At 43.4% G+C, this 52,891-nt stretch overlaps 1 long non-coding RNA gene across 1 annotated transcript; it reads right to left on the minus strand.

The window, feature by feature from the left end:
* Window positions 1-7,997: 7,997 nt before the first annotated feature.
* LOC141131331 (uncharacterized) lies at window positions 7,998-44,292 on the minus strand. The gene is made up of 4 exons (XR_012242750.1): window positions 43,998-44,292; window positions 18,577-18,770; window positions 13,981-14,092; window positions 7,998-8,468 (listed from the first exon to the last, which is right to left on the minus strand). It is a non-coding gene; the product is annotated as an uncharacterized lncRNA (long non-coding RNA).
* Window positions 44,293-52,891: the final 8,599 nt, after the last annotated feature.

Raw genomic sequence — 52,891 nt, forward strand, 5'->3', positions numbered from 1 at the left:
TTTCAAACAGCTGGGTTGTTCATGTTCTACCACTGCAGATTACCCATCACGTCTATGGGTTGACAGATTGAGGTGATCGTTTTTAATTGGCTTGTTCGGTGGCAAGTCTCCTCATCTGTTCTTACGCTGTTTATGTATTTCGTACAAACTCACGTTTCTCATGCAATTTACGTTTTTCATGCAATTTACGTTTCTTATGCAATTTACGTGTCTCATGCAATTTACGTGTCTCATGCAGTTTACGTGTCTCATGCAGTTTACGTGTCTCATGCAATTTGCGTGTCTCATGGTATTTACGTGTCTCTTGCAATTTTCGTGTCTCTTGCAATTTGTTGTCTCTATGATAAACTCACTTTTTATGTTTCTCTCGTTTTTCCAGGTTTTCTCATGTTTTCCCAAGGTTACTCTCCTTCTCATGTTTCTCACGCTTTTCAGCAATTCACGTTCTCATGCTACCGGGGTTTCTCATGTAGTTTGCGGTTTCTTGCAGCCTCGGTGCTTAGGCTGCTCACGTTTGGTAAGCTCGCATTATACATGTGTTTCGTTCCTTCACGCAGCTTATGTTCCTGGCGCAGGTTCTCAGCATGCTCACGTTCTCTTGTAGTTCATGTTGCTGTCCCAGTGGCGTGTCACTTACGCGGAGTAGGTTACCCAGGGGACTGTGGTTTTTCCCTCTTGTAATGCACACAACCTTTTATTTCCTAGTTACATTTGGCTAGGGTTGGCAGAAGCATGGAACTATTATAAGTTAGCCATGGCAGCTCCAGCAGCCTTTATGGGCTCAGGGGCTTTAGTGGATTCCGAATTTTCTTAGTCTCTAGGTCAGTATCAGTAGGCTTCCTACTTGGTTCGGTTTTTGCCTCTTTTAACTCGTATCGGCATGGCATTGTCGGGGCGTATCTGGTTTGGACTCAGCATTTCATGTTGTTGGAGACCCCGACAGATCTTTCTTTATTTGCTGCGCATTTTATAAGCCATCCTCGGGGTTCTTGAAGAGTAGCCCTCCTGCTGTGATCAGCAGACTTATCATGGGTCATATTTTCCGTGTGGTATCTATCACATTCTCATGGTCTCCTTCATGTTTGGTACCAGCTCGGTACTCAAGGCAGGCCTATACCCGGCTTTTGGGTCATAAGAGCTAGGAGCAGGTTCTGTGTATTTGTGCCAGGAACCCCAGCCCATCCTGGGTAGGTGGAGGTCCTCTTGTTTCTCTGGGCTTGGCCCAGAGCCACTTTTTGAGATACCATAAGAGTTTGTAATTTGGTACATTATACGTAATTTCAGTGGGCTATAATTTGGCATCATATTCATCCAACTGGTCATTTTTGCCCCCTTTTAGGCATACTGACCACTTGACCAGGGTACAACTCAGGTCTATGTTCTTTGTTGCTTTTTGTTCCTTTTCTTACACTATCCACAGATTGACTCCGAGTACAAGTGTAAGGCTGACCGCAGGTCAGCCTGTAATTGTAGGAGGAGTCAGGCTGCATAAAGCCTGCCCTCCTTCTCCTTCCTGTGGTCGTAGGATCTCGTGTCCCACTCACCCATTCCCTTTTTTCTTTTTATTTCAATTCATACTTGGGTATGCCCCCTTTTAGGCATACTGACCACTTGACCAGGGCACAACTCAGGTCTATGTTCTTTGTTGCTTTTTGTTCCTTTTCTTACACTATCCACAGATTGACTCCGAGTACAATTGAAAAAATTGCTGATCTGATATGTCTTGCCCTTGTGGGTAAACTCCTTTTGACCATGTGTAACATGGTTACATGTCAAACATAATTTTTTGCGACACGACATGGGAATATTGTCTTGGGACCTAATTCAAATCTAAGTTTGCTAGGTGCTATCAAATTTTTAATATTTCTGGTTTTGCGGTATGTGAATTTGGGTCTCGGATTAATGATGGATTTAAGTTGTGGATCCTGAAGTAAGATGGGCCAATGTCTGTTTAGGATACGTTCCATAGTTTTGTATCGGGTATGGAACTGTGTCATGAATTTAACAGGTTGTGACGTAGACTCGTCCAAAAATAGTGAGGTGGATGGAGGAATCCCCCTTTCCAGGAGATTGTATTGTGACAGTGGCACCAGTTTCTATCAGCATACACTGACCAGTGGCTGCTGATTGAGAAATGTTGACAGAAGTTGATGAAGTGATCAAATTCTGTTGAGTAGGGACTACAACACACTCATTGAAATTTGGCCAATCCCTACTGAACTGGATGATTTTTATCAAGTCTATGGCGAGCTTTGGTAAATTTCATTAGTGACAATGGCGAGCGCGCACTTATCTGATCATCCCTTCCCATCCAATGTCTGCCCTTCTGCTGGCTGTACACATGAGGATAGGAGGAAGGTTGAACGTACATTGCATCATTTGCACTATTTCACTTACAAGGTAAAGAAAAACGTCCATTTAATTGAATTCTCCACCAGGACGGATTATTCAATTCTGACTAAAACAATTATTCCATGATCATACAGCTCATGTACTGCAATCAGTTCATGAAAGATATGATTCCGGAATTATGCCATTCTGTTTTAGTACAGCGCTAGGAAGAAGGAGCTTTGTGAATGTTATAATAATGTAAGAATTGTATGAGCTGCAGAGCTGACATTCTTTTTTTTCAAAGGGACCTGAAGCCTGATAATATTCTTCTAGATTCCCACGGTCATATAAGAATTGCAGACTATAGTCTGGCATTGACAAATATGTTTGGATCGTGGACAGAGGCACCCAGAACATATGTCTACAGGGCCCTGGAGGTAAGTAAAACCAATCATCTACTTGTCCAGTGTGACCACGATTATGGCAATTAATCATCATATTATGCCCGTATTCAAGAGAACCTGCATATATAGGGTAACGAGAGACTGGATTAGTTCTGACCAGGATTAAAGAGAACCTGTATAGACAGGGCAAATATAGACAAAATTACACCCAAATTTAAGAGAATCCATATATAAAGAGCAGAACAATGGCAGCCTTCAACGCTACAAGGAAATTTTAGTGGTGACTGGTTTGAGCCATGGTGATTGGTTCTCTTTAAAATGACAATAATTGGGTGACATGAAAACAAGACCGATATCTTCCCTGATCTGACTTTAGTTACAGTCTGATCCTGGAGGCTGGCTATTGTCTGTCTCTGGGGGTCCAGTTCTGCTACCCTATAACCCTGGGGATCCCATCCCTCTGCTCAGGATAGTTTGAAATTTATATAGTATGTATCCCTGACATCAGTCTTTTTATCGAATCTGTCAAGTAAAAAATGCTTTTGCTGATGTTTTTTGTCTTTATTATTGTGCCTGTCAGTGCAAGAGAATTACTCCTACAGCTCTGTGTGAACAGGGGATAAAACTGGACAGTGTGTAATGACTAGTCTGCATTCACTACACATAGATTGTACTAAATGCTGATGTTGGTTTACAGTCTGACTTGTCATCCTAATGCATCTCTCACTCCGATTTTCCTACAGATGATTAAGTCTATGGCGTATGACCGAACGGCAGATTACTTCTCCTTTGGAATCATACTCTTTGAGACGGCCTTTCAGTTTCACCCATTTTATGATGGCGATGGCGATGACAAAGGCAATGGATTCAATACACGACAATGAGCCTGATCATCCAGAAGAGGCTGATCCTGACCTCCTGGACTTACTACCCAAAGTACGTATGCAGTGACACCAAAAGAAAAGTAGCCAATCGGCCAGAATGCTTTATAAAGTTTATATTTTGCTTGCTTCAGAACTCTGAAACAAGTGAAGTCACACTCCTCCCAATGATTGTTAAAAAGTGTGCTAGAAACAAGTCATGTGACAGCACTCTTCTCCTATGAGGAAATATTTTTTGCAGCATTATGCAGAGAACACACTGCAGACTCCACACTGCGCTCTACATTTTATTATTAGAATGTAAATTGACAGCGCTGTGTGGAATATTTCCTGCTGAGTGTGGAGATCGCAGGGTTTTATAAATACATTTTAGCATTTTTGTGCCATTACTGTCTTATGTTTTTTCTTTTTTTTCCCCCACAGCTATTGTGCAAAAACCACCACATGCGCAAATGCGTCGTCATCAACATAAGAGATCGCCCATTTTTCCAAGGTGTGGACTGGGAGGAGGTGGAGAAGAATTCTGATGACCCCAAAATTTATGGACTACGAAACGTAGGTAGAAATGTCAGCAGTGCGTGTGGTGTGCTTAGCCTGTCTCTGCACACTTGGCTGTGACCAATCATTACACTTTGGGGGTGTTTTGCTTAAAGAGAAGCCATCAAAGCTAGATTAATGAAAGAATCTGAATATTCCCAATTGTGCAGCATTTTTATTTCCTATCTTTTAGCTTTACTTTACATCTGACTCGTCAGTTTTATGTCTGGGAGAGCAGTTAATTTGTTAGCTATTGGGCTCTGTTATTTGAGGCTGTTGTGCACTCAGGAGCTGGGAGAAAGTGTATGTGAAGCTGTCAACTTGATAGGACAGCAACTAGCAGACCTCAGCTGAGCTCTCACCCCGACTCCCAATCTGATGAATTGGGAGATGTGACTAAGGGGACAAATATAAATATAAACCTTTCAGAAATAAATCTGCACAACTCTAATAGTGAGCAATCATGACTGGTATCTTGTGTCTCACAGTCATATGGACTTGGATGGTCTATACCGGGGTAACAGCCAACAGAGGTCATAGAGGCTTTCTTCTAATCATTCATGGAATTAATTGCTCTCTTTTTCTTTTTCAGAGCTTAAGGATAATGGCACAGCACAAAATAGCACTCGAAAGCTTCATGGACCAAGAGAAGGCCATCTCACCTAAGGAGCAGAGGCTGTTCGATAGTTTTGAGTTTCTCTGCGATGAATGGAGAGCCTTTCATTAATATGCAGCCAAAACATATCAGGTTGCACAGCTTATGGGAAATGGACATAAACTAGTAGAAGGCATTTAAGACCTAGCGCTCTTTCCCAAGTATCTACCACCATTTCCCAAGTAGAGTCCATTAACAGTAAGCTGATTAAAAAAATAAGTTAGCTAGGCATGTTTCTGATCCATCTGCTCTAGTGAGATGTTTTCTGCCACCTCAAATGTATAAACCGAAGTCCAGTTCTTTCCCATTCTTCAGGAAAACCCTAATACTTGGGCATTTACTCAACAAGTTACAAAGGAAATACACTCTACCACATGGTATAGTAACTATAGATCATCCAACCTTAGTCCTTCTCAACGAAAGGCTTTATTGCTCTTAAAAAGAACCATGATATAATTATCAAGCCAGCAGATAAATTATCAAGCCAGCAGATAAAGGCGGGAATATAGTGGTCATAGATTTAGTAACAAAAAATGGTAATGGATATCTTAAAAGATCGCGAATGGTATATAACAATACCGGGTTTTTCAGGTGGAACAGGTGAAAACTATGCTAATTTGATTGCTCAAGCATTTCAAAAGGACATTATATAGACAAAAAGACCTGGGAATTTCTCTCAGTAAGAGCACCCAGTATGCCAACCCTATACGCATTGCCAAAAGTACACAAAAGTATGGACCGTCTTCCAGGAGGCCCTATTGTGTCAGGGAATCAGTGAGTCAACTCCTCGTTGAGTCCTCGTTGAGGACTACTTAAGACCCCATATGATGGCCTTAAGCTCCTATATTCAGGATACCGCTGATCTTTTGAGAGCTCTTGATGGAGTTGTGGTGCCTGAGGGAGCATGGCTGGTGGCGATTGATGTAGAGGCCCTCTACAACTTGATCCCCCATGACTTGGGCGTTAGAGTTGTGGACGGCTTCATTTTGGAGAGAGGCAGCCGTGCTGCCATTTATAGTGCATTCATTCTGGGTTTACTGCATTTTATTCTAACAACATTTTTTTGTTCAACCGCTCCCACTACCACCAGGTGCAGGGATAGCCTCAGCAAGGTACTTATATGGTATAGATTAATTGAGGACATTTTTGTGATATGGACAGGATCCAGGGAAGAATTATTTTCTTTCTTGGAAGTCCTGAAGTTGAATTATTTCAACTTAAAATTCACAATGAACTATGACCAAAGGACAATCAATTTTCTTGATATGCAGATTTTCATAAATGATGGGAGTATGGGTTCATCTTTATTTCGTAAGCCTTCAGCAGGCAACACGATTCTTCACGCTACGAGTTCCCACCCTAGGCCCTTATTTACGAGCATACCGTACAGCCAGTACCTTAGGCTGAAAAGAAATTGTAGCCGACAGGAAGACTATGAGACAGAGGCTAAGGCCTTACAAAATCGTCTTTTAGCAAGAGGCTATAGTCGATCATGTCTTAAAAAAGCTTACCATAGGGCCAATTTGAGGGATAGAGACACTTACATTGCCAATAAATACAGATCAAAAAATTTGATTAATAACATTTTTCTCAGGACAGCATCGGCAGGTCCGAGATATTATTCATAACATCATCAGCTACTAATAGATGCCAATATTTTGTCCCTACCCTCAAATTACATACAGGTTTCAATCCTTAAGGGATCAACTTGTCCATAGTCATTTAACAACAAAATCTGAACATCATGTTCGAAAAAGTACGGGGACTAGGTCGTGTGGAAAATGCAATTTTTGTAGATACATGATGAATGTTCGTCAGATAATGCTCCCAAATGGAGAAACTTACAAGCCCAATTTTTATGCTGATTGTCAAACTATAAGTGTAGTCTATTATATGGAATGGGAGTGTAAAGCTTTTTGTGTCGGTAAAACCAAAAGACCGTTTTTTCATAGGGTTAGGGACCATATGTCCCTGGTCTCAAAAAAGAAATGGGAAACTCCAATTAGCCAACATATGGGGCTTTTACCATAGCTTCAAGTTATCCAAAATGAGATTTTTTGCCCTTGAACATATACCTGTACATGAGAGAGGGGGTGACAAACTACTCCTACAGCATGAAACTAAAGGGTTCACACCTTATCAGCCATGAAACATCCAGGACTGAATGAGTAATAACTTTTAAACTTTGGATTTACTGGTAGGTTTAACTTATTGGCCATTCCATACATATATGTTTTTCATATATATTGTTTGGTAGCCTTTTAATATATCCTTCTACTCTACAGGCCTATTGCCATTGGAGTTCCTATATCCCCCCTGTGATGCACCAAATATCTCCTATTGTCAATATCCTCCTGACATCTAAGCCGCCAATTTGATGTTTAGGCTATACATTATTATCACAAGGGGATTTTTTTTTTTAATTCAGCTCTTTCGACCTATGCTTTTTTTGAGAGTTCTTTTGATGTGTTTATATTTTTCATTATGATGATATATCTTGTAACGATTTTTGTATGATTCTTATATATTGTTCTCAACTTGTAGTTGTGACCATACATGCAGTACTCATCTCCTGAGGAAGCCATTGTATGGCGAAACATGTAGAGCAAGAAAATACTGCTGTCCATCCACTATATGGTTATTGTATGATGATATCCTGATGATTTTATCTATGTATAATAAATTTGATATTTTTATATATTGGTTTTGATTTGTTTACAGTACATATAATAAGTACTAGGGTTTACACCATACAGAAAAAATCATTTACCACCATATATGCAAGAGAGAAGTATGCCCTCCACTCATATCTACCAATTCCCATTTGTACATGTACATAATATAAGTGGGTACTGACATTTATAGGTAAAGTTGATCCAGGGAATATCCGATTGCCTCTGGGGGGGGGGGGGGGGGGGAAGGAATTTTTTCCCCTGCTGTAGCAAATTGGATCATGCTTTGCTGGGGGTTTTTCGCCTTCCTCTGGATCAACAGTGGGTGAAGGATTGTGCATATGGGATTGTAGTTTTTTTTTTTTTTATTGATTGAACTAGATGGACTTATGTCTTTTTATAACCTAACTATGTAACTAGTTGTAGATCACATATGTCAGATATCTAAAGGGATTGGTGTTAGGAAAAGGTAGGGAGAAGGGATAGAAAGGTGGGAGAGGGGATGGGGGAGGGGGGTTCACGAGCAGAAGGGGAGGTGGGGGGCGGTAGGTAGCTAGTTAGAGTAGGCTTTTGGCGCAGTTAGCATGTATTGCAATACATGTTCAAGCTGGCCAACTAAGAATCCCCATTTTATTTCACACAACTTTTTGATGGTTTTAAGAAAGTTTTCCAAAGGCTTAAGGAAAGCAGCAATAAAATAAGGGAAAAATAATTAATAAAAAAAAATCAGTGTAGTGCAGCAAAATTGATGAAAACCTGTGATCACATACAAACCAACACAATGTGAACAATCAATATACAAAAATAAATAAATATAAAACGTCCTCCGTGAATCAATATGGTTCTCCTTCAATACATCCCATGCCTGATCTTAAAACACTGTAATAATCCTTCACCAAGAAAAGTGCCTGCTCCACTCCTCCTCAATAGGAAAATGGGATCCCGTCCTCTCAGGTCTCCTCGGATTCAACTACAATCAACAGGTAGCCTGGAGTATGACCAAAAAAGAAGGGAAAAATAATTCACACACAAATTATCCCATACCTTAGTAGAAGGGCAGCTAATAAAAGTCACAGAAAAATCGATGGGCCACATAAAATACATTTTAGTTGTAAAACATTAAGGCAATTGTAAAAAAAAGTTTACACCAGGAGAGACGTCGCTTTTACAGATGGCAGAATAGAGACAGTATCAAAACTAAAAAAAGTAAATAAAATAAATGATAAAATAAAACATTTTTTAAAGCTCCCCCGCCCCCCTGTGCTCATGCGCAAAGGGGAATGCATACATAGGTCACGTACGGTATTAAACAACTAACTCGTATCCTTACAGTATTTACCATGTACATGTGTAAACAGGCTGCATAGTATACTTAGTGAGTTTACAGACAAGTATATTTCGGTACTGAGTGAATGCTTCAGAGTTCCAACATGCATTGGCTATGTGGTGAAAAAAGTGGCCTAAAATAAAAAGATGATTTTCCTTAAAGTTTTTTTTAAATCTATGTGACCACTGCTGGGGATTTAGACTGATAAAAAAAAAAATCATTTTGATCCTTTTATAAACAAACATGCTCTTCTTACCTGCTCAGCGCAATGGTTTAGCAAAGAGCAGCTCCGATCCTCCTTCACTGGTGCTGGGCTCCCCTCCCCCGGTGGGTGAACTCATGTGGGCTCGCTCCCAAACTGTGCTGTGTGTGGACACAGAGCATGGCTCAGCTCTGCAGGAGCCAAAGAGGTAGGAGAGAGTGGAGAGATCCTCTGCTCTAGGGCACAGCGCTGGATCGAGATTGGGCTCAGGTAGGGGGGTTGGAGGAGCTGCATTTAGAAGGCTTTTTAGCCTTAATGCATAGAAAGCATTAAGGTAAAATACCCTCAGCATATAACCACTTCTGGACCAAGTCTATTTCTAACACTTGTTGCTTACAAGGTAAAATCCACATATTTTTGCTAGAAAATTACTTAGAACCCCCAAACATTATAATATATATATATATATATATATATATATATATATATATAAAATTTTTTTTTTTTTTTAGCAAAGACTATAGAGAATAACATGGTGGTCGTTGCAAAATTTAATGTCACACAGTATTTGCGCAGCGGTCTTTCAAACGTATTTTTTTGGGGGGAAAAATACACTTTTTTAAAATGAAAAAATAAGAGAACAGTAAAGTTAGCCCAATATTTATGCATATTGTGAAAGATGATGTTATGCCGCGTAAATAGATACCTAAGGTTACGCTTTAAAATTGCACACACTCGTGGAATGACGACAAACTACGGTACTTAAATCTCCATAGGAGACGTTTAAAAAATGTTAACGGTTACCTGTTTAGAGTTACAGAGGAGGTCTTTTTCTAGAATTATTGCTTTTGCTTTGACGATCGCAGCGATACCTCACATGTGTGATTTGAACACCGTTTACATTTGCGGGCATGATTTACATATGTGCTTTATTTGGTGTGTGAGCTCGCGGGGACAGGGGGCACTTTAACCACTTCAGACCCGGAAGAATTGGCTGCTCAAAGACCAGGCCATAATTTGCGATACGGCTTGAACTGACAATTGAGCGTTTGTGCGATGTTGTATCCAAACAAAATTGACGTCCTTTTTTTCCCCCACAAATAGAGATTTCTTTTGGTGGTATTTGATCCCTTCTGCGGTTTTATTTTTTGCGATATAAACAAAAAAAAAGCGACAATTTTGAAAAAAAAAGACAATATTTTGTACTTTTAGCTATATCTCTAATTTTTTTAAAAAAAGCAATTTTTTTCCTTTTTTTTTTTTAGTTTAGGCCGACATGTATTCTTCTACATATTTTTGGTAATAAAAATCGCAACCAGCCTATATTGATTGGTTTGCGCAAAAGTTATAGCATCTACGAAATAGGGGAAAGATTTATGGCTTTTTTATTATTATAGTAATGGCAGATATCAGCGATTTTTATTGGGACTGCAACATTATGGTGGACAGATCGGACACTTTTGACACATTTTTGGGACCAAGTATTCAGCTGTTTGGATGACGAGACGGGCTGTCAGGACTTCACAAACTCTTTGTTTAAAAGCTATGATCAGCTACTGTATACTACAAACACAATTTGCTGACTCTTCAATTGCCACCTTCAGGATTCGCCATCTGGGCCTAGTGAATCTCCAGGCCATTCCCTGCCTAGGCTGGAGGGCAAAGAGAATTTTGGGCTTTTTTAATTAATCTGGCATGAATGTAAAACGTCCTCTAAAATAATCATACTAAGAGCTTTTGGAGCCGAGAATTTGCTTGGCACACCTGTCTTGAAATTCTTGTTGTTTTTAACTACAATACCTGGAATGCTAATTCAGTAATTCATCATAAATACAATAGAAATGTCTCTTGCTAACACATACCCCTGAGGAAGGAGATACGTGTACTCCGAAATGCGTTTGGTGCAAGAGCACTGTATATTACTATATGTACAATGGTGAAAATGTTATAATCACATTCTTTACGTTACATGTTTAAACTTTTTATACATTATATCTAATAAACTACTTTTGTATATTAATACTTTTTTACTCTGTGCGTGCCTTAAAAGTCCACCACTAGGGGTTTTTGTTCTTTAGCTTCAAATACTGGATGTGCCACTCAAAAATGCATGAAACTGCTGTTCTATATAAATTTCTTTTTGGGACCACTGGCATTTATACAGCGATCAGTGCTATAAAAATTCACCGATTACTGTGAAAATGTCACTGGCAGGGAAGGGGTTAACATTAGGGGGCGATCAAGGGGTTAACTGTGTTCCTTAGGGAGGGATTCTAACTGTGTCCGCACTGCATCCCTCTGTCCTCATCACACTGCATCCCTCTGTCTGTCCCCAGCGTCCCTCTCTGCCCTTGTTGCACTGTCCCTCCCTGGCTTCCCTCTCTGTCCTTGTTGCACTGTTCCTCCCTGGCTTCCCTCTCTGTCCTTGTTGCACTGTGTCCCCCATCACACTGCGTCCCTCTCTGTCCTCAGTGTCCCTCCCAGTCTCTGGTTATCTGAAAGATGGGTTTCAAATGTTTTGACAGGGGTGCAGTTTCAGTGCTTGCCATATGTGCCATTTCACTAGATACGCCTCTGCGTGACCGCTGATCAGCGCTCACAGATAAGGTATATACAGCTTTTTTTTTTTTATACAACACACACACAAGGGGACATATTATAAAGCAGAGCAGATTATATAAAGTACATGATGTGGGTTAACAAACTCTTTAAGTCTCTACAAAGCTTTCAAAGCTCCAGGACTCAAACCTCCACTGACCAAGTTCTGCAAAAACCAACAAGCTTTTTCCTCTCTACACAAGTCCTGGAGCCCCTCATCCTGCATGGCTGAGAACCCTAGGTGACTTAAACCTTTATGATCCAGTCTCACATGCAAAACTGCACACTAACTACCATTTTCCACTATGACGCAGCATTGTCTTGTCACAATATATAAAAGGAAATGATTTAGTTGACAGGTGCAGCTTATAATACTTCCAATGTTGGAAATGCCTTGCAAAATATGTGACTGAATGCTGCTCCATAGCAAATATCAGTTCCAGCACTGTATTGTAACTGTGGAAACAAGCAGCCTATACATACTCCGGATGGTGACTATAATCAGCACACGTTTTTCCAAGGTACCTGCCATTCAAGGAAAGACTTGTAAGTAGTTATACCGGGGCCAAAAAAAATTGCATTTGAAAAACCGCAAATACCGTGTGACATAAAAAAATTGTAACGCCCACTATTTTATTCTCTAGGGCCTCTCTTCTGAAAAAAAAAAAAAACAAAAACATGTTTGGCAGCTCTAAGGAATTTTCTAGCAAAAAAATGCGAGAATGTGAGAGAAGTGTCAGAATTGACCTGGTATTGAGTTGGTTAAAATATCGCAGTACCCTGCCTCAGTGCTCCTCCCAAGAGCACTCATTGGTGCCAGCAGTGGTCTGGCCATTGAGAGGAGTTATGCAAATGTCTCAAATTGAAGGAATAGACATTCCGAGGCAGGATGCATTTGCAGCTCATTAAAGAATTGAAATCCAATTAAAGTTGTTGGCCAGAGGCAGTTAGGCTGGAGAGAGAAAGTTTAGATGATGCTAGATGTCCCCTAAGCAGGAAATGAGGAGAGCTCTGACTTTCTGCAGGCTCTAATACACAGTATGAGATGCTCACAGTGTGCAGTTAGACCCCTTTCACACTGAAAGTGCCCGGGCGTCGGCGGTAAAGCGACGCTATTTTTAGCGTGGCTTTACCGTCGTTTTAGCATCGCTATTCGGCCGCTAGTGGGGTGGTTTTAACCCCCGCTAGCGGCCAAATAAGGGTTAAATCCACCCGCAAAATGCAGCTGCGCTTTGCTGGTGGTTCGGCAGCGTTGTCCATTGATTTCAATGGGCAGGAGCGGTGCATTCACCGCTCCTCCACCGCTGCAAAGAAGCTGCTGGCAGGACTTTTTGTGACGCCCTGCCATCGCAGCGCCCCAGTGTGAAAGCACTCGGGCTTTCTCACTGGGTTTGCAACTGAGGCTTTTTTCAGGCGCTATGCAGATGCTATTTTTGAAAAATGCCTCCAGTGTGAAAGGGGTCTTAAAGATAAAGTAAACCCTGATGGGTGTTTACTTTGTTTTTTTCCACCTGTAAAGTAAAATCATAATGTGCTAGTATGCACTGCATACTAGCACATTATGTGACACTTACCTGCAAATGAAGCCCACGCTGTCCCCGCTGCAGGCTGCATCCATGTTCACCCCTCTTCCTTCTGGGGCCGCGGACTCCAGCTCTGTGACTGGCCGGAGTCGAGTGACGTCACTCCCACGAAGGAGCCGCAGCACACGCCATTGAAAAAACGGCACGGATGGCCACTTCTTCAAAGTGCATGTGCCGATGACATCATCAGCACAGTGTACAGCAAAAATCTAAATGGCGCACGTTTAGGAGATATTTACAGTACCTATAGGTAAGCCTTATTAAAAGCTCACCTATTAGGTACAACTTACCAATGGAGGTTTACAACCTCTTTAAAGCAGAATAAGTAAATTCAGTACAGGAGAGGATGTTGTACATCTCTGCAAGACTGAAGTGGGAGGTGGGAGTTCAGCTGTAAGTACAGTTCTGTATTTTGTCAACAGCTCATTAAGTACCCACATATCTCTTACAGATAGGATATTTCTTGAAAAAGAATACCTCTCACTTTTTTACATTGTAGATCAGTAATGGTGAGCAAAGCTGACACTATTCCACATAGCAATAGTGCAGTAAGTGGGGATCGTTGTTAGGGTTGACATACATTTTAAGTGGAAATGAGCCCAAGACTATTGACTAAAGGGGGAGGGGTAAATCAAAATAGAAATTATGACCGAATGAACGCTGGTGATGAAAACATGGTGACAGGTTCCACCCCTTACAAGTTATCTTGTAGTTAATCTGGGTATTGAAGGGTCTTTGTGTAATGGTTAAACTAATCTAAACAATAAAAATGTTATCTATTGCAGCTTACCAGTCTCTAGATGAAGCGGCTGTGTTTTTTTCTTTTATTTTCACCTGGTGATCCTGCCAGTAACACACTTCCTTCCCTGGGTGGCTACACTCTCTCCTCCACTGTATGTTATCTATGGAGGGAGCCATGGTTGCAAATAAGTCTGCCTTTGTATATCTCTATAATATGAGGATGATTAGTAGTATACAAAACAATAGTTTTATTGTTCCTTTTTAACTCACAAGAAGTGACAAGGACTCTGCATTTTTGGCAAGATCAAACAACATACGGTGTAATTGATATGAACCTTATAAATATTAATCCAACACTCCAATTAATAAAAATAATCAAATAAACATGTGATTATGCTGTATTATTTGAAGGTCCCAAAGACAAAGCCGTGGATTAAATATTGAAAAATGTTCATATAAACTTCTGATGCAGCACCTTGATATCTGCAATATCAGCTAATGGATGTTTTTTTATTATCCCAGAGGAGAAATCTAAAGCCAGGTGGCCTCTTACCGGACAAGATGGACCCCAGATTATAAGGGTCAGACACGCCTGATATACACAGTGATCACCTGTAGTATTCCACTCGGTCTGCTCCAAACATTAGCCACTCTCCTCCGCCACAGACAGAAAGGATGATTAAAAGATTCCAAAGCTCCCAATCGTTTAGTCTTGTGTTTCTCCAGTATATGTAAAAGGTTTAGAAAAGAGGAAACTTCATAGTGCAGTAGAAATGGTTGCTTTATTCCAAGTTTTGCACAAAAACAGCACAGAAATCGATAGACACAGCAGTAAACTTTCAGACTGCCAGCTGATGGTGACGTCACAAAAAGGTTAGAGAGACTTTTTGTGACGTCACAACGCATCAGCTGGCAGTCTGAAGGCTTGCAGCTGTGTCTGTATCGATTTCTTTGCCGTTTTTGTGCGGTAAGAGGCCATCTGGCTTTATATTTCTCCGCTGGGAAAATAAAAAACATTAGCTGATATTGCAGATATCAAGGTGCTGCATCAGAAGTTTATATGAACATTTTTCATTATTTGATCCATGGCTTTGTCTTTGGGACCTTCAAATAATACAGCATAATCACATGTTTATTTTTATTAATTGATTTGTGTTGGATTAATATTATAAGGTTCATATCAATTACACCATATGTTGTTTGGGTTTGCGCCAATCCCTCTTTATATATATATATATATATATATATATATATATATATACACACACACATATATATACATACACACACAGTGCCTTGCAAAAGTATTCACCCCCCCCCCCCCGGCTTTTTACATATTGTGTTACATTACAGCCTTTCGTTCAATGTTTTTTTAATCTGAAATATATGTGATGGATCAGAACACAATAGTCTAAGTTGGTGAAGTAAAATTAGAAAAATATATACGTAAAACTATTTTTCAGAAATAAAAAAACTGATAATTGCCATGTGCGTATGTATTCACCCCCTTTGTTATGAAGCCCATAAAAAGCTCTGGTGCAACCAATTACCTTCAGAAGTCACATAATTAGTGAAATGATGTCCACCTGTGTGCAATCTGAGTGTCACATGATCTGTCATTACATATACACACCTTTGTGACAGGCCCCAGAGGCTGCAACACCTAAGCAAGAGGCACCACTAACCAAACACTGCCATGAAGACCAAGGAACTCTCCAAACAAGTAAGGGACAATGTTGTTGAGAAGTACAAGTCAGGGTTAGGTTATAAAAAAATATCCAAATCTTTGATGATCCCTAGGAGCACCATCAAATCTATCATAAACAAATGAAAAGAACATGGCACAACAGCAAACCTGCCAAGAGACGGCCGCACACCAAAACTCACGGACCGGGCAAGGAGGGCCTCAATCAGAGAGGCAGCACAGAGACCTAAGGTAACCCTGGAGGAGCTGCTGAGTTCCACAGCAGAGACTGGAGTATCTGTACATAGGACAACAATAAGCCATACGCTCCATAGAGTTGGGCTTTATGGCAGAGTGGCCAGAAGAAAGGCATTACTTTCAGCAAAACAAAATGGCACGTTTTGAGTTTGCGAAAAAGCATGTGGGAGACTCCCAAAATGTATGGAGGAAGGTGCTCTGGTCTGATGAGACTAAAATTGAACTTTTTGGCCATCAAAGAAAACGCTATGTCTGGTGAAAACCCAACACATCACATCACCCAAAGAACACCATCCCCACAGTGAAACATGGTGGTGGCAGCATCATGCTGTGGGGATGTTTTTCAGCAGTCGGGACTGGGAAACTGGTCAGAGCTGAGGGAAAGATGGATGATGCTAAATACAGGGATATTCTTGAGCAATACCTGTACCACTCTGTGTGTAATCTGAGGCTAGGATGGAGGTTCACCTTCCAGCAGGACAGTGACCCCAAACACACTGCTAAACCAACACTTGAGTGGTTTAAGGGGAAACATGTAAATGTGTTGGAATGGCCTAGTCAAAGCCAATACCTCAATCCAATAGAAAATATGTGGTCAGACTTAAAGATTGCTGTTCACAAGCACAAACCATCCAACTTGAAGGAGCTGGAACAGTTTTGCAAGGAGGAATGGGCAAAAATACCAGTGGTAAGATGTGGCAAGCTCAAAGAGACTTATCCAAAGTGACTTGGAGCTGTGATAGCTGCAAAAGGTGGCTCTACAAAGTATTGACTTTAGGGGGGTGAATAGTTATGCACATTGACTTTTTCTATTATTTTGTCCTATTTGTTGTTTTTTTCTTCATAATAAAAAAAAACAAAAAAAAAAAAAAACACATATACACACATATATATATATATATATATATATATATATATATATATATATATATATATATATATATATATACCGTATATACTCGAGTATAAGTCGAATTTTTCAGCCCTTTTTTTTGGGCTGAAAGTTTCCCTTCGACTTATACTCGAGTCCCCGCCGTCTGTCTGCTCTTCTGTGATAGGCTGCTCTTCTGTGATAGGCTGAACAGCTGTCAGTGTACAGCCTATCACGGACATTCTCTCATCCTCGTCCGTGGTATGAGAATGAGAGAATGTCCGTGACAGGCAGTCAGCGGTTAGCCTATCACAGACGAGGAGGAGGCGCGGCTTTTGAACTGTGGAATGGCCGCCGAACAGTATCATCACACGGCCGCTGTCTGAGGATGGAGATCGCCACAGGGAGGAAGGAGATCGCCACAGGAAGGCTACACAGGTAGGCTGCACATGCACACTGGACACACATGCACACTGGACACACATGCACACAGGACACACATGCACACTGGACACACATGCACACTGGACACACATGCACACAGGACACACATGCACACAGGACACACATGCACACAGGACACACATGTACAGGGTACAGGTAGGCTGCACAGGACACAGGGAGGCATGCAGCTGCAGATGGACATTATTGACCCTCTGCATTTCTCACCCTCGTCTTATACTCGGGTCAATAAGTTTTTCCCAGTTTTTTGTAGTAAATTAGGGGTCTCGACTTATACTCGGAACGACTTATACTCGAGTATATACGGTATATATATATATATATATATATATATATATATATATATATGTATATATATGCGTGTGAATTGAGTATTTAATTCTTGGGAGCAGCGGCACACACACAAATTTTTCACATATTTTTTGTATATATAGACTTCTTTATATATACATATATAACCTTATTGGAAAATATATATTCTTTCACATTATATAATTTTTCACAAATTTATAAATTTTTTACATATTCACATATTATATTTTTTTAATCAGTATAATCACATTATATATATATTTTCACAAATTTAACATTTTTTTTATATTGGTAAAACACACAAATCCCTGTGCTGTCAAGAGGAGAGAAGACAGATTGTGTGTTTCTACAAAGTAGGGACAGCGATCTGTCATTTCTCCTAGTTAGTCCCATCCCCCCACAGTTAGAACACACAGTTAACCCCTTGATCGCCCCCTAGTGTTCACCCCTTCCTTGCCAATGACATTTATGCAGTAATCAGTGCATTTTTATAGCACTGATCGCTCTATAAATGTCAATGGTCCCAAAAATGTGTCAAAAGTGTCCGACCTGTCCACTGCAATACCATTAAAAATCGCAGATCACCGCCATTACTAGTAAAAAAAAAAATAATAATAAAAACGCCATAAAAATGCTATAAATCTTTCCCATAGTTTGTAGACGTTATAACTTTTGCGCAAACCAATCAATATACGCCTATTGCGATTTTTTTTTACCAAAAATATGTAGAAGAATACATATTGGCCTAAACTGATGAAGATTTTTTTTTTTTTAAATTGGGGGATATTTATTATAGCAAAAAGTAAAAAATATTGTTTTTTTTTTTCAAAATCGTTGCTCTTTTTTTGTTATAGCGCAAAAAATAAAAACCGCAGAGGTGATCAAATACTACCAAAAGAAAGCACTATTTGTGCGAAAAACAGGACGCAAATTTAGTTTGGGTACAGCATTGCACGACCGCGCAATTGTCAGTTAAAGCGACGCAGTGCCAAATTGTAAAAGTGCATTGATCAGAAAGGGGGTAAAATCTTCCAGGCTGAAGTGGTTAAGCCTCCCACCTGTTTCCAAGCTCCAGTGTATTCCTCTTTCTATCACTCTGTCACACGGCCTTCACCCGTCTCTTTTTCCGTTATGTCTTATGTCTTCTACATGTCCATCTCTCTCAATTTCTTGTCATTAATATTGATTGTAGTCTTTATCCATGATTCCATCCTTTTTTCCATGATGACTAGAGGGCCACTGCCGTTCATAACTGTCATTATCAAATACAAAACATTAATCAGTCTATATGTAGCTGCAGAGGAAGAAGAACAGCTTTTACTAACATGGGGGAACCCCTGAAATAACTTTTAGATCGCAGGGACCCCGAATAACGACTTTGTTAGTTTTAAAACTAAGCTGTGATAAAATAATAAATAGTAGAATGTGGCATACACAGGATATAGGAAACCCAGGGCCGTTCTATTTAGCAATTAAAGAAATTATAGTAATAATAATAATGACCAGATAATAAATGCAGACAATAAAAACTGTATCTGCTCACATTGTTAGTGCTGAAATTTCTTACTATGACGATCAATGAAACAGTGATTCAAAAATTGGCACACTATCCCTTTAACCACTTGCCGCCTGCCCACTGTCAAATGATGTCGGGGCTCTCGTTCTGGGTGGATGTCATATGACGGCACACCCTAACGGCCCCTCCGGCGCTGTCAGGGCTGGGCTCAGTCCTTCCTTCTCAGAGCTTTGTGCTCAGCTGTCGGTTAATTGCCAGTACTCTTCATTCCAGTGGCTCACCTGGTCTTCATTTCCTGCTCATCAGCTAGCCCTGCTGGCTATTTAAACTGCCTGGATCAGATCTCCTGTGCCTTCACCTAGTCAACATATCCAGACACTCTCTGATGTGTTTTCCTGTTTAAGACTTTTGCCTGGCTGACTTCCCTTCTGGTTCCTGATCCTGTTTACTGACTCTACTACACTGATCTCTGGATTCCTGTTTCACTGGCTCGTTCCCACTACCCGCTCTGGTTACCGAATCTTGGCTGTGTTTTGACTACGTTTGCTCTGTACCATTTTATAAATTTATTAAAAAGTGTGATTTTTACTGCACTTGCATCTCAGTCTGATTCATGGTTCCTGACAGGCACACAGCGCGGCGATCGTGGCCGCACCATGTTGCTAAGACATGGCGTAACCCCGATCTCAGTAAAAAGCCACTTTAACCATGTGATCAAGTGTGTCCAATCACAGCTGGTCACATGTAAATACAGGAAGTTCCGGTAATCGGCTCTCATCGCCTCACACTGACAGAGCGTGTGGTGAGGAGAGCCCGATCAGTGGCATCGGCTCACAGGGGAGACCAGGGCATGTAATACAGTAAGGCCCCAGAAGTGCCACCAATCAATGCCCATGAGTGCCACCAATCAATGCCCATGAGTGCCACCAATTAATGCCCATGAGTGCCTATCAGTGACACAAATCAGTGCCCAATACTGGTGCCAGTCAGTCAGTGCTGCCTTTTAGTGCCCATCAGTGCCTGCTCATCAGTGCTGCCCATAAATTCCCATTAGTGCCCATCAGTCCGGCATAATAGTGCCTCCTCATCAGTGTAGCCTATCAGTGCCGCCTTCTCAGCACACATCAGTGAAGGAGAGAAAATGACTTATTTACAAAATTTACTGACACAAACTAAGAAATACAACATTTTTTTTCAAACCCAGCAGTGATTAAATCCCACCAAAAGAAAGCTCTGTTTGTGTGAAGTAAATGTTTAAAAATTAATTTGGGTACAGTGTTGCATGAACGCGCAATTGTCATTCAAAGTGCTACAGCACAGAAAAATGGCCTGGGCAGGAAAGGGGGCGAAAGTGCCCTGTATTGAGGTGGTTAAATCATATAATATTATTACAAAAGTAGAAAAATATACATCATGCAATTACATGATCACTATGCAAACATCAATACAAATTTAGCATGATTTCCAAAGGTTTGATAAATGAATGAGAGAGAACCATAAGAAATATCATCATTGCCAGTTTGCTCTTGATATATCTCTTCCCATGACTTCCACTCCACCATCGTGATCAGTGTGAACTCTGACTATATAAAGTGAACCCCAAAATAAATATCAGGTCACTTGAATAGAAATGTATCAGCCAGCCCAACATCATGACCTCTCTCTCAGATTATCTGCATTACCAAAAAGCAAACGTTCCACATAGCGCAAATAAATGAGGCCATATATTTGTTATATAAAAAGCAGGATTAAAACTCATAAATGTGTAAAAACTAAAACAAATGATCATCTCCTCACCGCTCAGATACAGTTCCCCCGTACACTGGTTATCAGCAAACTGTGACTTTAAATGAGTGATCAGTATAGTACATTTGTGATCAATGGAGAAGGTCCTTACTAGTGGTAAGAATACACCTAACATTGGTGGCAAGTAGTAAATTATGTGAGCGTCAGAAATTGCTCATTACTCAAATCTCTAACAACGTCTGGAGGAACCCCAGCGGAGAAAGGCTAAAACTGAGTGCCAGCATATTGTGGATGAACAGCAAATAAGATCCTTGTATATACAGTATCTTCATCTCTTCTTTCATCATTGCTTATTGGTAATTATGCGGCGCCCCCTCTAGAGATAAACAAAATCACTTTGTGTCCAAAGACTATTAAGCCTCGTACACACGATTGGATTTTCGGCAGGGAATTGCATGATGACAGACTGTGTGCCTAAAATCCGACCGTTAGTACGCTCCACCAGACAATTGTTGTCCAACTTTCCGCCAACAAATGTTGGATAGCAGGCTAGTAAATTTTTGGTGGACAACGGTCTGTTGTCAGATTTTCGTATTGTGTGTACACAAGTCCATCATACAAAAGTCCAAAAGTACAAAGTGTACAGTGTACAGCCTATCATGGACATTCTCTCATCCTCGTCCATGGTATGAGAATGAGAGAATGTCCATGATAGGCTGACCGCTGACTGCTGAGTGTTCCTGCCTATCACAGACGAGGTAGAGGCGCAGCTTTTGAACAGTGAAATGGCCGCTGAAGTGCATTATCACACGCTGATTGGAGGATGGAGATCGCCACAGGGAGGATTGAGATTGCCACAGTGAGGCTGCACAGGACACATGCACACAGGACACATGTACAGGACACATGTACAGGACACATGAACAGGACACAGGGATACATACACATGTACAGGACACATGTACAGGACACATGCACAGGATACAGGTAGGCTGCACAGGACACAGGGACGCATGCAGCTTCAGATGGGCATTGTTGACCCTCTGCATTTCTCACCCTCGTCTTATACTCGGGTCAATAAGTTTTTCCCAGTTTTTTGTGGTAAATTAGGGGCCTCGACTTATACTCGAGTATATACGGTAAACATATATACAAACTACACATCAAATATAAAATGAACATTCATGTAAATTGATCATCTACATCCTCATTTAAATAACCAAATCTTCCATAATGTGATATAACTCCACAAAGACTAGAACTCCAATCTTATTAAAATTTAGTCCCAAAGTGAAGTATCCACATCAACCCTTCCCCCACTGCGTGCTCAAACACTGAAATAAATCCACACCGTTATGCAAGTGCGTCCCGCCACATTACATGTACCATTATCTGTATTTTGTCAGCAAAAGTGAAAGCCGCCCGCCGGCCCACGTCCTACCAACCGACGACCAACCGGGGTTGTGGCAGGGACGTGTCTTTTGTCTACATACACCTTGTCATTACTAGAAAGTCCAACACTTAAATTGTTGGGACCACCTGAGTAACAAACCATACACATAAAATGTACCCAAATGGTACCATACACATACACATGTGTATGGTACCATACACAGACCATACACATAAAATGTACCCAAATGGTGAATGATAAAGGTGAAGCTTGACACAGCATTGCTCTGTTCCTATTAGGGTCACCATACACGTGGAAATCTGACCATACAATCTTTGTACAATCAACTTTAGATTTACCAAAACTATATAGGATGATGACATACTTCATTTATCCAATCAATTTGTATCCAATCAGATAGGCACTTGCACTATATAGTTGTTGGTATATCTAAAAAAGGAGATTGTACAATCAGATTGCAACATATCTGGTGAGCTTAAAATCGGAGCTCCAGGCTACTGCAGAAAAAAAAAATTAAAGTCAGCAGCTTCAAATACTGTAGCTGCTGATGTTTAATATTAGGACACTTACCTGTCCTGGAATCCAGCGGTGTAATCACCCAAGTTTTCAATCGGCTCTGGGGTTCTGCCACCACCATTTGCACTAAAGGAAACCAGCAGTGAAGCATTGTGGTTTCACAGCCAGTTCCCTATTGCACATGCGCAAAGCGCACTCTCATTGGGTGGGCTGCAGAGTAAGGGGGGGGTGCAATGTTCTGGCCAAGTTCCCTGTGGCGAACTCAGCAGGAAGAAGGAGCGGGTACCTGTTAAAACCGGGTACCCACTCCTCCCACAAAAGGTGCCAAATGTGGCACCAGACTGGAGGAGGAGGCAGACAAGAGGAGCTTCCCCTTTTCCGTGGAGCTACACTTTGAGGACCATGTCATCCTAGTCATCCAGGACAGCTGCAGAGGACAAACAAGCACCCGTTCCTACAGTGTCGCTCTTTTTCTAGAGGGAAGAGTGATGTGTCCCACCCTCCAGCTGAAATGCAGCAGAATCTCCCTCAATAGTGAAGGAGCGGTGCCTTACTGGTTTTCAAATGAAGAAATAAGGAGATAGAAATGTGGGAGTGGTTTTTAGAGGTTTCTGTTGCACAATTTACCAATGAGGTCCTAGGACTTTAAAAAGTTTGTCTCATTCGCTAACACATGAGCCCACTGGAAGCGCTGTATTCGTTGTAAGTAGTGTCAGCGACATACAACACTGTGCTCTGGCAGTTGGATGGAGGCTGAGTGCTGCTCATCCATTCATAGGAATTTATAGGACGCCTTGTACTTTTATGAATTAATTGATTGACTGAGGTGGAAATCAAGATGTCATCCGCCTGCCTCTCCACCTCAGATATGTCAGTTATGCTCTGTGAATGAGAACATTTAATAAATAGAAAGAAGTTATTATCCCAATTTCAGCTGCAACAATGAAAAAACACTTTAGACTGGTCAGACAATATAGAGTGCCATATCCAACTTAGGCCCCTTTCACACTTATACGACTTCAAAGTCACGCGATTTTACAGCGATTTGGGAGCAGTACTACTTTGTACGACTTTGCCACAACTTTGGCATTAACAAATGAAAACATACATGGTGTGAGGCTTGTGCTTACAAAGTCGTACTGAAATCGTGTCTCTATTATTCAGGTACGATTTACATGCTACTTGGGGGTTGAACATTGAGGTCTATGAAGTACAACTCGCATGGAAGTTGGACCAAAGTAGTGCAGGGACTACTTTGAAGTCGGCACGACTTAAAGTCGTGCCACGATGAATGGTAGTCATTGAAAATCATGGAGAATGACTTGTCATACGATTTTGCAGTACAAAATCATGAGACAAGTCGTATAAGTGTGAAAGGGGCCTTAGTGTTACCTCAGAAGGACTTAACATGGAACTAAAGTCAGGAATACTCATCTCTGCTCCAACGCTCCAAATCTCATGAGGTCCCTCACTGTCGCCAACATCTTTTTCTTGGCTTCTTCTGGTTGGCCAGAGCAGGATGATGTCACTCCCAGGCATTGTGTGGGAATAACTCATACTGGCACATGCTGTTTTCATCCGATTGCTTTCTTTGGTTTTTGAAGTAATTAGTAGCTCTACATATCATTTGACCATAACAAAAGGGACACACTGAATAACAATTACTGGTAATAAATGAAAACGTAAAAAAAAAAAAACACCCAATGCTGTTCACAACATACAGTAGGTGATCTTGCATACTGCAGGGGGGACTCACTGAAAGGATACATTTTATCCAATTGCAGGAGCTCAGCTTTGAGCTGCCAGGGCACCCTAATATTCTTACCAAACAAAAAGTCTTTTTATTCTAAGGCAAGGCACTACCACATATTGCTGGGTGCTACAGTGCAGGTGCATTGTTATAGTGTATTGGGGTACCATTCAAAATCAACTACAAAGAAAGTTGGGGTAATGCGTGCATTAAACGCAACATGGAAATGGAAATGCAAATGCCCCCCTAAGGTTAGTGAACAGGGCCACAGGATTACACACTCTCCAGGTTTATGGTAAGTTTGTTAAAGGTCAGTGTTCATCCCCAGACTGGAGCTCATTCAGGACTTGTGTGGTGTGAAGTCCCATTCAGATCCTCCTGGCTGGGAATAGACTGGTGACGCAAGGTTAATCAATAGTGTTTATGTCAGGGCTGGGCTCAGTCCTTCCTTCTCTAAGCTGGCTGCTCAGCTGTCGGCTAATTGCCAGCTCCTATCTCTCCACAGTGACTCACCTGTTGATGATATCCTGCTCGTCAATTCTGCTTACTTAAGCCGTCCAGCCCAGATGATCTCTGCCTTCGCTTTATGCCCCGTACACACATTCCGATTATCGGACGATAAAAATCGCTTTCGGACAGATCGTTCGATAATCTGATCGTTAGTATGCAGCTTTCGACAGCAGATCACGACAGTCCGTCCAAATAAATCCGAAGGGACAAACACAAAAACTCTGCTCGGACCACAGCTCGTCGCATGATCAGAAACACGAAAATAAACCAGAAGGAAACAGGGGTCACACGTATTTGACATAATTTAAAATATGTAGCTAAGCACAGCGGAAGATTTTTGCAGAGTCGTACGACAAAAATCTTACACACATTTTGCACTGTTGTATTCGATATTAGTTTTATGCAACAAAATGCGAACAATCTGTCGTACGATAATCGGAACCTGTGTACGGGGCATTAGTCTCTGTGATGTTGACCATCGCCTGCGTTCCTGTTAAAGACTTGCTTGGCTGACATTCCTTCTGGCTCCAGATCTTGCTTGCTGTTCCACTACACTGATCCCTGGCACCCTGACTTTCTGGCCTGTCTATCTGTTCCGGTTATCGAACTTTGGCTATGTTTTGACTACGTTTGTTCTATTTACTTTTATTATTAAACAAGTGTAATTTAACTGTACTTCTGTATCAGTCTGATTCATGGTTTCTGACAGTAGGCGAAGGCCATAAATTCAGAAGATGCAGTCAATCTACTTGTTGGTAATATTTTTTCTAGATTGAATGAGCAGGATCACCGCATGGATCAGTTTGCCATGGCGTTACAAACGCTCCCGAGTCGCACGGCTCACCTAGAATTATCCACTGTGGCTGCTCCGATACAACCTGTGTTGCAGGCCGTCCCTGCTGCTGTTCCAGTCCAGGCACCCGCCTCGAGTATTACCTCTATAAAGTGGTATGTCTGGTTCCGCTCTCCAGCGATTTGGGGCGATCCAGTCCAATGCAGAGGGTTTCTCAACCAGGTTGAGATATACTTTGAGATGCTGTCCCAGACGTTTCCCACAGACAGAAGCAAAGTAGGTTTTGTGATATCTTTGCTTTCTGAGAGAGCCTTGGCCTGGGCAAACCCTCTATGGGAGATGCAAAAACCCATTGTCCTGAGTTACCCAGAGTTTGTGGCTTCTTTTAAAAGGGTATTTGACGTTCCCACACGCTCTGCTTCTGCTGCCAAGTGCCTCATGTCCATCAGAGTACAAGAACTGTTGCCGATTACACCACTGAATTCCGTACTCTGCAGAGGTTGCTTGGAACAATGAGGCCCTCGTGGCTGCTTTCTCTCATGGTCTCTCAGATACCATCATGAGATAGAGGCCCGAGATATACCCACTGAGCTGAAGAAGTGGATCACGTTAGCCATCCTCATTGACTCCAGACTCAGAGAAAGACTCCCTTTTAAGGAGCGCTTGCGGAAGCCTCCTGTACATTTGTCTCCACGCTTTGCAGTCCCATCCTTGCCTCCCATGCCTCCTGGTCCCAAGTCGGTCAGTGAAGGTAAACCCATGCACTTGAGCTTCAAGCGTCTCACTGCGGATGAGTGAGCCCTTAGGAGGAGGGAGAGATTGTGCCTTCATTGTGGCCAGGCAGGTCACTTTTTGAAGTCCTGTCCTACCCGTCCAGGGTACACCCAAACCCTCAAGGACATGCTTTAGATGGCGTTGTTTTGTCCCCAGTTATCCAGAAGGGTAAGCCCCTGGTTTCGATTACCCTTTCTTGGGCTTAGTCGTCCGTTGAGTTACAGGCTCTAATTGACTCTGGGGCTGCAGGCCTATTCTTTGATGTTGCCTTTGTATCGAAGCACTCGATTCCATTGCAGCTGCGTGCCACTCCACTTGCCATTGAGGCTCTTGACGGGAGACCTCTACAGCCTGCCCATGAGACTCATGAGACTGCTCCGTTGTCCATGGCTGTAGGGGCTCTTCACTATGAGATAATTCAATTTCAACTTATTTCCTCACCTAAGTTTCTGCTGGTTATCCTTGGTTACAGAGGCACAACCCCTCTTTTGATTGGCTCCGTGCTGAGGTTATCTCCTGGTCACCACAATGCAGTAAGACATGCTTCCAGAAGGTAGCCAAGGTCCTGTGCACCTCTTCACTCTCCTCCCTGCCGGAGGAGTACAGCGATTTTAGCGATGTCTTTGACAAAGGCCAAGCTGGTAGTTTGCCTCCACACCGGTCGTATGATTGTGCAATTGACCTTCAACCTGGTGTCAAACCCCCTCGTGGCCGTTTTTACCTTTGTCGGTCTTGGAGGATAGGGTCATGGAGGAGTATGTTGCAGACGCACTTTCTCGAGATTTCATCCGCAAATATTTGCTTCCTGCTGGTGCTGGTTTCTTCTTTGTTAAGAAGAAAAGTGGTGAACTGAGACCTTGTATTGATTATAGGGGTCTCAATCGTTTCCCAATTAAGAATGCTTATTCGATTCTATTGATTATGGAGTTATTTGACCGCCTCAAGAGAGCAACGGTTTTCGCAAAGCTTGATTTGAGAGGGGCATACAATCTCGTGAGGATTAAGGAGGGCGACGAGTGGAAAACTGCGTTTAATACCAGAACAGGCCATTATGAGTATCTCGTAATGTCATTTGGCCTTTGTAGTGCTCTGGCAGTTTTCCAGGAATTTATTAATGATGTCCTCTGAGATTTGTTGCAGTTATGTGTGGTGGTTTATCTCGACGATATCCTCATATTTTTCAAGTCCCTGGAGAGCCACCACACAGATGTCTGTCGTGTGCTTCAGAAACTGAGAACAATCTCTATTGTATATTGGAGAAGTGTGAATTCAGTCGTGAACAGGTTAAATTCCTGGGTTATGTCATTTCCACTTGTAGTACGGGTCTATATTCATAATTGATTTACCAAGAACTTGGTATTATGAGTTATTAACTATGATAGTTTTAACCACTTGCCGACCGCCTAACGCAGATATACTGCGGCAGAATGGCACGGGCAGGCAAAATCACGTACCTGGTACGTGATTGCTTGCCGCGGGCGGGGGGTCCGATCGGTGCCCGAGGCGGTCGGCTTCTGTCTGGGAGCGTTCAGAGATGAGGGGGAGGCCATCTATTCGTGGCCCCCCCCCCTCGCGATCGCTCCCACCCAATGAGAATCTTCCCCTGCCTCTGTATAGTACACAGAGGCAGAGGAAGTGATGTCATCTCTCCTCGGCTCGGTATTTTCCGTTCCGGCGCCGAGGAGAGAAGACATCCGAGTGAGTTACACCAACACACACACACACAGTAGAACATGCCAGGCATACTTTACACCCCCCGATTACCCCCTAATCACGCCTCCCCCCCACCCCTGTCACACTGACACCAAGCAGTTTTTTTTTTCTGATTACTGCATTGGTGTCAGTTTGTGACAGTTAGTGTGGTAGGGCAGTTAGTGTTAGCCCCCTTTAGGTCTAGGGTACCCCCCTAACCCCCTCTAATAAAGTTTTAACCCCTTGATCACCCCCCGTCGCCAGTGTCACTAAGCGATCGTTTTTCTGATCGCTGTATTAGTGTCACAGGTGACGCTAGTTAGGTTCGCCGTCAGCGTTTTATAGCGACAGGGACCCCCATATACTACCTAATAAAGGTTTTAACCCCTTGATTGCCCCCTAGTTAACCCTTTCACCAGTGATCACCGTATAACTGTTACGGGTGACGCTGGTTAGTTAGTTTATTTTTTATAGTGTCAGGGCACCCGCCGTTTATTACCTAATAAAGGTTTAGCCCCCTGATCGCCCGGCAGTGATATGCGTCGCCCCAGGCAGCGTCAGGTTAGCGCCAGTATCGCTAACACCCACGCACGCACCATACACCTCCCTTAGTGGTATAGTATCTGAACGGATCAATATCTGATCAGATCTATACTAGCGTCCCCAGCAGTTTAGGGTTCCCAAAAACGCAGTGTTAGCGGGATCAGCCCAGATACCTGCTAGCACCTGCGTTTTGCCCCTCCGCCTGGCCCAGCCCAGCCCACCCAAGTGCAGTATCGATCGATCACTGACACTTACAAAACACTAAACGCATAACTGCAGCGTTCACAGAGTCAGGCCTGATCCCTGCGATCGCTAACAGTTTTTTTGGTAGCGTTTTGGTGAACTGGCAAGCGCCAGCGGCCTAGTACACCCTGGTCGTAGTCAAACCAGCACTGCAGTAACACTTGGTGACGTGGAGAGTCCCATAAGTGCAGTTCAAGCTGGTGAGGTGGCAATCACAAGTAGTGTCCCGCTGCCACCAAGAAGAAGACAAACACAGGCCCGTCGTGCCCGTAATGCCCTTCCTGCTGCATTCGCCAATCCTAATTGGGAACCCACCGCTTCTGCAGCACCCGTACTTCCCCCATTCACATCCCCAACCAAATGCAGTTGGCTGCATGAGAGGCATTTTCTTTATGTCCTCCCGAGTACCCCTACCTGACGAACCCCCCAAAAAAAGATGTCGTGTCTGCAGCAAGCGCGGATATAGGCGTGACACCCACTATTATTTTCCCTCCTGTCCTGACAATCCTGGTCTTTGCATTGGTGAATGTTTTGAACGCTACCATACACTAGTTGAGTATTAGCGTAGGGTACAGCACTGCACAGACTAGGCACACTTTCACAGGGTCTCCCAAGATGCCATCGCATTTTGAGAGACCCAAACCTAGAACCGGTTACAGTTATAAAAGTTACAAAAAAAAGTGTAAAAAAAAAAAAATATATATAAAATAAAAAAATAGTTGTCGTTTTATTGTTCTCTCTCACTCTATTCTCTCTCTATTGTTCTGCTCTTTTTTACTGTATTCTATTCTGCAATGTTTTATTGTTGTTATGTTTTATCATGTTTACTTTTCAGGTATGTAATTTTTTATACTTTACTGTTTACTGTGTTTTATTGTTAACCATTTTTTTGTTTTCAGGTATGCCATTCACAACTTTGAGTGGTTATACCAGAATGATGCCTGCAGGTTTAGGTATCATCTTGGTATCATTCTTTTCAGCCAGCGGTCGGCTTTCATGTAAAAGCAATCCTAGCGGCTAATTAGCTTCTAGACTGCTTTTACAAGCAGTGGGAGGGAATGTTCCCCCCCCCCACTGTCTTCCATGTTTTTCTCTGGCTCTCCTGTCCCAACAGGGAACCTGAGAATGCATTCGGCCAGCTGACCATAGAGCTGATCAGAGACCAGAATGGCTCCAATCATCTCTATGGCCTAAGAAACCGGAAGCTACGAGCATTTCATGACTTAGATTTCGCTGGATGTAAACAGCGCCATTGGGAAATTGGGAAAACATTTTATCACACCGATCTTGGTGTGGTCAGATGCTTTGAGGGAAGAGGAGAGATCTAGGGTCTAATAGACCCTATTTAAAAAAAAAAAAGAGTACCTGTCACTACCTATTGCTATCATAGGGGATATTTACATTCCCTGGCATAACAATAAATGATTAAAAAAAAAAAAAAATGAAAGGAACAGTTTAAAAATAAGATAAAAAAGCAAAAAAAAATAATAAAGAAAAAAAAAAAAAAAAAAAAAAAAAAAAAGCACCCCTCTTCCCCCCTGCTCTCGCGCAAAAGCGAACGCAAGGGTTGGTCTGGCGTCAAGTGTAAACAGCAATTGCACCATGCATGTGAGGTATCACCGCGAAGGTCAGGTCGAGGGCAGTAATTTTAGCAGTAGACCTCCTCTGTAAATCTAAAGTGGTAACCTGTAAAGGCTTTTAAAAATGTATGTAGTTTGTTGCCACTGCACGTTTGTGCGCAATTTTAAAGCATGTCATGTTTGGTATGGTAAAAAATGTGTTTGAAAAATCGCTGCGCAATACTGTGTGAAAAAAAAATGAAACACCCACCATTTTAATCTGTAGGGCCTTTGCTTTAAAAAAATATATAATGTTTGGGGGTTCAAAGTAATTTTCTTGCAAAAAAAAAAATATTTTTTCATGTAAACAAATAGTGTCAGAAAGGGCTTTGTCTTCAAGTGGTTAGAAGAGTGGGTTATGTGTGACATAAGCTTCTAAATGTTGTGCATAAAATGCCAGGACAGTTCAAAACCCCCCCAAATGACCCCCTTTTGGAAAGTAGACACCCCAAGCTATTTGCTGAGAGGTATAGTGAGTATTTTGCAGACCTCACTTTTTGTCACAAAGTTTTGAAAATTGAAAAAACAAATATTTTTTTCTTGTCTTTCTTCATTTTCAAAAACAAATGAGAGCTGCAAAATACTCACCATGCCTCTCAGCAAATAGCTTGGGGTGTCTACTTTCCAAAATGGGGTCATTTGGGGGGGGGGGGGGGGGGGGTTGTGCCATCTGGGCATTCCATGACCTCCGAAACTGTGATAGTCAGTGAGGAGTGAAATCAAAAATTTACGCCCTTAGAAATGCTGAAGGCGGTGATTGGTTTTCAGGGCCCCGTACGCGGCTAGGCTCCCAAAAAGTCCCACACATGTGGTATCCCCATACTCAGGAGAAGTAGCTAAATGTATTTTGGGGTGCAATTCCACATATGCCCATGGCCTGTGTGAGCAATATATCATTTAGTGACAACTTTTTGTAAATTTTTTTGTTGTTGTCATTATTCAATCACTATTCAATCACTGAGCTCAACATGCCTCTCAGCAATTTCCTTGGGGTGTCTACTGTACTGCCCTGCCATTTTAGCACCTCAAGAAATGACATAGGCAGTCAAACTAAAAGCTGTGTAAATTCCAGAAAATGTACCCTAGTTTGTAGACGCTATAACTTTTGCGCAAACCAATAAATATTTGCTTATTGACATTTTTTTTACCAAAGACATGTGGCCGAATACATTTTGGCCTAAATGTATGACTAAAATTGAGTTTATTGGATTTTTTTTATAACAAAAAGTAGAAAATATCATTTTTTTTCAAAATTTTCGGTCTTTTTCCATTTATAGCGCAAAAAATAAAAACCGCAGAGGTGATCAAATACCATTAAAAGAAAGCTCTATTTGTGGGAAGAAAAGGACGCAAATTTTGTTTGGGTACAGCATTGCATGACCGCGCAATTAGCAGTTAAAGCGACGCAGTGCCAAATTGTAAAAAGTGCTCTGGTCAGGAAGGGGGTAAATCCTTCCGGGGCGGAAGTGGTTAAAGCGATTACTTCTATATATGTAAATATGTATGTTTCTGCATACATTGATCTGTCCGAGCTCACAGATGGTCACATCGTCTCAGCACCATTATGGCTAGTCTTGTTAGTACCAGATAAAACCAGTTTCTTTGCGCCTTCTTTCAAGCCTTTAAAAGGTTAGACAACAGAGAATAGCGGAGAACTTCTTCCAGGACATGAATGTGTGCCTGGACTTTGAAGAGACTGTCAATTTCCAGAACTTTCTGACGATTTCAGAAGTTGAGGGGTTCCCTGGATTGAATGCTGAATTTATCCTGTATTGTATCATCTGTAATACATCTTTAATCGAAGCTAAGTAAATCTCCTTTATTACATTCTTTGTGTGTTGTGTGTTTTAATCCTTGCATTTACAGACCACATATCTGAAAGGGTAAATATATGATGAACCTATGAATAAATGTAACACAAAATTTAACCCCTGATTACACCACTGCTGGTTTTTAGATAGACCCAGAGAAACTTTCAGCAACCCTACAGTGGCCCCGACCCCTGGGTTTACGTACTCTGTAGCATTTTTTTGGCTTTGCCAACTATTATCGAAAGTTTATTCGTAACTTCTCGTCTCTGGTCAAGCCCATGACTGATATGACCAGAAAGGACGGTAACCCACAGAGTTGGTCTCCAGAGTCCATTAGGCCTTTGAGAGTCTCAAGGCTGCCTTTGTTTCTGCTCCTGTGTTGGCACATCCTGATCCTATGTTACCTTTTATCCTTGAAGTTGATGCTTCTGAGACTGGAGTTGGTGCCCTTCTGTCTCAACATCCTAACTCTAACAGCGCTATGCATCCTAGTGGCTACTTTTCAAACAAATTGTCACCTGCGGAGTGCAATTACGAGATGGGGGACAGAGAGCTTTTAGCGATCATTTTAGCCCTGAAAGACAGGAGACATCTCCTCGAAGGTACCACTGTGCCGGTTCTCATTCTTACTGACCATAAGAATCTCACATTCTTGTCTGAGGCTAAAACGCCTCGCTTCCAGAAAGGCACGATGGGCTCTTTTCTTGTCAAGTTTTAATTACAGTGTCTCATTCTTACCCGGTACTAAGAATGTATGGGCTGACACTTTGTCACAACAATTTTCCTCCACCTCCAAGATGGAGTCATTTCCGGTTCCTGTTATTCCTCCTGATCATATTCTGGCTACAGTTCGCACCAGTCTCACTTCTCCTTTGGGTGACAAAATTCTTGTCACTCAGGTCCATGCTTCTGAGAAACCTTGTGATGGCTGCTTTGTCCCAAAGAGTCTCCGTACTGCCATGCTCCAGACTTACCATTCTCCCAAGGCTGCTGGCCACCCCTGGGAGGAATCAACTCTTTTGGGCCATTTCCCAACAATTCTGGTGCCCTAGTTTATGTGCTGATGTAACCGCCTTCATAGCTGCCTGTTTCATGTGTGCTCAGAGTAAGACTCCACTGCACCTTCCAGTGGGCCTCCTACAACCCATACCCAATGGAGAGAGGCCCTGGACCCACCTGTCTATGGATTTCATTGTGGAGTTACCCAACTCCCAGGACAACACATTATGGTCGTTGATCAGTTCTCGAAAATGTCTCATTGTATTCTACTTAAGAAGTTGCCCACTTCTAAGGAACTGGCTGCCATTTTTGCTCAGGAGATCTTTTGCTTACATGGGTTACCCAAGGTGATCGTCTCGGACAGGGGTAGTCAGTTTGTGTCCCGATTCTGGCGAGCCTTTTGTGCACAGTTGCGAATTCAGCTTGCTTTCTCCTCTGCATATCACCCAAAGTCTAATGGGGCAAGAGAACGAGCCAATCAGTCCTTGGAGCAATTCCTACGTTGCTATATTTCTGACCATCATAACAACTGGTCAGACCTCTTACCGTGGGCGGAGTTAGCTCACAATAGTGCCTTGAATTCTGCTTCCCGATTGCCCCCGTTTATGGTGAACTATGGTTTCCAACCTTCCATGTTGCCTGACTCATTTGTTCCGCAGAGTATTCCTGCGTTAGAGGATTATCTCCATGGTCTTCATTCTACTTGGGCACAAGTCCAGGAGGCTTTGTGACATGCTAATGATAGGCACAGACTCCATGCTGACCGCAGACACATGCCTGCGCCTTCCTACCAGGCTGGGGACAGGGTTTGGCTGTCATCTCGCAACCTCCGACTTCGTGTTCCCTCTCTGAAGTTTGCACCTCGGTTTATTGGGCCTTTCCGTATAAGCCGCAGAATTAACCCAGTGGCTTACGTGTTAGACCTTCCTTCTAATATGCGTATCCTCAATGTATTTCATGTCTCCTTATTAAGACCTTTGGTCTGCAACCGCTTTACCACCTCCGTGCCACGGCCTCACCCTGTACAGGTTGAGAACCGTGAGGAGTATGAAGTACAGTGCAATCTTGACTCCCGTAGGAGCATACAGTACCTGGTGCATTGGAAAGGGTATGGTGCGGAGGGACACTCTTGGGTCTCATCCTCAGACGTACATGCCCCTGTCCTCCTCTGTGATTTCCATAGACGTTTTCCCCTCAAGCCTGGTGGTCCTCCAAGGGGGAGGGGTCTATTTTTGACTATTAATAAACAAGTTTGATTTATCTGTACTTCTGTCTCGGTCTGTTCATGGTTTCTGACAGTTTAGTAGGGATGAGGCATTTTATAGGGATAGAGTCAGGTATATGATTAGCCAATTATAACAAGCAAGTGCTCAGGATCATCAATTTCATATGTAAGTTGAAACACAGGCATTAACTAAAACAGCTGTGTAGAAGGCTGTAGGTGAGGAACAACCAAACTCTGCTCATAAGGGGAGGTTGTAGAAGACCGTTTCATGTCACAGGTCATACACCATTACAAGACTGAGCACAGGAACAAGACAAGGTAGTTATACTGCATCAGCAAGGTCTTTCCCAAGCAAGGATTTCAAAACGTGCTGCTTAAGCTCTTTTGAAGAAGCACAAAGAAATGGCAAACTTTGGGGATCATAGACGAAGTGGTCAGCCAAGGAAACTTAATGAAGCAGATCATACTTACATCCCTCAGACATCGGAAGATGTCCAGAAGTTCCATCAGCACAGAACTGGCTAAGACCAGTGGGAGCCAGGTACACCCATCTACTGTTCAGAGAAATCTGGCCAGAGGTGGTCTTCCTGGAAGATTTCCGGTCAATAAGCCATACCGCCGATGTTGAAACAAGGCTAAGTGACTCAACTATGCATGCAACATAGGAACTGGGGTGTAGAAAAATGGCAGCAGGTGCTCTGGACTGATGAGTCAAAATTTTAAATATCTGGCTGTAGCAGAAGGCAGTTTGTTCATGAAGGGCTGGAGAGCAGTACAATAATGAGTGTCTGCAGGCAACTGTGAAGCATGGTGGAGGTTCCTTGCAAGTTTGGGGCTGCTTTTCTGCAAAATGGAGTTGGAGATTTGGTCAGGATCAGCGATGTCCTCAATGCTGAGAAATAGACAGATACTTATCCATTATGCCATACCATCAGGGAGGTGTGTGATTGGCCCCAAATGTATTCTGAAGCTGGACGATGACCCCAAACATACAGCCAATGTCATCAAGGCCTATCTTTAGTGTAAAGCAAAACAAGGAGTCCTGCAAATGATGGTTTGGCCCCCAAAGAGCCCTTATCTCATCATCATGGAGTCTGTCTGGGATTACATGAAAAGACAAAAGGATCTGAGGCAGTCGACAACCACAGAAAATCTGTGGTTAGTTCTCTAAGATGTTTGAAACAACCTACCTGCCGAGTTCCTTCAAAAACTGTGTGCAAGTGTACCTAGAAGAACTGATGCTGTTTTGAAGATAAAGGGTGGTCACACCAAATATTGATTTGATTTGTATTTCTCTTCTGTTCATTTACTTTAAATTTTGTTATTTGATAATAAATAATCTAATACCATTTCTATTTCTGAAATCGTTCTTCATTTACAGAATTTTTTCACACCTGCCTAAAACTTTTGCACCGCACTGTATATAGTAAAGGCCAGTCTTACCACTGTGTGTATATAGTACAGCCCAGTCATATCACTCTGTGTATTTATATAGTACAGCCCGGTGCTGTCAGTGTATGGATATAGTAATGTTCTGGGCCAATCATACTTTCCCATTGTATAGGTGTGGCTGTGGGGGAGGGGAAATGCCTTGGAGGGTTAGGATTGGCCCAGCACAGGTGATACCTTCCTGGTGGGGTCAAACTCCTTCTGGGTTTGAAGAAGGACGTGAACTCTCCTGAGCTCATTCTTGGTATTTAATCTCAGAGTCGGAGGATGGGGATGGTAATAAGATGCGAAAATGGCCTGAGGTGATTTGAGGTAATTTCTATCATTGCACTGCGGTGACGTGCTGTCATTCCCACTGCAATATACACCAGTAGTCTCCAAACTGCGGCCCGGGGGCTGAATGTGGCCTGTTGCTTGCCTTCATCTGGGCCTGGGTACACTAGTTCTCCCACTTATATGAGGAACTATTCCTCCCACTAACACCAATGATGAGGAACTATTCCTCCCACTGACACCAATGATGGGGGAACTATTCCTCCCACTGACACCAATGATGAGGAACTATTCCTCCCACTGACACCAATGATGAGGAACTATTCCTCCCACTGACACCAATGATAAGGAACTATTCCTCCCACTGACACCAGTGATGGGGAACTATTCCTCCCACTGACACCAGTGATGGGGAACTATTCCTCCCACTGACACCAGTGATGGGGAACTATTCCTCCCACTGACACCATTGATGGGGAACTATTCCTCCCACTGACACCAGTGATGGGGAACTATTCCTCCCACTGACACCAGTGATGGGGAACTATTCCTCCCACTGACACCAGTGATGGGGAACTATTCCTCCCACTGACACCAGTGATGGGGAACTATTCCTCCCACTGACACCAGTGATGGGGAACTATTCCTCCCACTGACACCCATGTTGGGACATTATTCTATATTCCATCTTTTACTCCCATGGGTTACAGTCCAGCCCCCTAAGGTGTAAAGTGCAGTAAACTGGCCCTTTGTGTGGGGCAATATTTCTACTGACACCAATGATGAGGAACTATTCCTCCCGCAAACTTCAATGACAAGGAACTATTCCTCCCACTGACACTAATGAGGGGACATTATTCTTCTCACTGACACCATTGTTGGGACATTATTCTATATTCCATATTTTACTCCCACGGGTCACAGTCCAGCCCCCCCTAAGGTGTAAACTGGCCCTTTGTGTAGAATGTTTGCCCCCCCGATATACACGGTGCTGTGCGTTCATATTGAATGTCCCCCAATTCATGAAGGCCACTTCCCTGAGTGAGGTGACAATAGAAGGTCATGTCTGCTTTGAGGGACATTAGGGTGTGGTCGGGCCATTGATGACAAGCAGCGGCCTTCATATAACGCACATTACTACACCATAAACTTGGAAAAGGCTCCGAACCTTTCCACAGGCCATTCCCAGAGTGTCATTCAGAAAATGCCGACTGCCTGGCTGACTCTGCCTTCATCACTCTCACCGAGAATTGCTGTCAGCTGGGATCTCCAGGCTTGTCCCACCTCAGGAGGTTCTGCAATTACACAACACACAGCTAAGGAGCATTTTCATGGCGGCCCCATTATATCTCTGTGGAAGGGTGTGAGGTGCCCCCAATAATAGGTCCTCCACCAGCCTGAGAAAACATGGTATAGTGGTGGCATAGGCTGATGAGAGTACAGAGAGCAGAGTCATCCAACCACTACTGACCAGTCAGAGCACTTCCCTCACATGGGGAGGAGATCTCCCCGGAAATACAATAATCGGGGGAGGGGAGAGCATTGGGTGATGCACCAGAAGATGGTATCCAGGAGGAAGTGGTCTCTCGAGAGGGGTGTGGCTGCAGAGTGAAGGAGTGGAGTTGTCCCTCTGACAATGCTCCCATCCGATTCCCTTTCCACCTCCCTCTGTCAATGCTCCCATCCCATTCCCTTTCCACCTCCCTCTGACAATGCTCCCATCCCATTCACTTTCCACCTTGCTTTGACAATGCTCTGACATTTATAAAATGGTGGCACAGGAATGGGAACCAGGCAGCACAAAAATAGTAAGTGTGAGCAAAAGGTTACAAGGATATAGGCAAGTGTGATACGGATTTATAGGGGGAGACTGCTGCAGGCATGAAATGCAAGTACCTAGATGTGTACATACCTTCAGAAGCTTCCAGTCACAGATCAATACCAGGTCATTCTGACAAGCAAAGCTTGGACACACATTGTAAAGCGATTCTAAAGGCAGAAGGTTTATTTTATCTTAATGCATCAAGATAAAAAAAACTGTGTGCAGCAGCCCCCCCAATACTTACCTGAGCCCCAGCTCTGTCCAGTGATGTTCACAAGTGCCATGGCCATCCACGACTCTCCCTCCTGATTGGCTGAGACAGCAGCGGCGCCACTGGTCCCCGCTGCTGTCAAACAAATTCAGTTAACCAATCAGGAGAGAGAGAGGGGTGGGGCCAAACAGTGGCTCAGTGTCTGCATGGACACACACCGCTACAGCTGGGTTTGGGTGTCCCCATAGCAAGCTGCTTGCTGTGAGGGCACTCGACAGGGGGAAGGGAGGGGCCAAGAGAGCCAAAGAAGGAACCGAGAAGAGGAGGATCTGGGCTGCTCTGTGCAAAATCCCTGAGCAGGGCAGGTAAGTATAACAGGTTTGTTACTTTTAACCACTTCCTGCCTGATAAACGTCATAGGACGTTGCAGACTTTGAGTGGTGATATCTGAATGATGCCTGTAGTTACAGGCATCATTCAGATATCTTCTTTTACAGCCGGAGATTCCGTTCACCGTAGGAACAATCATAGTGGCTGTTCAACTGCTTGATTGTTCTTACAGGTGGCAGAAGGGTACATCCCCCCCCTCCCGTCGACCTCCGGTGCGAGCCGGAGAAGTTATCACCTGGTGCCAAATGTTTACCATAGAGATTTCCGGCGGGCCAAATGTTCCCCGAAGTCTCTATGATTGCTCGGAGTCTGGGCGCAATGTTATGACGTCACGCCCGGCCTCCTGGATTTGAAAAAAAACTTTGCTGCCTCGGCTGGGAAGCCAAGATTGTTTTTTTTTTCTCAGGCTTCCCAGCCTAGAGGCGAGATCTGGGGACTTATAGTCCCCAGATCTCACTGTAAAGAGGACCTGTCATGCCCTATTCCTATTACAAGGGAGGTTTACATTTCTTGTAATAGGAATAAAAGTGAAAAAAAAAAAAGAAAATGTAAAAAGAAAGCATCAAAATATAAAAATAAAAAGTAAAAACATTTAAAGTGTAGGTCGCGCCTGCATATGTAAACAGCGTTCAAACCACACATGTGAAGTATCGCTGCGAACGTTAGAGCGAGAGCAATAATTCTAGTTCAAGGCCTCCTGTGTAACTCTAAACAGGTAACCTGTAAAAAATTTTAAACCGTCCCCTATGGGGATTTTTAAGTACAGAAGTTTGGCACCATTTCACGAGTGTGTGCAATTTTATAGCATGACATGTTAGGTATCTATTTACTCGGCGTAACATCATCTTTCACAATAAACAAAAAAATTGGGCTAACTTTACTGGGTTTTTTTAATGCATGAAACGTTTTTATTTTTACAAATAAAACATGTTTGAAAAATTTCTGCGCAAATAACGTTCAAGATAACCATTCTATTCCCTAGGGTCTCTGAGTAATTTTCTAGCAAAAAAAAAAAAGTTATGATTTTTACATGTAGGAGAAGGGTAGACGGTACCAAAATCTTCATTGTATTTGTAACAAAGCAAACCTGCCATGGTTTCCCCCCAATATTTTATATCACAAAAATTTCAACCTAGGAAACCAAATAACGGATTAAAAAACAGAATGTATAACATGGGGGCTTAACTTTGGTCAAAGCTGCACAGTTTGTTCTCATCTACAGGCTGCCGCCCCTTACCAGCACAGGCAAGTTTTTGTTTGTTTTTTTTTTATTTTGGAAGGGAGAACTAACCCTTTAGCAGCCAAAACACACACAAGGGAATGATTTGTCATGCGATTTGACATGACAAGTTACAGCCTATTGCTGGCAATGGCACCGTTCAAACTGGCACAAGGCCAACTTTGCAGCGCCGCACTAATTTGCAAAAGTAGTTCCTGCACTACTTTTGCCAATTTCTGGTGCGACGTCAATAGACATCTGTGCATTAAGCCACACAGATGTCTTTCAAATCGCAGTGACATGTGGCATTGAAATAATGTGATTTCAGATGAAGTTGCACAAATTCAAAGCAGCATTAAAGGGGTTGTAAACCCTTGTGTTTTTTTCACCTTAATGCATCCTATGCATTAAAAGGTGAAAAAACTTCTGACACTGACTGCCCCCCCCCCCCATTTTCCTCACCTGAGCCCTTTGTTCCCTCGGCGGAAACACGCTGCACCTCTCTGCCCGGGGTTCTCGGCTCTTGATTGGATAGATTGATAGCAGCGCAGCCACTGGCTCCCGCTGCTGTCAATCAAATCCAATGACGCGGGCCCCAGGGGGGCAGGACCAAGTTCGGCATTCTGTGCTTATGCATGCAAATGCTGGACTTGGGAGCGCGCCCGCAAGGTAACCCCCCGGGAGATCGCTTCTCCCAGGGGGTTTACCGATGCAGGGAAGAGTCGCGAGCACCGCCGGGGGACCCCAGAAGACGGTGATCGGGGCCACACTGTGCAAAACGAACTGCACGGAGGAGGCGAGTATTTAAAAAAAACAACAAAAAACTAAAGTTTACAATCACTTTAATGTTAACAAGGCCTAATGATGCCTGAAGGTTCTGGCACACATTGACGCAGTGGTAACAGTTCATTTAAAGCTTCCATTAATATTTCTCACACTTGATGCGCTCCCTTCCAATTCTCCAATTGGTTAATGAAGAACTCTCACTGGACAAAATTGAAAACCCTTTTAGTAAGAAAATGAAATCAGACTCAGAGGGACAACAAAAAGAACCTTTGGTGCCGGCTTCTGGGCTGGACTTTTGCTTTTAAAAGTTTAAAATGTCTGTCATCCTCACCAAGATTGTATCACTCCTGGATGACTGTGTAGATCACAGGAAACAACATTTCTTTTCAATTAACAATTTGAAGACCAGACTTTTTCTGACACTTTTTGCTCGGGGCACACTGCAGTGATGCGGGAACCCTGCAAATCCACTGGGGGTTCTCACATCGCATGTCTCCCAGCGACAGTTCATGTGCACTGCTGGGAGTGTCAACTAAAAGTTAATGACACCCCCAAATCAGATCGCAGTGCGAACTATCAATTTGGACAGGAATCAGATCGCACAGGTGTGAACACCCATGCGATCTGATTCTGGTGCGGGCCAAAAAAAGGGTCCTATGTGAGCTTGGTCCGAATGCGATGCAAATTCCGCATCGCAAAGACATCGCATGCAGTGCGGTGCAAATCACATCCGATGTCGGACATTGCTGCAGCGTGAACTGAGCCTAAATCAGTATTTTTTGCTAGAACCACGTGGCCAATCACAGCTGATCACAGTGTAAACAGGAAGAGCCGTTTATCGGCTTTTCCTCACTCACATCCGGTTACCTTACAGGTTACCTGTTTAGAGTTACAGAGGAGGTCTAGCACTAGAATTATTGCTTCGGCTCTAACATTCGCAGCGATAACTCACATGTGTGATTTGAACACCCTTTACATACGCGCGCGACTTATGTATGCGTTCGTTTCTGAGAGTGAGTGCAGAGGGAAGGGGTGCTTATTTTTACTTTTTATTTGTCCTCTTTATAGAGAGAGATGGAGTCAAAAAGACTTCAAATCTCTTTACCTTTAAAAACAAAAGATCGCTAACTCTTTGATATACCGTTATCGTCTCTCGGCGATAACGGTAAGCCTGAGAAGCACTGGCGGGGGGGGGGGGGGGGATTTGATGTCCCCTCCCACCACATCGGAAACTGGCCCAGCGGCTTATAAGCCGCTCAGACCAGTTTCAAGAGAAAGCCGGCTGTCTGCAGAAAAAGAAGGTACCAGTGTTATGGCTCATATCTTCAACCATAATCCCAGTAAACCACTTTAAAACTGCAACGATTAGATTTGTATTGCGGTAGGCAAGTGGTTGGTTAAAGCTGAATTCCAGGAATAAACCACCTTTGTTAAAAAAAGTAAAGGCATGCTAAGAGTTAAGTCCCAATACACAGTGCACCCCCCAACCTACAGACTAATGCCATTTACACTGACCCCCCCCCCCAACCAACTGACCCCACATACACTGATCCCCCCACCTATAGACTGACACCACATACACTGATCTCCCCCCCCCCCAACCTACAGACTGACCCCACATACACTGATCCCCCCCCCCCACCTACAGACTGACCCCCACATACACTGATCTCCCCCCCCCCCCAACCTACAGACTGACCCCACATACACTGATCTCCCCCCCCCCCCCCCAACCTACAGACTGACCCCACATACACTGATCTCCCCCCCCCCCCCACCTACAGACTGACCCCACATACACTGATCTCCCCCCCCCACCTACAGACTGACCCCACATACACTGATCCCCCCCCCCCACCTACAGACTGACCCCACATACACTGATCTCCCCCCCCCCCCACCTACAGACTGACCCCACATACACTGATCTCCCCCCCCCCCCACCTACAGACTGACCCCACATACACTGATCCCCCCCCCCCCCCCCCACAGACTGACCCCACATACACTGATCTCCCCCCACAGACTGACCCCACATACACTGATCCCCCCCCCCCCCACAGACTGACCCCACATACACTGATCTCCCCCCCCCCACCTACAGACTGACCCCACATACACTGATCTCCCCCCCCCCCCCACCTACAGACTGACCCCACATACACTGATCTCCCCCCCCCCACCTACAGACTGACCCCACATACACTGATCTCCCCCCCCCCACCTACAGACTGACCCCACATACACTGATCTCCCCCCCCCCACCTACAGACTGACCCCACATACACTGATCTCCCCCCACAGACTGACCCCACATACACTGATCTCCCCCCCCCCACCTACAGACTGACCCCACATACACTGATCTCCCCCCCCCCCCCAACCTACAGACTGACCCCACATACACTGATCTCCCCCCCCCCCCCCCACCTACAGACTGACCCCACATACACTGATCCCCCCCCCCCACCTACAGACTGACCCCACATACACTGATCTCCCCCCCCCCCCCCACCTACAGACTGACCCCACATACACTGATCCCCCCCCCCCCACCTACAGACTGACCCCACATACACTGATCTCCCCCCCCCCCCCCCACCTACAGACTGACCCCACATACACTGATCTCCCCCCCCCCCCCACCTACAGACTGACCCCACATACACTGATCTCCCCCCCCCCCCTCCCTACAGACTGACCCCACATACACTGATCCCCCCCCCCCACCTACAGACTGACCCCACATACACTGATCTCCCCCCCCCCCCCCACCTACAGACTGACCCCACATACACTGATCTCCCCCCCCCCCCCCACCTACAGACTGACCCCACATACACTGATCTCCCCCCCCCCCCCCTACAGACTGACCCCACATACACTGATCTCCCCCCCCCCCCCCCTCCCTACAGACTGACCCCACATACACTGATCCCCCCCCCCACCTACAGACTGACCCCACATACACTGATCTCCCCCCCCCCCCCACCTACAGACTGACCCCACATACACTGATCTCCCCCCCCCCCCCACCTACAGACTGACCCCACATACACTGACCCCCCTCACCTCTGTGTGGAGCTTCTCCCCATCCTCACCCAGCGGCCTACCACCGCTCCTACAGCAGCGCCATGTCCGCATTCCCCTATCCCCGGATGTCCTTCTGCTCCCTCACCTTCTCCCGGGTGGCCGCTGTTTCTAGGAGAATGCACAGCATAGAGACACATGGAGGTCTCCCCTGTTCTCCCGGCAACACACAGAACATGCCTAGAACCAAGACCTTCAGCTCATTGAAAGGCGGAGCTGTGATCGGCAGAGCCTTTGTATTATTGGATGAAATCACACCGCTCAACCTATGACAAAGCAAAGCAAAGCCTGTTCAGCGCCAGTTACTGGAATCACATCGCTCTCCCTCCATATATAAAACTGTTGTAGACCCGTGCGCGGGGGAGTCCTCCGTTTTGGCAATTTCCGGCAACATCCGCCGCACCTTCAGAGCGCATGCGCCGTTCACGTCAGCGGCTGCATGCAAGGTGACTATCTCCTAAACCGTACAGGTTTAGGAGATATTCGTTTTACCTACAGGTAAGTCTTATTATAGGCCTACCTGTAGGTAAAAATGTTCTAAAGGGGTATACAACCGCTTTAATGTGGGCAAACAAATACAAAACCATAAATAATGTGTTTATGAAGTCAGGATCCCTGTGTACAGTCTGTATTACCCCCCGATGATGGTGACTTCATTGCCAGGGTTGTTTCTCCATAGAGAAACCATTCCAGATGGACGAAATGTTAGAAGATTCAATTATTTAATAGCACTATAAAATAAATCATTATAATAATATAAACATATTGGTATGTATTAATGGAGAGATTCTTGCTTTGGAAGCTTTAAATAGCTGACGAATTCTCATTAATATACAGATCACTCATGGAAAATACAGAAAATGGTCCTCATGTTATCTTATTCTACTTTATAAGCAAAATAATCCGGGGTCTTGTGATTCCTGAGATCTCCTGTTGTATCATATAAACAGGAACAAAGGATGTCATGCCGCACACAGCATTACCCAGAATTCCATGCAGCTGAGGTTGACGGTTGAAACTGTGACGTCATAGAGGGGAGTGGCTTATAAGAAGAGTTGTTTACCTTTCTGCGGCCAGTTCAAACTAGAACTTTGCAGAGTAAAGACGTGAAAACAGTTGGCTCTGTGTCAGTTATTGTTTTGATTACATTACCTATACTTTTTATAGAATCTGATTGCAGATCTATCTATATATATTCATTGCATTTAGATATATACAGTTTATAAAATGACTAGAAGGCAACCCAGACAAAATGCACCTAGGAGGAATAAGGAGAAGGTGGTACCAGCTACAACCTCCCTAGGGCAACCTTTAGAGGAAAGAGATGTCAGAAAAGAGGAAGAGCCCAGCGGTGTCACATCTACAGGGCAGGATGTGAGTACCGAAGAGCGCATTCTTACCACTGTTGAGAGAGGTAGGGCAGAAATGGCTATGTACATGCAACAAAACCCTTCTGAGGATTGGTTTAAATTGAACCGCCTACTAAGACCAAAAGGGCACAGAACGCCATTCAGAACGCATGCACCTATGAGGTATAAGAGGAAGCTGCCACCACCTCCACCCTCCCTGTGGAAATTTGTGGAGAAAAGAGATGTCAGAAAAGAGGAAAAGCCCAGTGGTGTCACACCTACAGGCCTGGATGTGAATACCAGAAAGCGCAGCAGAGATGAAATATTTTATAGCGCTAGTGAGAGAGCTGAGGAGTCAGACATGACTCAGAGGAAGCAAAGCAAACCTTCTGAGGACACAAGGAGCCTTGCTGAGAAGACAGGCAAAGCTCCAAGGAAGAGAAACAAAGAGGACAGTGCAGATCGCTTTGCAGAGACAGGAGAAATTCCAAGGAAGCAAAGCAGACAGGAGAGAGCAGAAAGCTCCGCAGCCAACAATGGCACTGGACAGAAGAGGAAATCCCCCCAACAGGATGAATGTGAGGGACAACCCTGGAAGAAGAAAAGGACAGATGCAGCAAGTAAGGATTATAATAGAATTCATATAGTATATAAGGGGGCAAAGGGCATTTCTCCATCAACTTCAGGTCTTAAAGTGATATTAACCCTTTCATGACTAAGCCTGTTTGGTGTTTAAAATCCGTATTTTTTTGCTAGAAAATTACTTAGAGCCCCCAAACATTATATATATATTTTTTAGCAGAGAATCTAGAGAATAAAATGGCGATTGTTGCAATATTTTATATCACACGGTATTTGTGCAGCTGTGTTTTAAACGCAACTTTTTGGGAAAAGGGACACTTTCACGAATTTTAAAAAAACGAAACAGTAAAGTTAGCCCAATTTTTTGTATAATGTGAAAGATGATGTTACACCGAGTAAATAGATACCAAACATGTCACGTGTTATAACTGCACGCACTCGTGGAATGGCGACAAACTACGGTACCTAAAAATCTCTATAGGCGATGCTTGAATTTTTTTTTAAGGTTACCAGGTTAGAGTTACAGAGGAGGTATAGTGCTAGAATTATTGCTCTCGCTCTGACGATCGTGGCGATACCTCACATGTGTGATTTGAACACTGTTTACATTTGCGGGCGCGACTTCTGTATGAGTTTTCTTTGCTGCGCCAGCTCGCGGCAACAGGGGCGCTTTAAAAAAATGTTTTCTTATTTATTTCATTTATTTTTATATTAATAAATTATGTTTAAAAAAAAAAAATTTGATCACTTTTATTGCTGTCACAAGGAATGTAAACATCGCTTGTGACAGTAATAGGTGGTGACAGGTACTCTTTATGGAGGGATCGGGGGTCTAAGAGACCTCCATTCCCTCCTTTGCACTTCAAAGTATTCAGATCACCGAAAACGGTGTATCTGAATACTGTATATTTTTTTTAAACTGGCGCCATTGGCAGCCGAGTAAACGGGAAGTGACGTCATGACGTCTCTTCCTTGTTTACATTCAGGAGACTGGAATGAAGCCGCTTACGGCTTCGTTCCAGTCTGTCCCTGGCCGCCGGAGGTGGATTGTCGATCGGGCCTCCTGGTGGAACGGGAGGCCTGGTAAGAGCAGCGGGAGGGGGGGACGTCCCCTCCCGCTTCTGTGGTATAACAGCTGAGCGGCTTTTAGCTGCATCGGTTGTTATCCCTGGAAAGCCGATCGCCGGCTCTAAAAAACGGTACCGGGATGGTGCCTGCAGCTGCGGGCATCATCCCGGTATAACCCCCGAAAGCCGAGGCGGCACATCTGCGTACGCTCGGCGGGAAGGGGTTAAACTCAAAAACAAAAATGTTGCAAAATTGCATCTCATCAATTCTTAGATGTGGTAACTGCATTCGTTTTTCTTTTTTTCACCTTGTGATCCGGGTAGGAAGTCTGTTATTTTTTAAAAATCCAATAGAAGATCAAGTTATCGAGACAAGGAAACAGTTAGAGGGTTGAGACCTGCCATTTAATACTGACAGGGGTTCTTACAAGTGGCAGCTTTCATACATTTATGTAAATCCTTTATCCCAAATGGAAAAAAAAAAAAAAAAAATCTGTTGCTGTAACTGCTTATAAAGTGTTACCTGGAGTTCACCTTTAGGCCTCAGGCACACTGGATGTTAGAATAACTTTATAAAAGCGTCAGTAGCTTTGCAGTGGGTTTTTCAATGTTTTTTTTTTTTCCAATGGATCGAAAACATTAAAAAATGCTGGTGAGCGACGTTTTTGAGCGTTTATCAACGTTTAATGTTTTTAGGTGTTTTTTTGTGGTCAGAAAAACAGCTCCTCAACGCGATTTTAAGGCTTTCAGAAAACAGCCCATAAACTCCACTGCTGATAAATGTCCAAAAACGCTCATGTGTGCATGGACACATAGGATAACATAGAGGGGAGTTTATGGGCTGTTAAAATAAATGCCCAAACTCCAAAAAACGGCCGTTTATGAGCTCCAGTGTGTATGGAGCCTGAAATTGTTAGTCAAATCCATCTAGATCTATTAGTCTAATGCTGCGTACACACGGTCGGAAATTTTGCCAGCAAAAGACTGATGTGAGCTTTTGGTCGGAAAATGCGACCGTGTGTATGCTCCATCGGACTTTTGCTGGCCGAATTCCAGCCAGCACAAGATTGAGAGCATGTTCTCAATTTTTCGGTCGGAAAAAGTTCCTATCCGAAAATCCGATTGTAGAAATTCCGACACGCAAAATTCCTACGCATGCGCCGAAAAAATTTGACGCATGCTCGGAAGCATTGAACTTCATTTTCTCGTCTCGTCGTAGTGTACGTCACCGCGTTCTTTACAGACGAAAGTTCAGCGAACTTTTGTTTGACCGTGTGTATGCAAGGCACGCTTGAGCGGAATCCCATCGGAAAAGCCATCATATCTTTATCCGACCAAAATCCCGATCGTGTGTACGCGGCATAACTCTACTCTCTCCCCAGACTGACAATGCTGCTGTCAGAAAGGTGTCTGTTTTACTACTTCACCTGGAATGCAGACACTTTAAGACAGGAAGTGTGTTACTGGCTGGATCACCAGGTGATATAACAGAAAAAATGCCTAGAAAAAGAAAACAAATGCAGACACCACAACTAAGGATTGATAAGCTGCAATATATTTGATTTTTGGGGTGTTAACCACTTCAGCCCCAGAAGGTTTTACCCCCTTAATGACCAGGCCATTTTTTGCAATACAGCACTGCGTTAATTTAACTGACAATTGCGCGGTCGTGCGACGCTGTACCCAAATAAAATTGGTGCACTTTTTTTTCCCACAAATAGAGCTTTCTTTTGGTGGTATTTGATCACATCTGTGGTTTTTATTCTTTGCGCTATAAACAAAAAAAGAGCAACAATTTAAAAAAAAAACAATATATTTTACTTTCTGCAATAAAACATATCCAACTTTTTTTTTTTTTTTTACTTAAATCTAATTTCCTCATCAATTTAGGCCAATATGTATTCAGCTACATATTTTGGTAAAAAAAAAAATAACATTTTAAAGGCTATATTCACCTGTGAAAGCAGGTTACACGTTACCCCTGTATTTAGGATGTAGTATGTTACATGCTCCTATTTATCCACCTCCCACCGCCATAGCCCCCCCCCGCCCTGTGATAGAGTTCTTTTGCCACATCTGCTGTCACATTTAAAAAAAAGCACAACTGTACAGGTCTCTTCTCGCCCCACTGTGCCATTCATTCATAGGAGTCTGTGAGTGGGAAAATTACAAGAATCCTGTCCTGCAAAAGGCATGTTTTTTTTAATGAACTGTGAGTGCGCTGATGAGCGCCCTTCATTGTTCATTTACAAGCCCTGCAGCTTGCAGGCCCCATTCACACTTTGCAATTAGGAATCTCCGGCAGAATCACTGTTTTGCAATTCCGCCACGATTGTCATACAACAGAATTGTCTGGCAATTGTCACAAAAGGCAAGTTTAAAAAATCACGCTACGCTTGACGCCCAAAGAGGAGCAGGAGCTTCTTTTGGGTGACAAACCCACATAGGTTAGCCCATTGAAGTGAATGGGCTGCCCTATGTGCGACACACAAAATCACACAACATAACATGCTTGTTTCTGCTATGCGATGTGTGAACGAGTTCTCAAACTGACAGCCCATACAGAGGTACAGGCAGAAAGCTGTAGGGCTTGGCTGCAGGTGACGGACTGTGCACCTATGATCCAGTCATCGAGGGTGCAATGCTCTGCAGGCTTCTGTTAAAAAATAATGCATGCACATTTTTTTCATGCAAGAATATGTGCATTCATTATTTTTTTCATAAAGGTATTCTTGGCCTTTAAGCAAATCTGAACCCAAAAAGTGAAGATCTTTGTTGTTATAGGGAACATTTAAAAATGTAAATTACACTTAAAGTGGTTCTAGAGGCTGAAAGTTCTTTTACCTTCATACATTCTATGCAAGAAGGTAAAAAAACTTTCAGTTTGCAGCTTCTGGCTCAGCCTCCCACTACTGTTATCGGATTCCAATCTTGATCCAGCGATGTGCACAAGAGCAGCAGCTCTCCTGGGTCTCTCCCTACTCATTGGCTGAGACAAAGGGTTGATTTACTAAAGGCAAATAGACTGTGCACTTTGCAAAGTGCAGTTGCTCCAGAGCTTAGTAAATGAGCAGAAGCTCAACTGACTTTCATCATCCAATCATATGAAGCAAAAATGTTTTTATTTATTTATTTTCCTTGCATGTGATTGGGTACTCTTTGCAAAGTGAAGCTTTGCCTCATTTTCTAATTCTGGAGCAGTCTATTTGCCTTTAGTAAATCAGGTAAGGGCACGGTTTGGATTGGAGTCATTTTTTTGGCAGCATAATAAGGGCTAATCACCGATTTGTTGTTTATTCAATGGTCAAAAACAAATTATAGTTGGAGTCAGACTTTCTATTTCCATCATACCTCTTTTTAACAGTTCTCTGTTTTGGAGGCGTGAATTGCCAATAGAAGTAAATTGAGTAATATGATTTGTATGGAGACAGGGTACTAAACTTAATTTCTCTTTCTCTCTCTAGAAGTTAGTGGGACAACATCAATCCACACTAAGGAAAATCTTCTGGCCCGTACAGTCCATGTACCGGCCCCAACAGACCACGTATCAGCCACTGCAGAACACAAACCAACTCCTGCAGAATGGGCAGCAGCCCATAAAGAATGTCTGAGTCTGGAGAGCTTCATCTTCCACAAGACAATTGGAGAGGGAAGCTACGGAAAGGTAAGTGACCAAAGATTTGATTTTAGAAGGGGCTGTACACCCTGGGATCATCATTTTGCCAAGGTGTGATGAATGAGATGATACCATCACCTTATCCCTTGCTCACCTGGCAGCCAATGCTCTCCTCCAATGTCCCACGACCCTCGGCACCCTCCCATACAATCCAGGACTGTTGGTTCTGCACTGTGTGGGATGATGTCAGAGAGCTGCGATCGCCTGGGCAGTGAAGTAAAAAGGCTTTGGCGTGGCAGTCGTGCAGTGAGGAGGAATCAGGGTAAGGAATAAAGTATATCACCTTATTCCTCCGCCTCCACAGGCAAAACAAGCAGTTAACCCTTGCAGGATAGAAAAAGACCCCATTGCATAGGTAAGGGTTTTCCCCTGATTTCAGCTTCGCTGCATGTCAAACTTTGGCTAACAGTGCAGCAACCAGTGAGAATTCACCTAAAACAAGTACAGGCATACCCCGCTTTACGGACACTGGCTTTATTTACACTCGTGAGTACGAACATACCCGCGAGTGTACCTAAAGTGCCTCACAAGTACAAACATTCCCACGCCATGCTGCTGCAGTAGACGGAACTGAAGCTCTTAGCATGTAGCCTGTCCTGTTCCAGTGTGCTCTTCCTGTATCCACCCCACCTCCAGTGACATCACATCCGCTCGGTGGTTCTTCTGGCTTTCCTGTCAGCCACAGAATGCCATCCAGCCTCTCCACAGCACTGTCCTCTGCGCACAGTGCTATGTCCAGGGGATGGATTGGAGCGGCTCCCCCTTGCATCAGATGAGCCTATTTACTGTACATGTGAGTGCTCCCCTGATGCCCACACTACAGCCCCCAATGCCCACATTACAGCCTAGAAGTGAAAAAAGGTATTGCTTCACTTTAAGTACATTTTCGTTTTACATACATGCTCTGGTCCCATTGTTTACTTAAAAGTGGGGTATGCCTGTATGACCTTTGCAAAGTGAATTCTGATTGGTCACTCTGGGTTATGGCACCTAAGAACCAGGCTGCTGTGTTGATTAAAGCTGATGGAGGCTCTAAAAGACACTTACAGCAGGTGGTAATATTTTGTCAGATGACCAAGCCAGAAGGAAAGATAAAAGGGGAAAAGAAAGGCAGACAATTGAGTACAGAATATGAACAATGTATAGTAAGGATGTTACAACTGAAGCACATGGAAAAGATGATTTATTAACTGTCTCTCTCTTACAGGTTGTGCTGGCAACCCACCGTGACACCAGAGCATTGGTGGCTGTGAAGATGGTGAAAAAGGACGATCTGCTTAATGACCCGCTCTTCATCCGCACTGAGAGTGAAGTCCTGCAGGTGGTTGGGAGCAACCATTTCTGTACCCGCACCTATGCTACGTTTCAAACAGAGGTAAGTCTTTATCTGGAAAAGGTAAAAGAAAGAAATATATGAATTACTTATATAAAACACAGTTGCACAGACACTGATTGCTTTTAAAGCCACATTCTTGTAATCAAGGCAACCTTGCCACACAAGGTTTGCTGGGTCAGTGATCTCACTTTTCTAGTCAAACAACAGAGGTTGGTCACCTGTACCACAAATTATAGAGCAATATAACTTTTATCTGTACATGTAGCTGAGATAGAGGATAGATAGATAGATAGATAGATAGATAGATAGATAGATAGATAGATAGATAGATAGATAGATAGATAGATAGATAGATAGATAGATACCCTGTTTCCCCAAAATAAGACCTAGCGTGATTGTCGGTGATGGCTGCAATATAAGCCCTACTCCCAAATAAGCCCTACCTTATTTCCCTGAAAATAAGACCTACAAGGACTTTAACCTTTAACTTGGGCTTATTTGGGGGGTAGGGTTTATATTGCAGCCATCACCGACAATCACGCTAGGTCTTATTTTCGGGGAAACAGGGTAGATAGATAGATAGATAGATAGATAGATGTCAAGCAGTGTGTTTTGGTAGAGAAGTAGATCACATTACTTTTATTTACACCTTCTAATTGAAATTCATTTATTAACCTCTCTGTATTTCCTTCCCCAGGACTGCGTATGCTATGTAATGGAATATCTGAGTGGCGGCAATCTAGAACACATGTATTTCAAAGGGAAATATAACATCTCTACCATCAGACTCTTGTCAGCAGAACTCCTTTGTGGTGTGCAGTCCCTGCACTCCATGGGTGTGGTTCATAGGTAAGTATCTTTTTCATTAAAAACTTAATAATTTTACAATAATCCCCTCTCCCCTCCCACTTCCTCAACACCTAAAATGTTACTAAACCTTTTTTGTTAAAAGCACAATAGTAAGTGCACACT

The sequence above is a fragment of the Aquarana catesbeiana genome, linkage group LG03 (assembly GCF_042186555.1).
Source record: "Aquarana catesbeiana isolate 2022-GZ linkage group LG03, ASM4218655v1, whole genome shotgun sequence".
Lineage (NCBI taxonomy): Eukaryota > Metazoa > Chordata > Amphibia > Anura > Ranidae > Aquarana > Aquarana catesbeiana.